The sequence below is a fragment of the Coptis chinensis genome, chromosome 3 (genome assembly GCF_015680905.1).
Source record: "Coptis chinensis isolate HL-2020 chromosome 3, ASM1568090v1, whole genome shotgun sequence".
In the NCBI taxonomy this organism is placed as follows: domain Eukaryota; kingdom Viridiplantae; phylum Streptophyta; class Magnoliopsida; order Ranunculales; family Ranunculaceae; genus Coptis; species Coptis chinensis.
In genome coordinates, this window is record NC_141458.1 from 66263211 (window position 1) to 66335299 (window position 72089).

Here is a 72089-nt window from a genome sequence, read left to right on the forward strand (position 1 = left end):
TGATTTTTCAGAAATAGATCAAATGGAATTAGCGGATCATCTTGAGAATTATATCATTAATGTGCGTTCTGATACTAAGTTTGATAAAGTAAATGGAATTAGCAGTCTAGCCAAAAAATGGTTGAGACGATAAAAAACATTGTGTACCCACTTGTGTATTTGTTGATTAAGTTGGCGCTAATTTTACCTATTGCTACTGCTACCGTGGAGAGGGCATTTTTTGCTATGAATATCATAAAATATTGTCTATACAATCGGGATGGCGGATGAATGGTTGAATGATTATTTAATAACATACATTGAAAAAGAAGTTTTTGATAGCATTGATACCGAATTGATCTTACAACGCTTCCAAAAAATAAAGAAGGATGACAAAAAAGAAAGCCGCCGAGAACAACTATGAAGAAGTACTTGTTTAGATTGAATTATTTTATTTTATTTTTTTATATTACATTTATTACAATCATTTTATATGATTTTTTTTTTATGTTCAAAATATATTTGTTTTGTGATCGGGTTTGAATTTTTAGTTAAAAAAAAATTAGTGTATTTTTATTTTTTTTATTTTTTTTTTTATGTTTGGTTTCTGAGTGGCTCACCCTCACTTAAATTCCTGGCTCCGCCACTAATTAGTTATGTCGATGCACCTTATTCGACAAATTTTCCAGGGTAACAATTTCATGATGTCGAACATTGGTGGACGAAATTAGAATCATCTAATAATGTGCACTCTTAAGAGTTAGAATGCAATCTACATCACTTGGATAGGGAATTTGCAGTTGTTGCGTTATTTACATTTGGAAGTTTTTCATACTCGATTGCTTATTTCGAACTATCACCCATATAAGAATGTCAAAGAGCTCGGACTTGAATAATGTTTGTATTGCCACGTACTTTAGTACCCTTTTACTTGTCAAACCATTCCAACTCTAGTAAGCAATTGCTACAACATATTCCTTGTAATCAAGCACTTGAGTGACGGCTTTTTGGATCACAGGCGAACGTGGATCTGATAATATATCATTTGAAGAATTCACTGCTTGTTGCATGTCCATTGCAATATCTCTAATGTAGGTCTATCCAAAAATTACACTATTTGCTAATTAGAAAGGAATGTAATGATGATTAGAAAATTATGTATGTAGAACATATATGATACACGTTAATTATATAGCTTTGCAAAGATTCTTTACTTGACTTGGGACTACTCACTTTTTCCCAAAGCATTATGAGGAGACAAGGTATGTATATTATTTGTTGATGAGTAATTTATAAGACCGTAATGCTTTTATTGATGAAGGAGAGATTATTGTGTGGCCCAACTATTCCATCACACGATCACTAAATATCAAATTCTAAAGAGTTTATGACTATTTAGTACCACGTACTTTCACCTTTTTTTCTAAATGGTACCTATACTTTATTTCTCGTCCATTCGTACTACGAATTATCAATTTGTTTCAATTTAGTACCTCAGTCTCTTTTCCGTCCAATTTCACTAACGGTTTCGCTAACTGCGTTAGCGAGCTCATGTGAACAGTGTTTTTTTTTTTTTTAAATAATCTTTAATCAATCTTAAAAATTAATTCTTAAAAAAACAAAAAGAAACACACACACACACACACTATTCACGTGAACAGTGTGTGTGTGTTTTTTTTTAATAATCTTTAATCAATCTTAAAAACACACACACACACACTATTCACGTGAACAATTTTTCTTTTTTTTTTGTTGTTGTAATAATCTCTAATCAATCTTTTTTTTTAAATACTATTCACGTGAACAATGTTTTTTTAACGATTTTTAATCAATCTTTTAAAAACACTATTCACGTGAACACTTTTTTAAAACAACCTTTAAAAACACTATTCACGTGAACAATGTTTTTTGTAATAATCTTTAATCAATCTTTTTTTTTTTAAAATACTATTAATGTGAACAGTGTTTTTATATATATAGTAATTCTTTAAAAAACACACCCTATTCACGTGAACAGTGTGTGTTTTTTGTGAAGAATTATTTTTTAAGATTGATTAAAGATTATTAAAAAAAAAACACACACACTGTTCACATAAATAGTGTTTTTAAAACACCATTCACGTGAACAGTATGTGTGATTTTTTAAGATTGATTAAAGACTGTTACAAAAAAAAAAAACGTTAAGCACACATGGTATGTGTGCTTAACGTGAATTTTCTCACTGATCCGAATGAGGGAAGATCTACACTTCGGCCTGTGGATGTATTGATTTATAGTTGGTCTGAGGAGAGACATGCATGTGTTGATGTAACTGGAGCCTCTCTGTTGGTAGGGCTTGGGAATGGAGTCTTTGAGGTGGGTGAAGCAGCGAAGAGAGAGCAAATGGCGGGGAAGATGGAGAAGCATGAGGAAGTTTGCGGCTAACCAAAGATTGTTTCATTCCGTTTAGTTTCGACACTTTCGGTTTCTTGGAACAACAAATCGTTGAGCTTCTCAAGAGACTTCGAAAAGTGATGACAAGAAACGTTATGACAAATTTGGTTCTAACGAGTTTGTTTTTAGAAGAATAGGATTTGCTATTCAGAAAGGACTTGCGGCACAGCTTGTTGCACGCTTGTCCTAATTATTTGTAAAATTCCTTATCAGTTTCAATAAAATTTCCACTTAAAAAAAAAACACACACACACACACACACAACAACAACAACATTGTTCACGTGAATAGTGTGTGTGTGTATGTGTGTGTGTGTGTGTGTGTTTTTTTTTAAGAATTAATTTTTAAGATTAGGTTAGGGTTTAAGGTTCAGGTGAATTAACAATAACAACTGTTCACGTGAATTAATATTTCTTTTTGTAATAATCTTTAATCAATCTTAAAAAAAATTCAACAAAAACAACAACAACAACAAACAACAACTGTTCACATGAGCTCGCTAACGCCGTTAGTGAAATTGGACCGAATTGGACAGAAAAGAGATTGAGGTACTAAATTAAAACAAATTGAAAGTTTGCAGTACGAATAGACGAGAAATAAAGTGCAGGTACCATTTAGGAAAAAAAGTGAAAGTACGTGGTACTAAATAGTCATAAACTCAATTCTAAATGGTACGCACTTCTAAAGCACACATATAATCCGTCCATTTGTTGGAAAATTTAGGGGTTGCAATCAACAGGTGGAAGGCCAAAAAATAAATATGAAAATCATAAAAGTTGGCTTAATAAATCGGCCAGAATGCTTCGTGTCATTTTATATGTGTTAGGCCAAATTCATAGTAGGTTTGCCACTCATGTCCTTTTGAGATCACATAATAGTTGGTACATTGGATTCAACATCTATGTTACATCTAATTGCATCAACAATCCATCAGTTTTTGCATCAAACGAGTGTGTACTATTGAATTTATTATATTTAACACTCTATAGAATTTATATGTGTGCAACTCTTTAATGAGTTGATCGAACAATACATTTGCCAAAGCATCAAACTAAACATGGGATTGATTTATACTAATTTGTGTGTGTCCATGCACCCTTGCTGACAAACAAGATAAGAAAGAAATGAGGAGTGTAAACATGGCAAATAGACAAAGGTACATCGCCGCACTATGTAGATCTTTATTTAATTCACCTCTTACCATGCATCAATATATTTTTGTCTCGAACTAACTATCAACTTAGTGATCCAATTTGTCGACTTTTTCAAATTATACATCAATCGAAACAACAATTGTTCTTAATTTTATAATCATTCCATCGATTGAAATAAATCCCTACTTACTTGTTTATCACACTCTAGCACTTCGTCCAACAACCTTGCAGTTCCCTTCGCTCATAGATCCAATGTCTTCGTGCTACTTTAATATATGTGTTTGTTCTCCTTCTTCAAGGTTATGTTTTAAATATTTAGGGTTCAATCATTTTTTTTTCAGTTATGGTTGTTAGTGATGCTCAAAACACTTTTAAAAAATTTCAGTCGAGCTAGTGATTTCTAAAGAGTGCCACGCATTGCAATCTTCTGTCATCAATATTTCGTTTGATATCTCGAAGCATAAACATGTGTGGCAGCAATCTAATGCATCCCAGTAGTTTGGTTTCTTCATGCACGTGGTTTGTTCATATTTTCCTTGTCATTGCCACATATGAGAAAATTTAACATTCTTCTGCATCCTTTTTCATTCTTTTTTCTTGTGTGTGCTATCCACGCATGGTAATTGCAACCGACTGTCACGTGTCGTCACATTAGTGCCTCTTCATTTCTTGTGCTTCCACGGATCACCTTCTCTATGGCCCAAAAGGTGGCTCCTCGATTTCAATCCCAGTGACTTTCGCTTTCTACCCCTCTTTAGGTTTAAATCCCTCTCGATTTTCCTCTCTCTCTCCCTCTATTTCTTTTGCTTGGCTTCTCTCTTTGCTCTCACCTTCAGACTCTTTCTCTTTGCCTTCTATTGCATCCATTCCAAATGTTTACCACCACTCGTCTTTTCTTGGTGATCTTGCTTCTTGTCTTGATCCTAGTCTCTACCGCCAGTGTTTCGTGCTTCCTCCTTCCTCGCTCGACGTACTTGATTCCTTTTGGTTCTAGCGTTCAGGTTGGTTCCTCTCTCCTAACCTTTCTGTCATTTCATTTCCTTTCGCCATTTAATCTTAACTAGTGATGGTCTGTGTCTCCTTCTTTCAACTTTACACCCTTTCTTAATTATTGGAAGGATGCCTAGTTCGAGTTCAGACGGATCGTCTTCCTCTAGATCTAATAGATCTGCGTCTCCCCTGCTTGATAATCCATCAGCGACCCCCTCCACTTCTGGGTGGCCTGTTGTGATGATGTTGCTGCCATCTCCACATCATAGACTTAATCTAGATGTGGCTAAGTTTGCTTATGGAATCCCTGATACAGTCATCTTGGAGCACGTTCCTGAGGTGACTCATTATCCCCATCTTGTTCCTGACAAGCCAGGGTATTTGGTTGCCATTGTCGGTCAGATTGCCTCTGGTCTGCAATTTCCTTTTCCCTTCTAGATGTTGAAGTGTGCATGTAACCATTTCAATATCCCATCATGTCAAGGCATCGACAACTTTTGGCGCATTATGTATACAGTGAACTTTTACAACAAGTCTAAAAATCCCAAGATCACATACCGCGACATAATCTCTCACTATTATATAAAGAAGAGCATTAAGGATGTTAGTGTCGATTACCACTCATTCTACATCCGTCCCAAGAAGAAATCCTTCATTCTCCACATTACTACCTCTGACAAGACCTGGCACTTCTATCCATTGTACATTTCTAGAGACTTTTTGGCCGCGGACCTTCCCCTAGATGTGACTCTTAACAATCTGAATTTCATGTCTAGTGATGCGTCTTACTCCATTTCCACTATTTCATTCTAACGTTCCCTGATCTAACTTTATTCTTGTATATCTTCATTGCGCAGGTTGGAGAATGGACTCCAACTTGCGTATATATGCCAATCTCTCCTCAGTACCCCTCTTTTGCTCAATCCAACTCTCAAAAAGATTGGTAAGTTCAACGCCCCACTCCACTCTACTGTCCCCTGCCTTCTAAAGAAAGAAAACCCATAGCCACTCCCAAACCCAAAAAGAAGTTTGGTGCCAAGCGTTCATCCCAACCCCGCTCACACGGATTTATCCGGAAAGCCACCAAGTCGAGAGGTCTTGTTAAGTCATCAACTGCGGACTCTCGGAAAAGTGAAGAATCTCCAAACCCTTCCCCTTACCTGACTGTCCCTCCTTCTTTTAAGTCGATCTCTGACTGGGAAGATTAGTATTCTTTTCCAGTCCCGCCCTCTGCGAAGATGGACGTCTCCAAGATGAAGTTATTCGAGAGCTGATGATGAAGAAAATGATGACTCCTCCACCTTAGAACCTCCAAACAAGAGGAGTAAGACTTCTGAGTCCGCGATCCCTTCTACAGCAATTGTCACTAACGCAATCGCCACGGACTCCACTCAGCCATAACATGCTAGCAAGCAAGTTGCCGCCTCTTTCGGAAAGGACGTCATTATCTCTGCGCCAGAAACTTTCTCCTTCATTCAAAGTGTGTGGCCGTGAAGTTAACGTTCATGACTCAACTCTAGAGAATTCGGCCGTGGCTGCTGCCATATTCTATGACTCCCATCTTCCTCGTGACAAGGCTTATGGTGATGGAGGCACCTTTGGCTCTCATTGATCTTCGCTCTACACTAACTAGGAGAATGTTATGGCATTTCCCCTTCATATTCTTCCTTTTATTCTAGATTTTTAACACACTCCGTCTTTTCTTAGGTGAGCCTCGATATGGCTTATATGGTCCATGGCCTTTCAAATTCTCTGCTCACGTTGGAGGGTATAGATGCGGAAATTAGCGGCCTGACGGATTACGCGCCACTTGTGCTCGGCTTCAATTCAGAAAGAGATTGACGCCGTAGAGTTGGCTAAGGTCCAGGCCCGAGACAAACTTCAAAATGTCGAGTCCGCTCACCAACTGTATATGGATAGTGTGAATAAGCGGTTAGGCAAGAAGTGGGAAACTCTTCTTCATAGCAACACAAAGAGAATGTAGAAAAAATCCAACAGCGCTTCCAAGCTCAGGCTGAAAAGTAGGTAATCAAGAAGGTCAGAGAGGAGTTAGCCCGCTTGACTAAGGAAGGCCGACTCCTCCCCGAAAAGCCTACCCCATATGGATCCTCTTCAATTGTCCTTTCACCAACTGTCCCCAAAGATCCTGTTTCTCTACAAAATCTTGTGGTGCATGTTGCGGACGAAACTCAAAAGGTCGTGGAACCGGTTAGCATCATCGACAAAGGAGCATCTCAAGATTAAGCTTTGACTATTTATCTCCCTGGTTGTACTTGTTGTCTTTTGAAACTTGTAAACTGTTTATGGCATTGTTTGTTTGTTACTTAAATTATTTGCGCACAATGTTTCATTTATGGCTCTGGATTTCCAGGTAGTCCTAGAAGAGACATTGTACGGTGAAGTTTTTATTTACCCTTTTGGCTCATTCTCTCCTTTCTAACTTTGTGGTTAGCAAAAATTGCAATTGGCATACCAACTCATCTATTTTTACATGTTTTTAGCGCAATCTCTATTCAAAATGTGATATTTGGGTTTTGTGGTAAACCCCTCCCATTTGCCTGGCATTTGGAGCCATTGTAAGTTAGCATTATGCTTTGGGGGGGGGGGTGTGTTCAGTTTTGCCCCATGTTTGGTGGGAGACTCATCCCTGCTTTCCTTAGTCCGCTCTTTGCGGTGTCGGGGTAACTCACTTTGCCCCCAAGTTTAATTTGAACTCAATGGTTTGCAGAAGGCTCGTTCCCTCACTTGCTTAGGACAGCACTTTGCCAGTCCAAAGTAACTCAATTTGCCACAAATTAGATTTGGACGTGATGGTTTGAGGATGACTCATTCCCCTTCTCTCTTGAGATGGCACTCTGCTAGTCTAGGGCAACTCACTTGCTTAGGACAACACACATATATGAACTCGTATTCAGCTGCGGTATCCAAAAGAACGTTTCTGGCAATAAGGTTTCACAAGTTCCATAGCCACTCATAGGCATAACATGTCTCATAATTGTCTCCCCAAAATAATATTACATTCGGTTACTAAATATGACTCATGTACAGAATGTTTTCAACATTCTCACATTCCGCGTTCTCTCAATGGCTTTGCCCTCCATTGTTTGTAGTATGTAGGTCTCGGCTCCCCTTTTTTTCATCACGGTGTAGGCCCCTCCCAGTTGGGACCAAACTTTCCCTCATTTTCTCTTCTCGTAATCTAGTTGTAGGGGTAACTTTGTGGAGTACTAGGTCTCCCACTTGGAATGAGCGAGGCTTCACTCTCTTGTTATATTGTCTTTGGAGCCGCATGTGATGCTCCTCTCGCCTGATTTGAGCAGTGTCCCTTCTGTCTTCTGCAATTTTCATTTCCCTCAATAGTATTCCCCAGTTAGAGCCATCTTCCATGGCCCGAGTTCTAGTTATTGGCACCACCATTTCTGAAGTGATCACCACCTCCAACCCATAGTTGTTCCCTGGTAGATGTTCCCAGAGTTGTTCTATAAGCCCATAACACCTGGTACAACTCACCTGCCCATGCTCCCTTCCGATCTTCCAACTTCTTTTTTAGGTTGTCCATAATGATTTTGTTAGATGACTCAGCCTGGCCATCACCTTCGAGATTGTATGGGGCGGAGAACCCTTGTTTTGCTTTGTAAGCCAACAAGATTGCTTTTTCTTTTGACCGGTGAACTGGGTCCCATTGTCTACTATTATGGTATACGTCAGTCCAAACCTGCATATGATGTTCTCCTAAAAGAACTTGATCACTTGCTACAAGGCCATGACCTCTACCCACTTGGTAAAGTAGTCCATCACGGCCAGCATGAATCTCTTCTTTCCCTTGCCATGGGCAGTGGCCCCACTATATCCATAGCCCACATAGCAAAAGGTCATGTACTGGACAAGTTGTGCAACGGCTCTGGTAGAGCAAATATCAATTACGATAATCTCTGACACTTCACGCATTTCTTCGAATAATCTACTACGTCTCTTTTCATGTGAGGCAAAAAATACCCCTATATTAGCAAATGATGAATTATAGTCCGCCCCGTTGAATGACTATCATAGTTCCCTTCATGCAACTCCATCAGCACTTCTTATGCCTAACGTTGACCAAGGCACCTCAACAGCGGTCCGTTGAAGTTCTTTCGGTAAAGCTCGCCATCAAGTAAGGTGTATGTACCTCTGACAAGTCGACTCGAGTCTCATTTTCTCTTTTTTGTCTTCTACTTCCTTTCCAGCTAGAAAGCCTCGGATAGGTTCCATCCAACTGGACTCGACTCCACTTATCTGCAATATTTCTTCCCTTTCCATGGTACTCGATTTTTCCAATTTTCTTACTTCAATGACTCTGCCCTTAGTCCTCAGAATTACCATAGAGCTACATAAGCTAGGGCATCTGCATGCCTATTCTCCCCATGCCCCAAATGGCCCATCTTGAATTTCTCAACCCTTCTTCGCAAGACCTCCAAGTACTTAGCCATTCGAGAGTAGCGAGCTACAAACCCTCCATTTGCTTGGCACACGACCAGGTTAGAATTTGAATACAGCGTTAACTCCTCTACCCCCAAATCCTTTGCCAATCCCAATCCCGCTATCACGACCTCATATTCTAACTCATTGTTAGATGCAGTGAACCCCAATTTCATAGTCAATTCCATTTTCATATTGTCATGCGTGACTAGAATTACTCCTATTCCACTGCCAATCCCAATCCCACTATCATGACCTCATATTCTGACTCATTATTAGATATAGCGAACCACAATTTCATAGTCAATTCCATTCTCGTATTGTAAGGCGTGACCAAAACCACTCCTACATCTGTTGTTGACCCATCGGCGAACACCCTCCATCAATTTCTCTTGTCCCACGGGTTGAATGGGTAGCGATCTACTCCAGTCTCTGGCTCCATTACCATATCTTCTCCCCAAGTGGGATCCTCCGCTTAGAACTCTACCATAGCATGTGCCTTTTCCGCTATTCTAACTTGATACTTAATTTTGTAAGAGTTGAGCATCACATACAACCCATTTCAGCATCCTTCCCGACTTGGCTTTCAGCACATGTTTGCGAGGTAAATTCGTAAGCACCACTACTTAATGAGATTTGAAATATGGTTTCAATTTTAGTGTGGAGAAAATTAGTGCCAAGGCATATTTCTCAATTCTTTTGTACCGGGTCTCTGCATCTAGTAAGGTTTTGCTATGGAAGTACACTGGTTTTTCAGCCTTGACCACCACTTTGACTAATATAGAGCTTATGGTGTTTTCTGTCACTCTCAGATATAGATACAACTTTTCTCTCCCTGCTCTAGCCGCGACAATAGTAGGGCCTTACCCAAGTAACCTTTTAGTTCCTAAAATGTATATTCACACTCTGCGGTCCACTAGAAATCTGTTGTTTTTCTCAATAACCGGTACAATGGCTAACATTTGTTCGACAACTTTGAAATGAACATATTCAGGGCCGCGACCCTACCAGCTAATCGTTGAACTTCCTTCACATTTTGTGGTGACGACATTTCTATCAGGGACCTGATTTGGTCCGGATTCGTTTATACTCCACGGTGGGTGACAATGTATCCCAGAAATTTCCCTATCATTACCCCAAACGTGCACTTCTCCGGATTTAGGTTCAACTTATGTTTTCGCAGTATACCAAATGTTTCCTTTAACCCAGTGAGGTACTCCTCCTCTGTCATGCTCTTTTCTACGATATCATCGATGTAAATCTCTATGCCTCTCCTGATCTTTCCTTCGAACAATTTTTCTCTTAACCTTTGGAGGGTGGCCCGGGCATTTTTCAGTCTGAAGGGCATCCTGGTATAGCAATAAGTTCCTCCCTCTACCGTGAAGGCTATTTTTCTTGGTCCGGGGCCATATATCACAACCTGATTGTACCCCATGGACACATCCATGAAGGAGAACACTTCGACGCTAGCTGTCATGTCCACCAATTCATCTACCCATGGCATTGGGTAGCTGTCCTTTGGGCATTCCTTGGTCACATCCGTGAAGTCCACAAACATTCTGACCTTCCCATTCTTCTTTGGTACCGCGACCACATTTAATAACCATTATGTGAATTCCACTTCCCTGATTATACATGCTCCCTTCAACTTCCTCCTTGATTCCTTCCGCATACTTCGACCTAACGTTTCTCATCTTACTGGCTTCGTGTTCACATTCACATGCAACCGGTGGCACGAGAACTCTGAGTCCAAACCTGGTATGTCCTCTACCATCCATGCAAATACATCATGGTTCTCTACCAAGAACTCTACCAGCTTTGCCTTCCATTCCTCGGACAATTTCAATCCCACATAAGTGAACTTTTCTTCATCACCAGACCCTACTTTTACTATCTCAATCTCATCCAGGGTCTTGGGTCCCGGCACATGCAGTCTCACCATCTATGTCCGTGGACTCATTCTGTAATTGCTATGTTGTCACTTCTTTGACATCCACGCATTCCCCTTTAGATCCGCGGATCATATCCTTTATTGTTAGTTTATGATTGTTATGTGTCATTACTTGATCCCCTCGGATCTCATACATTCGGTTTGCGGTTGGGAACCTGACCACTTGATAGTAAGTGGATGGCACCACTTTCATCTCATGTATCCATCATTTTCCCATAATTGCATTGTATTGCAAGTTCAAATCCGACCATGAACCGAGTGAACACTATCACAGGTCATGCCGTTACGAGGAATACAAGTTCCCCTATGGGCTCCGTCATACTCCCATTAAAGCCTAACAAATTGGTCCGCAGAGGTTTCAGCTATTCTGTGGTGATGTTCATTTCCTCCATTGCACCTTTGAACAACAGATCTACTAAACTCTGATCCCGAAATCGATGAGCACCCTCTTCACCATGTAAGTTCCCATCGCAACCGTAATTACCAATGCGTCTTTGTGGGGGGGGCAACCACGACCTTCAAGTGTACTGGTGTAAATACTATCTAGTCCCCTCCATTCGCAAACACTGGCACTAGCCCAGCAATATCACTATCTCATCAACCTGTTGAACGCTCATGATCCTCCTGACCTTGTCCCGGTGTGCATTGCGCCTTATCACCTCTCCACTGAAAATGACATCGATCGTTCCTAGAATTCGTGCTAGGCCGGCTCGTGGTTAATCTCTCAAACCTCGAACACGGACTATCTTAACATCCCCTTTTCTATCAATATATGGACTAACTAACCCCTTCAATATGTAATGCGTGACAATTGTTGGTCTCATGGTTTCTGATCTGATGGTAAGCGCAATAAGGCTTACTTGGCATTTCTACAGCCGTACTCCATGGCCCCTCATAGTAATGCAGATTTTTTATGAGTGGCAAGATTTCCTCCAAAGGCCTATTCAACGGAGTTTGCTCAAGTTCGCCGTATGGTTTTCTCCCCTGATTCTCTCTCCTTGACACATCTCTTCCTCTTTCTTGTTCGCAATGCATCTCCTTTGTATCGCCCTTTTCCCCTTTCTGATGTTTCACTCCTCCTATGCTACCTCCCCTTTTTCCATTGTCAGCACTGCTTTCCCCAACTTCTTGTGATTTTTCTACATCATATCTTCATACATTATGTATTCGTGCAAAGTTGTGATTTCATTATTGGCTACAGATTCATAGACTCGTGTTCCCAGGTGTAATCTTCTTTCAAAAGCTATTACCGCGGTCCTCTCGACTAGGTTCTTTACCTTTAGTGTTTCTGCCTTGAACCTACATAAATAGTCTCTAATTGACTCCAAAAATCTTTGGTGCACATTAAACTTAATGCCACGATGTCTACTATGTGCCTCTTTTGATGTATGAAGTGGTCCATGAATACCTACTCCAACTCTTGAAAATTACTAATACTTTTCGACGGCAGTCTATAATACCAGTCTGAGGCCCCTCCTTTCAATCTGGTAGAGAATATCATGCACTGCAGTTCGTCGTACCTGGACTCCTGCCATAGGGGCATCTGTTGTCGGAAATGATGGATGTGGTGAGAGAAGCGCTTTAGAACTTCCGAAGCCCAAACGGTTCCTGCTAGCAGGTTGCGATTCAGCCCCACCACCACCTGGCTAGCCGCTCCTGCGTTCCTCTTAATTGATAGCTGGCGATTAGCCTCTCTGTGGTTGGCTATCATTTCTTGAACTTGTTCCTTCGTGATGCCCACTAGGTTCTCTACTGGATCCGGCCTCTCTACACCGCCGACGTCCTCCTCATCAGTTTCTTCTCTTTCCTCCTCCTCTATCTCTCGTTCCCTTCTTAATGATATGAGAGATTTCTCAAAATAGGAGTAATACTCTGTAAGCTAGTGCATCTCTCTAGATTAAGTGTCTCGAGTCTGACGAGATTAGAGATGGATGTTGGTAAGTATCTCAAAAGACGATTGAAGGAGAGGTTTAAAATTTTGAGCTTGATCATACCTAGGAAAAATTGTTCAGGGATTTCATATAATTTGGTTCCCGTGAGATGTAGGATCTGAAGTTTTTCCAGTCGTTGAACCGAAGAAGGTAAAACGCTTAGGTTTTCACAATATTCAAGCAAGAGCTCCTCGAGGTTGGCAGGCAGGATGTTGAAGACGGCAAGGCGAACATGTGAGGTCATACCGAAAGATCAAGGATACGAAGGCTTCACAGACCTTCAAAGGAATTATCGGGTGGTTCTTCTAAAGACATCGTCTCTGAAAAATCTAACATCTCAAGTTTCCCAAGAGCTCTCAGGTAAGAATTTGGGAGACGCTTAAACTTTACACACGTTCGGACACTGAGCAACTTCAGGCTGTTGCCCAAACAAGCAACTGAAGAAGGAAGACAAGAGATTGATGATCCGGAGAGGTTAATAACTCTAACATTCTTCATGTTTTTGAAAAGGAAATCAGGAATTGCATCCAGTTGGGCGTAAGGATAAAAAAAGGTTGAGAGCTTGGTGCAATGCGGACTATATAGGGGAAATGCTTTTGCAGTATGGTGGAAGAAAATCCAATTTATGTCTTCCCACTTCAATGAATTCCAATCTACTATCTATATACTAAAGTAGAGACCTCTAAGAGTGATTTTTCTCTCTCCTAGGTGGCACTCTAATATTAAAGCTTTTGAGTCTACTATGCCACGTGAAATTAGAGTTTTTGAGCCTAATTAAAACTCTTCGGATGTATATATCCACCTCTCTCTATATCTCTGAATTCTAATATTATACAACTTGAACTGTGCACTTATTAAATTGTTTGAAATTTCCTAATGCTCTACTATCTATTATCTCTATTATCTATATACTAAAGCAGAGACCTCTAATATAAAATTTTCTCTCTCCTATGTGGCACTCTAATATAAGAGTTAGTTTTTTCTCTTTCTTATGTGACACTCTAATATGAAATATAGTCTTTTCAAATAGCCTACAATCCCACGTATATGAGTTTGAGTGTATTTCTAATTCTTATATTTGCAGAGTTTGAGTTTATTTCCAATTCTTATATATTTGATCAAATAAAAAAATTGCTAAAAAATAGGTGATTTATAAAAGGTAATTTCATATTACAAATCAAATATTTTTAGTGTTCCAATTCTTATATATTTGATCAAATAAAAAAAAATTACTAAAAAATAGGTGATTTGTAGAAACTAATTCCCTATTACATATCATACAATTTTAGTGTCTATGATAAAGCACCGACTTATTTCGAATATATCCTTAACACGGCCTCAAAACATAATTAAAAACAATTATACAAAAAATAACATCACAAAATTTATAATAGAAAATGAAAAAAAATAATAATAATAACGGCAAAGCAATAATGACAAATATTTTAAAAAATATATAATACTGAATGAAACTAACGTAAAAAAAAAAACAATTAATGGGGAACCGGAAAGTAAATGCAAATGCATCAAACTAACCTAAAATAATATTTAACGGGAAATCAGAAACTGGATGCAAATGCAAGCATTAAACTAATCTTAAAAAGTAATTAATAAAAATCAAAAACTGGATACAAATGCATTAAACTAACCTCAAAGAATCATTAACGGAAAATCAAAACTTGGATGTAAATACATCAAACTAACATAAAAAAATAATTATTGGAAAATTAAAAACTGGATGCAAATGCAATAAGCTAACCCTCAAAGATTAAATTAACGGAAAATCGGAAACTGGATGCAACTGCATTGAACTAACCTCAAAGAAAAATTAATTATAAATTGGAAACATGATGCAAATGTGTGAAACTAATCTTAAAAAATAATTAATAGGAAATTGGAAACCGGATGCAACTGCACTGAACTAATCTCAAAAAATAAACTAGATGCAAATGTATTGAACTAACCTCAAGAAATAATTAACGTGAAATCGGAAACTGGATGCAAATTCATTGAACTAACTTCAAACAATAATTAATGGAAAATCGGAAACTAGATGCAAATGCAATTTTATCAAATAATAAACGAGAAATTGGAAACTGGATGCAAATGCATTAAACTAATCTCACGGAATAATTAACAGGAAATCAGAAACTGGATGCAAATGCATTGAACTGACCTCAAATAATAATTAACAGGAAATTGGAAATTGGATGCAAATGTATTTAACTAATCGAAAAAAAATAGTTAATGAGAAATCAGAAACTGGATGCAACTGCATTGAACTGATCTCAAAAAATAAATAACGGGAATTGGAAATTGGATGCAACTGCATTGAACTAACCTCAAAATATAAATAACGGAAAATCAGAAACGGGATACAAATGCATTGAACTAACCTCAAAACATAGTTGGGTTATATGTTGTTGGAATGTCTCGATAAGTATAGTTTTGCATTTAAATGGTGTTTATCTTATCTCTTTCTGTATGATTGGTAACTCTTTGCTATTTAAGTAGCTTCAATATATATGAACTTCACCTTATTAGGCAATCTCACAAAACTTCAATCAAACTTCTATTATTAAAATGAAGTTGAAGGGTTTTATCAAAGATGAGTTCTCTTTTTTTAATGGAGAGTGAGGTTTTCACGTTATAAGAAATTTGGTTAAGTGATCAATATAATATTAATATATAATAGTTCTTCATATTAGCAAATATTTTTTAGAATAATTAATATAACAATACCCGTTCGTAGATAATCTTTGAAGATTCCACATAGTGAGTCATGCATAATTTAAAGAATAATTAATAGGAAATCAGGAACTAGATAATCTTCGATGATCCCACATAGTAAATCAAGCATAATTTACTTTTTATGTTATGTTTGCAAGGATACTACAAATGGATCAGTAGAAGTTGGTATTACACACCACATTGGATAATTAAAAGGAAATCGGAAACTGGATTCAAATACATAACTGAGCTCAAAGAGTAATTAATGGGAAATCGGAAACTTTATGCAAATACAATAAACTAAACTCAAAAAGTAATTAACTAGAAGTCAGAAACTGGGTGCAATTGCATTAAAATAACGTTAGATAATAACTAACATGAAATTAGAAATTGGATGCAAATCCTTGAAAAATATTTAATAGGAAATCGGAAACGGTATGCAAATACATCAAACAAATCTTAGATAATAATTAATGGGAAACCGGAAACTGGATGCAAATGCATTGAACTAAACTCAAAAAATAATTAACATAAAATCAAAAACCGAATGCAATTGCATTGAACTAACCTCATAGAATAATTTGTGGGAAATCGGAAACTAAATGCAAATGCATTGAAATAATCTCAAAGAATAATTAACGGGAAATCAAAAACTGGATATAATTGCATCAAACTAACCTTAAAACATAAATAATCAGAAACTAGATGCAGATGTATTGAACTAACCTTAAAGAGTTATTAACGAGAAATCGGAAACTGGATCCAAATGCAATTAACTAATCTCAAAGACTAATTAACGAAACATTGAAAAATGGATGAAACTGCACTGAACTAACCTAAATGAATAATTAACGGGAAATTATAAATTTGATGTAATTGCATTGAACTAACCTTAAAAAATAATTAACAGGAAATCGGAAACTTGATGCAAATGCATTGAACTAAACTCAAAGAACAATTAACATAAAATCGGAAATTGGATGCAAATGCATTGAACTAGCCTCAACGAATAATTAACGGAAAACCAAAAACTGGATGCAACTGTATTAAACTAAAATCAAAGATTAACTAACGATAAATCAGAAATTGGATGCAAATGCATTGAAATAACCTCAAAAAATAGTTAACTGGAAATCGGAAGTCGGATGTAACTGCATCACATTGACCTCAAAGCATAAATGTCCGCTTTTTTTGCCTTCTCACATGAGTAATTACGAGTAATTAGGAACCCAAAACAAAAGTGAGTTTATAAAAACATACTCTTACATGTATGCAAACTGTATATAAATTATAAACTATCGAACTAACCTAGAAAAACAATTAACGGGAAATCAGAAACTTGATGCAGATATATTGAACTAACTTCAAAGAGTAATTAATGAGATATTGGAACCTGGATGTAAATGCAATGAACTAATCTCAAATACTAATTAACGAAATATCAAAAACTGGATGCAACTGTACTGAGTTAACCTTAATGAATAACTAACGAAAAATCATAAAGTGGATATAATTGCACTGAATTAACCTCAGATAATAATTAATGGGAAATCGAAAACTTGATGCAACTGTATTGAACTAACCTCAAACATTAATTTATGAGAATTTGGAAACTGGATGCAACATACTATATTAAACTAACCTCAAAAAATAATTAATGGAAAAATCATAAACTTGATGCAAATGCATTGAACTAATAACCCTAAAACATATTTGTATTATATGTAGGGAGAATAAATGTCTCGACAAATATAGTTTTGCATTTTAAGTAGTGTTTATCATAATTCTTTTCTTGTGATTGAGAATGTTTTGCTATTTAAGTAGCTTCAATATTATCTTTGCCACATTAGGCATTTTCACAAAATTTCAATCAAACTTCTATTGTTAAACCTAACAATAAAAAGAAGTTGATGAGTTTTATCAAAGTTTGATGCTTCCTTTTTATAAAGAGTGGTGCAAGAAATTTAAATGAGTAATTAATATAATTTTCATATCTTATAACTATGCATAGTTGCTAATATTTTTTAGAATAATTTAATATAACGGCTCCCGTTCGTAGAACACGTTCATGTGATAAATATTTTCAAGTGGGGGTAATGTATTCTTTGAGGATATAGAAACAATCAATCTGTTTTAGTGATTTGTACACATCTATCTAATAAGATAGGGTGTTTTTCTCACTAAAAGACAAAACTATAATAAAGTACGGCTAAATAGTTATTAAACTGACGGTCCAGAGTGTTTTTTCAGGCTTTTCGCACACAAGTCGCGGGTTCGAGCAAAGAGAACACTGACGAGTTTAGGTTTTTTTTTACTCTAATCTTCTTAAAACACAGTCGACTCCACTACTTACCTCCACTCCGCCAGAGCCAGAAACACCCTCCGCTCACCCAGAGGTCATTGTCAGCCCACAAGAAGCCTCTCTCCAGATTCAGAGGCACCAAAAAGCACCACTTGAAAGTCCAAAGTTCTAAAAGCGATTAAAAATCTAGGGTTTCATGAGAAATATATTGACTGGCTACATTTGTGGGATGCTAGGAGAGTGGCAGGAGGCAGACAATGCACTGCTATAAAGGAGGATAGACGTGATTAAAGCTGCGAAGGTGAATTTTATTGAACCCTCTAGCTTATTTGTTTTTTCTTTTCGAATTAAGAAATTGATATCAAAGAAATGTGTACTATTTTTTAGCTTTGTGCTGGCGTCGTTGCTGGAGGTGGAGACAACTTCCGAGAGATCGAAGCCGCTGTCGTTGCTATTCTGCAGTCACAAAGTATTTTGCTGTTCTGATTCCGAGAAATTTAAAGCCGTTTAAGGTGAAATTTATTGAACCCCCTAGCTTATTTGTTTTTTCTTTTTGAATTAAGAAATGGGTATTTGTTAACTTTGTGCTGGTGTCGTTACTTTGTACTGGTGTGCTATTTTTTTTTAACTTTGTACTGGTGTCGTTACTAGAGCGTTTAATGGGGTTACTTTCGAATTCCTTTTTTTACCATCGATAGTGGAGAATGATAGAAGTTAAAATGTAGACTTAATTAGAATTAGAATTTTCTTTGTTAATTCCTAGATATATATCGATAGTGGAGAATAGATGGTTAAAATGTAGACTTAATTAGAATTAGAATTTTCTTTGTTAATTTCTAGATATATCTCGACAACTCAAACTCTTGCCAATTTGTTATAATTTCAATATCTAATAGGAAGTGGAGAATCCTTTTATTTAATAGGAAGTGATTTTATTTAAATTGACTGTTCATAAGTAAGTGAAGACAATTTCTTACTTCGTTCCACTGGTTGGTTTCCTTTTTTTATATTTACATCGATAGTGGAGAATCCACTTCCTATTATTAATGCAATTTGCATGTTTTGATGAAATAGTGGAGAATGTAAATAAACTAACGAACTCTTCTTACTTCTTACTTCTTACAAAAGAACAAAAGCTGAAAAAAAGACTTAATTGAATTAGAATTTTCTATGTTAATTCCTAAATATATCTGAAAGTTAATGTATTTCAGTGCTTTTCAATTAGGTGTTCTACTATTTACTACTTTGAGTCTTCGCTGTGCTCTTTGATTAGAGCTCCGTTTTGATTCTTTAACTTTGCGTGTTTCCAAATTTTTGCGAATTGACGCTTCCTAGGCAATCATGGTTAAAGAGCGCATTGAAGAGAGAGGAAGGGAATCGTTAGTTCACCAAGATAATTCCATAGCAGAACCTCCCAATCTGGTATATGTGCCTCCACATCGAAGAAATGTTGTGTCTCCTAATCTGGTATATGTGCCTCCTAATCGAAGATCAACTGTGACTCCTAATATTTTATTTGTTGTGCCTCCTAATCGAAGATCTAATGCGGCTCCGAATAGGTTATCTGTTGTTGTGCCTCCTAATCGAAGATCTAATGCGGCTCCGAATAGGTTATCTGTTGTGCCTTCTAATCGAAAATCTCCCGCGGCTCTTAATAGGTTATCTGTCGTGCCTCCTAATCGAAGCTCTCCTGTGGCTCTTAATAGGTTATCTGTTGTGCCTCATAATCGACGATCTCCCGCGGCTCCTAATGTGTTATCTGTTATTTCTCATAATCGAAGATCTACTGCGCCTCCCAATCTCTTATCTATTGTGCCTCCCAGTCAAAGCTCTATTGCACCTCCTAATCGGAGATCTATTGCACAACGTCTTCGAAGACAAAAAGATATCGATCAAAGGACTAGCACAACAAAATCGGAGACGGAGAGAAAAAGATGTTATGTCTGATTACATATCAGATTCCTTTAAGAAGACGAGGTCAACGTACGAAGTTGGGTCCTCTTCATCTACCACGGAAGATGTCACAATGCAAAGTTGTGAGGATAACACTATGTAAGTCAAGTGCTTAAATTCTCACTTTTATGTTAGGTTTCAACATACCGTAAAACGTGATATATCATAGGTGTATTTTTGCAGTGATCATGATATGACTGGATTTGATGAAAGTGAAGAAGAAATTCTTAATCCTCATAGAGGTCATGTGCTTCCTGTTCCAAATCGCCGCCACTTTCTAGGAAAGATGGATGTTCTCTGTCCATTTTGTTCGGCCTTTCATTGGAAAGATGAACAGTTATCAAAATCAAGGCGCAACCGACCTTTATTTGGAACTTGTTGTTTACAAGGAAAAGTTAAGCTACCGCTTCTTTCTCCACTGCCTCCGGCACTTAAATCTTTATTCGAAGGATCTAATAAATATGCAAGATTATTCCGTGAACAGATTCGGCAATACAATGTGTGTAATGCCTTTACCAGTCTTGGTTGCAAATTTAACGATCGTGTGTTACATGGACGTGGTCCGACCTCATTCACTGTTCATGGGGAGTTGCGGCACCAAATCGGTTCATTGTTGCCTGATCCGGGGATGGAACCTAAGTTTTTACAACTTTATATTTATGATCCCCTAGCTGCTTTGGATCACCGCCACAATCGCAACCCGAATTTGTCAAGGGAAGTGTTGAAAACTGTACAAGAAACTCTTCTGCAGACCCACAAGTTTTGTGATATCTATAAGCAAGTATTTGAGGTTTTAACTGAAAATACTTCTGAGATTAACAATGTTCCGGTCCATCTACACTATGATCCGCGTTCGGATAGACGAAGGTACAATCTTCCGACAACTGATGAGATCGCAGTGATATTGCCTGGAGATGGGAGTAAGGTTGATGCCATGCGTGATATTGTACTTCGCTTGAGAGGAGGGCATGAGTTGGAACGGATAAGCGAATGTCATCCCGCTTATTTGCCTTTGCATTATGTTCTTCTATTTCCTTATGGGGATTTGGGTTGGTCACCTGATTTGAAGTTGTGGGACGTCAAGAGAAATGCTCCAAGCAATGCAAGACTCACCCAATTATTGTATTACGCCTACCGTTTGTTTGAACGACCCACGGAGTACTCATCTATCTTGCTAGGGTGTAAATTGTTGCATGAATTTTTGGTTGATGCTTGGGCTGCATATGAACAGAACCGGCTGCGATACATTAGACTAAATCAAGACACCATCCGTTCGGATGTGTACAAGTGCTTGACAGATGTTGCACTTGAAGGATTAAGTCCTGATCAAATTGGCCAACGGTTCATTTTGCCTTCCTCGCATGTTGGAAGTCCAAGGCACATGTACGAGATTTTTCAGGATTCAATGGCTATCACCCGGCACTATAAGCACCCAGATATTTTTCTTACGGTGACTGCAAACCCTAATTGGCAGGAAATTAAAGATGCGCTCAAGGAACACCAAACTTCAACACTTCGGCCTGAAATAGTTGCGCGGGTATTCGAAATAAAAACGAAAAGCAATTATGAAAGAAATTTTGAAAAATGATATCTTCGGTCGGGTGGTTGCATATGTCTATACCATTGAATTTCAAAAGCGTGGTCTTCCACACATGTATTGCCTTTTATTTCTTGCGCATGATGACAAGATCCGAAACAGTGAGCAAGTTGATAAATTTGTATGTGCTGAATTCCCAGACCCCGACACCCACCCTGCATTGTTTGAAACAGTGAAGAAGTGCATGGTTCATGGCCCCTGTGGTGATCAAGATCCGAGTGCTTCATGTATGGAAAATGGTCGATGCACTAAAAGCTATCCAAAAGAGTTTGTGGAGGAAACAATTATGGATAAAAAAGGGTACTCCATTTACCGAAGGCGCGACACTGGCAAGAAATATTTTGTGAAGAGGAAGAATAAAATGGTTAAAGTTGATAATGGAGATGTTGTTCCCTACAATGCATATCTGTCTGAAATGTTTGATTGTCATATCAATGTTGAAGTTTGTGCATCATGTCAAGCTGTTAAATATATTAACAAGTACATCTACAAAGGCTATGACAAAGCAAATGCTGGTGGTGGCAGAACAAATGATGAGATTCAAAAATATATCGATGCAAGGTACATTGGACCAACGTAAGCCGATGGCATCTATTTCAGAATCCAATGCATAAAGAGTTTCCAAGTGTCCAACGATTGGCGCTTCATTTGGAAGGTATGCATAGGGTTGTTTTCAATAGCAAAGAGCCCATGGATGCAATTCTTTCCCGAGCCAGAGACCAAACTTTAACACTGACAGCTTTCTTTAAGCATTGTGCTGAAGATCTAGATGCACGTGCATATACTTATCAAGAGTTTCCACGACACTATGTTTTCCACAAAGACTCTCAAGAGTGGACTCCTAGGACTCAGGGACCTTCCATTGGTAGGATGTATTTTGCAAGCCCCAATGCCGGGGAGCGGTTTTATCTACGCTTGTTACTTACTGTTGTAAAAGGGCCTACCTCTTTTGCATATCTTTATAAAGTCGGTGATACCATGTACAACACATACAAAGAAGCATGTATTACCCGTGGGCTGTTGGAAGCTGATGATGAGTGGATACAATGCCTAGAAGAGGCGGCGATAATGAAAACTAGATATCAACTGCGGAGGTTGTTTTGTGTAATTCTTTTAGAGTGTCATCCGTTACAACCAGATCTACTTTGGAGCAAATTTACATCGAATATATGTGATGATCTTGGACACTGGCTTCAAACAAAGCACGGCATCCCAGATCCAACTGATGAGCAAATAACAGATTACGGCTTATATCTGGTGGAACAAGTCCTTTTAGAATCTGGGAGGACATTGGAAAATTTCCCGCCCATGCCAAAGCCAAAAGAGGATTGGAGCAAAATTGTTGGCAATAGGCTCATTTGGGAGCAATGCCAACTTCAGCATGAAGGCATAGGAGAAGAGGCTGCAGTTGATGTGAGTCGTCTTAATGACGAACAACTTCATGCTTACACTGCTGTGACTGATTCAGTATTTGGTGACAAGGGCAAACTTTTCTTTTTGAATGGAGCAGCTAGTACAGGGAAAACTTTTTTGTATAATACAATTGCAAAGGCCTGCTGCAACATGGGTCTTATTGTCATCATGGTGACATCATCAGGAATTGCATCTCTGTTATTGTCTGGTGGACGCACTGCTCATTCTACATTTAAAATTCCAATTGATGTGGTGGATACCACTTTTTGCGCTTTTACTAAACATTCGACCTTGTCGACCTATTTAAAGAAAAACAAAACTAATTGTTTGGGGACGAGGTGCCCATGCAACATAGATAATCTTGTGTTGAGGCCGGGATAGAACACTTCAAAATATTTATGGAAACAAGAAGATATTTGGTGGTATCACTATAGTTCTTGGTGGTGATTTTCGACAAACACCTTTTGTTATACCGTTAGGCCGAGAGAGAGCAATTTGTTGGTGCATCACTACGGCTCTTTCCTTTGGAGTTATTTAGAAGTTTTGCACTTGGTACGTAACATGCGGCTTGAAATGGCAGAGTCCGAGAATGTCGAATTCGCCCGATTTTTGTTGGAGGTGTGCTACTAATGCCTTCTAATTAGAATGTTTTTTTTTCTCCATTAGTTCCATATATATACGAACTATTTTAGAAACTAATGAATTCATTTTTTGCTTTGATTCATTTAGATTGGTTCGAATCCCAAAGAATGCGTACAATTGCCAAATGGAATACGCAAGTGTACCAATATCCAAGAACTCATTTTCTCTGTCTATCCCCAATTGGATGTTATGGACACACCGTCTCCAAATTTCTTAACTGATCGCACTATTCTTGCTGCCCGTAATGATGATGTGAGTGCAATTAATGAGGTTGCACTGAATTTGTTTCCTGGTGAAGCGCTTGAGTATTTGGCTGGAGATAAAATCATCGAAGATGATATTGATAATCCAAGTGGGGCTCACTATCCCACCGAGTTTCTGAACTCCCTCGACCCTTCTAGCTTACCACCTTTCAATCTCAAGTTAAAACCGGATGCCCTATAATGTTGCTTTCAGAACATAGCACCTAAAGATGGCCTTTGCAATGGGACCCGACTTATGGTGCTTCAATGTGCGAAAGTAAAGTCCTTCAAGCCAAAATTTTGACCGAGAGAAAGCCGGAATCCGGTACTCATCCCAAGAATATCTCGGCTCCCTCAAATGCAGAGTTGCCTTTCAAACTATCAAGACGACAATTCCTGCTCGACTAGCTTATGCCATGACAATTAATAAGTCGCAAGGCCAGTCAGTGAAATATGTTGGCATTGATTTGAGGACACCGGTTTTCAGTCATAGGCAACTCTATGTAGCCATGTCCAGATGTACTTCTTCAAAAAGAATATCCATTTTTCTTCCACCTAATGCAAGAAATTGTACTACAAATGTCGTATACCCAGAAGTTCTTCTCTAAGGACATCGATACCAATGAGAAAAGGCAAGTGAGAAATTAAAGAATGTTACTTTTATTGGTTTAGAAAATAAATAATATATTGTATCCATATATATGCTATGTAAGTTTTTATGATAGTTTTTTTTTTGTTGATGATAGCGTGGATACTTAAAAATAAGAATAGAGATTATTTTATTTTGATAACTATCTCTTTTGTAAACAATATGCTAAATGTATCAAGTCTAAAAAAATCATGTGTATGTGGTTTGTTTTGGCGAGGTGTACCAAGTTAAATTGCCATAATTTTTCAAAATGACATGATTGTAGTCTTTGCTCCATGGCGCATTTATCCATATGGTAGCAGAATGGTGTGAACAGTATGCATAGATGGGAGAATGAGAGAAATGAGGAACTCGATAAGTGGGCGTGGAGTATTTATTTTATTTTATTTTTCCCTTTCGTTACTAGAATTATCCCGAGGTGAAAAATTATGCAAAGTCTTCTTTAATGTTTAATGAGTTGTCTTTTAGTTTTAGAAGTAATTTGTGTTATATATAAATATGAAGTTATATATTTTGGTATGGTTGATCTATGAGAATTGTATTGTTTGATTTTCAGATTATGACAGGATTTAGGTTTTTGAAATGTTGAAAATACAAAGGAGACTCTGCTGGATTTTTTTATTTTTTTTAAAAAAAAATGATGATGCTCTTAATTGAAGACTCTCTCCTTTTATTTTCATCATTCTCATTCTGATATGTATTGAATTAATGAATGTATAAGGGTATGTGTAATGAGTTGGTTTGTGAGAAATGAAATGCATAGAATTGCAATAATTAAACTCACTTGAGTATGCGTATGAAATGATTATGAAGTATAAAACTGTTGGAAATGGTTATATTATCGATCCAATGCTACCATAGAGATGGTCTCTCTTGGGGTGTTGTTTAAAAGCAATGTGTCTAGAGTGCCGACTGGCACGGGCATTCACTAGTTAGTACATAAGCTGAGCGGTGATGATTTACTGCTAAATCACCATAAATCTAATAAAACTATTATACAAACTAGATCGAGTTTAAGATAATTCCATTTGAAAATTACAGATTAATATCCTAAACCAAAAAGTGAAGAGGCTATCTCAATTTGATCCCTTAGTTTCCAAGTACTTATCCACCATAATCGCTGCTCATTAACGTATTTCAATTTATTTTCAATAAAAATATATTCTGGTTCAAAAATTTCCTGCTAAATCACTATAAATCTAAGAAAACTATTATACAAGCTAAATCGAGTTTAAGATAATTATATTTGAAATTTATGGATTAATATCCTAAACCACAAAGTGAAGATGCTATCTCAATTTGATCCATTAGTTTCCAAGTACTTATGCATTATAATCGCTGCTCATTAACGTATTTCGGTTTATTTTTAATAAAAATATATTCTGATTCGAAAATTTGTGTGATATATTTTGTAAAGCCTTTTCAGCACACAAAATATTTAATAGATCCCGGGCTTATGCCTGGGGCCAAAATCTAGTCTATACTATTATCAACAAATTGGAACATACGAAAATATATATACATTGCCACTTTTGAATATTTCTAGTTCATCCATGTGACGGACTCGCGAACTACCATTTCACCTTGAAGTTGTACTAATCTACGATCTCGAAGCTCATCTAATAGGGCCTTCCCAAATTAAAAAATTGCATTCAAATCCTGGGTGGATCCTCCAATAAACCCTTCCGCTAAAAAAAACCATAAAAGTACCTCGATGTGGATTCCACCAAAGAGAAGACGTATAAGACATTAAGACGCAGTCAGCGACAGTATCTGAAGTAATATATGTTTTAAGATTGGAAGAATGCATTCTTCATAAAAGAGATCACAAACCGCCGGATAGGGCAAGTACTCTATGTAAACAACTTGATGATGTCGTCGAACATTGGTGGCTGAAACCAAAATCTTCGTTAATTTGCACTCCTAATACTTGGAATGCCCATTCTTCCCAAGTCACCGAGGTCCCACTCACGAGGAATCTGTAATTTCTCAAATGTTAATGGATTGTACTCGATAGAACTTCATTCACAGTTTTTTTGCCATCTTCATCTTCACGAATATCATCATCATCTCTTGGATAAGAGATTTGCAATTTGTCAGCTATTTGCTTTTGGAAGTTCTTCATTGTTCGAAGTTCTACTTCGCGTCACCCATATGATATGAGAACCTCAAAGAGCTTGGATTCCATTAATGTTTCTTTTTCAACGTACTACTGTAGCACCCTTTCTATTGCCAATCCATTGCATCCAAAGTAAGCAATTGCAACAACAGATTCCATGTAGTCAAGCACTTGACGAACAGCTTTTTCGATAACAGGCGGGGACGTGGATCATATAACCCTATAAAGAATTTACAGTCATTTGCTTGTTGCACGTCCATCGAGATATGAAGTTATGAAGGATACATAATGTAGAGAAAAAAGAGTTTTTTGTTTTTCACGCTCAGAGCGCGCCTGCGCTCAGAGTGGGCGCGACCCGCGCTCATGCTCCAGTGTTTTGGCGCAACCCGCGCTCAAAGGGGGCGCGCCTGCGCTCAGTTCTTTTTTTTGTGGGCTTCGCTACAATAACCGCGATTTTGGGTTTTTGGTATAAAAACAAAATCAGTTTTTTGGAAAACCTAACTTTTTCCAAAACCAATAAAGAGAGAGATTATAAGAGAGCAATTCTGTGTAAGTTGAGTGTTCATTCTTTGTGAGTGAATTGAGAGACTTGTAATCATTTACTCGGGACATCCAAGAAAGCTTGAAACTCGCGATGTGGAAGTAGGCAAATTTCTTAACCACGATATATCTCGTCTTGTGGTTTGTTCTTTCTTTACATTAATTGTTTTACTTTATATGCTTATTATTTGATATTGAAGTGTTGGGATATTACTTGGAGGTGTTGAAGTCTTGTCTAGTGTGAAGGATCGATCTTTGTGTAGGATTGATCCGCTTTGTTTATGTGGTAACGTTGTTTCCGCGACTTATATATTCACAACAATTGGTATCGAGCGTAGGTATACAACCTAGGATTTTGAGTTTAGTGCTCAAAAATTTGTGTAGACAAGGTGTTCGATTAAATTCGAGGTGAAACTGTTTCTTTTAGGTTATTGTGTGTAACTTGAAAGATGGCTCCCAAGATATCAAACGCAAGGTTTGAAGTAGAGAAGTTTAATGAGAAAAATAACTTTGGGATTTGAAAAGTCCAAGTAAAGGACATCCTCATCCAACAAGGTTTGCCTGAAGGCTTTAAAGGGGATTAAATCTAAAGGCGAAAGTATGAGTAATAATGATTGGGAAGAGTTCGATCTTCGGGCTTGTTCATCAATCCGGTTATGTCTTGCTAATGAGGTTATGTATAGTGTAATGGGAGAAAATACATTTGCGCCGGGTATTTGGCTCAAACTAGAGTCTATGTATATGACCAAGAGCATGATCAACAATATGTACCTTAAGTGTCTTTATCGGTACATGATGGTCGATGGTTCAACGATGCAAGAGCACGCTTAGTGAGTTCCGTCGACGCCTAGCGGATTATTTGAATGTTGGTATGAAGATGGATGATGAGGATCAAAGCGGCATGTTTAATATTCTCCTTGCCGAAAAGCTATGAGCATCTAATGACTACATTCATGAACGAGAAGTCGCCGATCTTGACGAAGTTCAAAGTGCACTTCTTTCTTATGAGTTGATGAAGAAGACACGTGTAGAGAATAACATTGATGCGGTCGTCGGGCTAGTGGCAAGAGGAAATTCAGATGAAACGGAATTATTCAAGTAATGAGAATTCTAGGTCCAAGTCAAAAAAGCCTTTAAAATATGTACGATGCTACAATTGCAATGAAACGGGACATTATGCAAGTAATTGTCCTCACCAAAGAAAGAGAACAAGAGAGATGGTCAAGAAAAGGTAAGGCAAAAATTGAGGCAAATTATGCTTGGGCTCAAGAGGATGAGTTCACCTGTGTGTGTCCACACAAGACTATATGACCGAAAGGTGGACTCTTGATTCGGATGTTCCTATCATATGTGCCCGAATAGAAAGTGGTTTACTTCTTATGAGAGCATTGATGGTGGTTCCGCTTTAATGGGTAATGACGTTGCTTGTAAGGCGGTAGGAATTGGAACTATCACGGGTCAAGATGTATGATGGTGTAGTGAGGACTTTAACCGATGTGAGACATGTTCCCGAAAGCAAAAGAAAAGTCTTATTTCTCTTGGTACCTTGGATTCCAAAGGCTACAAGTTTGTGGAAGGTGGAGTCCTAAATATTGTTAATGGCTCTTTAGTTGTTATGAAGGGTCAAAAATGGAACCTTGTATACTCGATAGGTAGTACGGTGATAGAAACGATGTAGCAGTGGGTGCATGTAGTAATGATTCCGAAAGTGCACTAAGATATGGCATATGCATTTAGGGCATATGAGTGAAAAGGGTTTGTCCGAAGTTGTCTGTGAGGTTCTTGAAGAACTTGAAGAAACCAAGTATGGGGTTACGTGAGCATTGCATCTATGGGAAGCGATCAAAGTCAAGTTCAAGTCAAGCAAGCACATGACAACAGCATCCTTGATTATGTGCATATCAGATGTTTGGGGACCCTCCGGGGTGGCTTCCAAGGGGAGGTAACCGCTATTATGTCTCATTCAATCGATGATCATACTCGCTATGTGTGGGTGTATATGATGAAATCGAAAAGATGAAGTGTTTGAGACATTTAAGAAGTGGAAGGCAAGGGTTGAGAATCGCACGATAGGAAGGTAAAGACATTACGGTCCGACAATGGTAATCGAGTATACCTATGGACCTTTCAAATGCTTAAATGGCGCAATTGGGAATTGTCGGACAAATCGATACGGTCGGCACGCCATACGCCAGAATGGAATGGCGAGAGGATGAATAGAACTTTGCTTGAAAGAGCAAGATGTTTATTGTCTAATACCGATCCTAGGCAAAGAGTATTGGGCGATCACGTGTCCATGGCGTGTTACCCGCATAATAGGTCACCGATTACCCGGCTAGATTGCGGGACACCTTATGAGGTGTGGTCGGGTAACCCACCGATTACTGCGAGTGTTTTGGATCGACAAACTTACTACCATGTGAGGGACATCAAGATAGATCTTAGAGCTAAGAAGGCCATATTCTTAGAGCTTTCGCAAAGGGGTAAAAAGGATATAGATTGTGGTGTCTAGAAGACCACAAGTTCCTAGTCGCCAGAGATGTTACCTTTGATGAGACTTCCGTGTTATCTTCGAGTTTTAAGGAAGTAAGCGTAAATGGTGAGTCCATAGAAGTTCAAGCTAATGAGCTTGAGTTATGTCGATGCGCCCGATGACTGGTTAGATCATGATGAGGTACCAAATCATGGAACCACACAAAGAACAGAAGAAGAGCAAGAGCATCCGCGAACTTGTAGTGGTCGACCCCAGGCCACGAGAGACAAGTTAAAGAAGTGCACAAGTATGGGCACGAAGTCGATGAAACACTATGGTCGTGGATTTAGTGGCATATGCCCGATATCGAAGATGATGAGCCGATAGCTTCAAGGAAGCCGCTAGAGATGCTCATTACGAGATTGGTTGGTAGCTATGCAATCGAGATGGAATCTCTTGATAAAAATCACACATGGGACCTAGTTTTATTGCCAAAGGGCAAAAGGACTATCGGCGATAAATGGGTGTTCGAAAAGAAAGAGGTCCTTCCCGAGTCGGCAAAGATCGGGTACAAGGCAAGAGTGGTAGCAAAGGGTTTTCCACGCGAAGGAAGGAGTTGACTACAATGAGGTATTTTCCCCGGTGGTCAAACATACGTCTATTCGTGTGTTATTGAGTCTAGTTGCTCACTTCAACTTGGAGTTAGAGCAACTTGATGTGAAAACTGCTTTCTTGCATGGGGACTTGGAAGAAGAGATCTATATGAGACAACCTGAAGGGTTTGTCGTTGCTGAGAAAGAAGATTATGTATGCAAATTGAATCGGTCCATTATCGGGTTAAAGCAATCGCCCGCAATGGTACAAAGCGCTTTGACACATTCATGATGCAACATGAGTACAAGTAAGTATGGATAGCTGTGTCTCTACTTTAGAAGGCTTCGTGGTAATGACTTCATCTATCTCCTGCTTTATGTGGATGACATGCTTATTGCTTCCAAAAGCATGGTGGAAATAAATAAGTTGAAATCTCAACTTAGCTCTGAGTTTGAGATGAAAGACTTAGGTGGAGCCAAGAAGATACTGGGCATGGAGATTGACAGAGATAGGAAGAAGCGACGGATAGTTGTATCTCAAAAGAAATACATTTAGAAAGTAATTTCTCGATTTGGTATGGAGAATGCAAAGTCGGTTTCTACACCTTTAACTGGGCATTTTAGGCTTTCAGCTAAGTTCTCTCCTAGTTCGTTGGAGGAACAAAAGCATATGGCAAATGTTCCTTATGCAAGTGTCGTGGGCAGTTTGATGTATGCTATGGTGTGCAACTGCGCCTTTGTGCACATTTCACAGGCGATTAGTGTTGTCAAATATATGGCAAAAATCCACTCAGTCTTCTTCCCCAACAAAGGGAAGCGAAAACTTGAAATGGGTACTAAGGTACTTGAAGGGTACCTTGGATGTGAGATTAGCTTATGATGGAGGCACTTGTTATGTCAGTGGGTTTGTGGATTCTGATTATGCAGGTGAACATATTTGCATAAGATACATATATATAGATTTGTGGAGGTTCTTTACTTGAGTCGGGAGAAGAAAATAACTTACTATTTCTCCACTGAAGCGCTAAAGCTCTTTCGTAATGGATAGCTTCTTGATGACTCAGAGATTCTAGCTTGTAGTCTAAACTTTATTGCTATGATAACGAAGTATCAAATAATCGACTCTACCTTAATTTCCCATAATTACTCAAGGTCGTTTGGCGCACAATAAGTGTCCTACTGTGTTGGCTTATAAACCCCTATGTTAAGATTATAGACTAATAGTGTCAACGTCTCCGATGTACACGAGTTCTAGACCTTCAAACTTGGGGTTAAATACTGTCTATCTATAATTGTTGTATCGTCATTCAGAAGAAGACTTAAACCTGTTTTCTATATTAGTAATAACTGTAACTGGTGGCAATGCCATACCATACTAGCCCTACATTTTCTAGTATCCCTCTAAATAGTCACTCCCGACCTCTTCATAAAGTATCCCTATCTAATTTTATCACATAATTCAAATACAAAAGGAATTCAAAAAACATCTCTTTTTTCTCCAGAGTTTGGACCCTCTACATCAAAACTCTTGGTCATCTGCTGATTGTTCAACAAAATAGAAGACGCTCCACAACGAAGAAAAGGTAGTTTCAAAACTCATCTACTATTCATATCCCTCAAGCAAGCCCACAATCAACCGTCACAAAATGCAAAAACATTAAGCCAAAACAGGTAAAAAGACCATCTATAAGTCAATAAGAACTGCTGGTCAAACTTTGCTATTCAAAAAGCTCATCATCGTCGTCAGGAAGGGGCTGATGTGAAGCATTTGCCAGTTCAGCTTCATGCCTGAAGAACAACCAAAACGAGAAAAATAGTAAACATTATTGAAATGCAACAAAAGCAACAATAATTAGCATTTTTTGTATAACTTTCATTTACACTAATTTAGACTATGATATTTAAGGGTGGAATTCGAGCTAAACAAGCCAAGCTTTACCATACTCCAGCTCGGCTCGCTAATTACACGAGTTTTAAATTGAGCTCGAGCTCGACTCATATAGTTAAACGAGCGAGCTCGAGCCGAGCTTAAACAAGCCAAACCCAAGCCAAGCCCGAGCCGCTCGGTCATTTTACACTATAAATATGCTATTTGAGCTAAACGAGCTGAGCTTCATCAAGCTCATTTGTTAGACGAGTTTTAATTTGAGCTCGAGCTCGGCTCATATAGTAAACAAGCGAGCTCGAGCCGAGCTCCGAGCGCCCTCGGCTCAAATTCCACCCTTGATGATATTCAAATATGTTTAGAGTATGACATTCAATGCCAGTCCCAAATTTGTCCAAAGGATAAAAACATAGATGAAGACAATCTAATGGCAATAATACTTGAATGTCTGAAAATAAATGATGTCATTCCAAATAACATACACGCAACACTCAACCAAAATCTCAATCTCTTGCACAAATATGTAATATATAATATAACAAACTCTCACTCAAAACACAAATTTTTTTTATAAATCATTGCAACAAGGTTTCAAACATTGATTTCAACTTAAACCAAAGGGAAAATGGCATCCAAGTTCCAGCAATCAGCAGCTAAAGTAGGACTAGGGTTTTTGGAACCCAACAACTGCGAAAATGTAGGTTTCTTCTACACTCCCAAAAAATTTATTAGTGAATTTCAACTGGTACATAGCAGACAATATGAGCACAAAACACTCAACAAGATTAACTGAAGGTGCATTGTATTATATATATATATATATAGAAATACTATTTCACTTTTAACTATTTGTACTACAAAAAGGTATCCGTTTCCACAGCAGTTTACTTTTCCTTGCTTCATATCCATATAAATAAGACCTTTCACTTTATAACTACAAGGTTTCTGAACAAAGAGTTGAATTCATAGCGGAAAAAATAAAATAAAAATGAAGGAAACAAACTGAAGGGTAAACAGTCATACAGTTGCTGAGCAGCCAAATCGATATGCACTTCTGGAGGTGCAAGAGCCGGGGACTCAACGAAATGGAGATTAGCATCCCTACACCATAGTAGCAATTTCTTTAAGTAAATATTTCCATTGACGAATAGATCATAATAGTAAACTTTAGTCTCATCTTACCCAGCAAGCTTTCTTGCAAGATATAAGAAAGGCTTTTCGAAATTGTAGTTGCTCTTTGCAGAAATCTCATAGTATTGAAGATTCTTCTTTCTGTGAAAAGTGACCTGCTTGGCTTTCACCTGCCTGTTCTTTACATCCACCTTGTTCCCACAGAGAACAATAGGAATATTCTCACAGACCCTACAATTGCCACAGTGAAGCTTTGTTTAAGAGACTATATAGAAGGAAAAAAAAAACAATTGAAAAGAGATTACACACCTGCAAAGATCCCGGTGCCAAGTAGGAACATTCTTATAAGTCAACCGTGCAGTGACATCAAACATAATGATTGCACATTGTCCATGAATACTGCATAAGAAAATTCAAGCACCAAAACCAATGCATCTGAGTAACGTAAAAGAACATGTGTCATAATAAGAACAACTCGTGGGCGAAAGCTTACTAATATCCATCCCTAAGACCACCGAATTTTTCTTGACCAGCAGTATCCCAACAATAAAATCTAATCTTTCCACAATTTGTGAAAAAATCCAATGGATGCACTTCCACACCAATCGTAGCTGCAAAATAAAAATCAAACTCCGAAAAAAATAATTAGACTGAAATTATGAATAAATTTCGGCTTACGTTCGTATTTCTTTTCGAATTCTCCAGTCAGATGTCTTTTAACAAAAGTTGTCTTTCCTGTACCACCGTCCCCGACTATAACTAGTTTGAAACTTGGGTAATCAACTGTTTGTTGGTTTGGTAGAGCCTGTTTTTTTAATAAATAATAATAAACAAAAAGGATTAGAACAAAAACTTGTGAATTACAAGTAAAACGAGAAAAGAATATTATACCATTCTGTTGTATTGTTTGCAGAGAGAGAGACTACTGAAAGTTTTTGTGTTTTTCAAAGTGGACACAAGAAATAGAGGGGTGTAGTTATTAATTTATAGAAGAGGTGGTCGAGTGGTGGCTTTGGTTTTACGCGATTTTATTGACCGTAGATTTCTTTCTTTAATTCTGTTCACCAGATTTGTTTTGGCCGTTGATTATTTTTGGGAAACCGACCCTCAAATAACGGGCTTGGGCTTGTTTATTGGATCTATCTACCTGTTAGTGGGCCGGAATCAGTTCAGCTAACCAACCCCAACTGGTGTACCCGCTGATCTATGCATCATTATCTGTGACCACCTGAAATACGATAAACCATTGAAGTGTGGGGGTCACTTAGTCACTGTTAAACGAGAAGAAACGAATTTTGTATTAACGAATGTGGTTCATGTAAGGGACATCCCATCCCTCAAGCACGCGACACCACATAGTACACCTACAACAGACTACTGCACACGTGCAATATGTGAAGACGTGTTGCTCATCTCGGTGGCATACCTGTCAATATCACCACCAACTGTTTGTTCTCAACATCTATAAAACCAACTCATAATTACGTTGGTTTGATTTCAGTCTCACCTTAAAGTGTTGAATACTTAGGCATTTTACCCTTTATGAATAGCAACTATTTCCAACCCCAAAACACTCTGCCTCTTTCACTTAAATTTGAACTAAGTCTCAAACATTTAGTGTAATGTCATGTTAATCCACTAGGATAAAAATAAACATTTGCAGTTCAGATTGTTCTGAATTTTAGGTTTTAGTAGTATTGATTGTGTTTTATATAGGAGCTTGCGCTCGGTCCAGTGTTGCTGGATGTCTGAATAGGACTCGAAAATGGGCCACAAGGTGCAGTCAAAAGATTAGGTCGGTATTAGGTCCACTAGAGTCTTGAGTCTTGACTACAAGAAACACAATCTCACCCGATGTGAAAGCCACAATTCTTTGTGTAAGGCCCAGTTGACACTAACCATTACAATCGCGACAAACCACAGCTAATGAACAATGCTCATCAGCCTTGTGAATAGACTGCATCAAAATTAACTTTTAGCAATCCAGGTGGAGAAGGGAATAATTGAGTCTCTACTCCCTAATGGTATTATATGGTAGGACGTGGTTGTTTTTGTGAGATTCATTCTAGCTTTTTTTCCCTAAAAAAATGAATAAGAAGGCGATGATCTAGCTCTGATGTAGTCATTCCAAGAACAAAGAGATACCAATACAAATGAGGCAAATTACATATAAATTTCCTTGATTATTTAACCAAAGTTACATAATCCCTTAAATATCAAACATAACAAGTATTACCTACCTATTATCTTAGTATGTATATAGTACTAAGACATGGAAATTACATCTCTTGCTGCATAACAACAAAAATAGTATACCCCGAAGAAGTGAAATACAAAACATAATCATGCATGCGTACGTGGTATAATTTAAAGATTCAGTATCTCTCAAACCAATCGGGGATTACGTACACTCAACACTTTGATGTCGTCAATAACAGGTCCACATAGGGAAGCATCAACTTTCATAGTGTAGAATGTGCTAAGGAACATGATGCGTGTGCGCGTGGAAGCAGCTGTAAACTTGAGTATTGCACGTTTGAAGCCACCTTTACCTATAGACTCATAAGGGACCTTGATGGTGTCTCTGCCAGCAAATGCTTCAACAATCATAGACCCTTCACAGGCATTGCTAGCATCTCCTACTGCAAATGTGAGGGCATAGACCCTCCCTGGTGTGGTCCGAACCACCTGTGCAATGGCACTTTCTTTGCCTGCTACAAGTTCCACTGCACGCCTGCCTTGTGGCACTGTGAAATGGGCTGCATCAATGTACTTAACTGCTTTAAGGGATTCAACCATCCAACCAGGCAGTGGAGAGTGATCATCCTCAATGTTTGGTGGTATTAGGACACCCCATGATGCATTAGGAAACACATATGGGCCTTCTTCAAAATCCCCATTTTTCAATAGGTTCTCTGCATAATTAGTTACAACAAATTCAATAAACTAAATATCATATCTGAGATAAGTTCAGCATAATAGACAAGTCCAATTAGGCAGATAGAACTCTAGAAGCTCTGAGGGCGGAGAAAGGAAAAAATTGTTCGGGCCATCAGCGAATGACCAACACTTGTAAAATGAGTTTGTAAGAATCACTTGAGTCGACTAGATTTTGACTTAATTGATGCAGCGCCTAGGTAATTTCTAGCTGACACCATCAAAGCAAATAGGAGTGGTGAAAACATACAGCAATGCCCAACTGAACAATATCTAAGTAGTAGACACTATTACATTTACATACATACAAATGGTTTCGCAGGATGATTGCGTTAAAACTTACTGTTCGTAGCCCTGGGAGGATAGAGGGCCTTCATAGCAATAGCATCTATTAATGGCCCACAAGCTGCATCTTCCTCAACTCCTGGGTTATGGATAACAATTTCAGCCACGTCTGACATTGCTTTGTAGGCCCATGCATAAGAGTCCCATCCATTACTACTATACATAGTCTGTATAGGAAGCACACCAGAATCTGGTGCTACAGAAACATTCAACCGCTCCTCTTGAGCACAAGTTCGAGCTGCACTAAATGTTAAAGTGTAGTACATTCCTTTTACCACCTTAGCTCTCTGCTTGATTGAAGCCTCATTTCCTAACCTAACTGCAAATGCTCCCTCAGGTACAACTAATAGCATGTCGCCCTGCTTCTGTCCAGACTTGATGTACTCAACGAAACCTGATATTTCCCATTCTGGGACTGCATTGCGACCGATCACCACCGTTCCTTTCATCTCTGACGCCTTTGGCCCAAGCTCAAAGTCACCATTGGGTAATAGACCTGCTTAAAGTAAATATCACAAGCCAGCTAATCCACTAGCATAAGGTGCAACCAGGCATCTTAATGGGCCGAAATGAAACTTCATTCTTTACTAATAAATTAATGATTATTTGGTAATAGTTCTGTTTTAAGTTTTAACCAAATTGGAGATGAGTGCTAACGACTAACAAGTAACAAAAAATCGATTGTAATAACCAACGTGAGCTTGTTGTTGACATTTCACCCTATATCTAAGTGTGCCTCACCTGTGCTCCATCTTCGGCCTTCTCTTGATATACAAATGTACCTATCTACATGTTTGGATTTTTAGAGTATTAAACAATTTGACACGTGTCCGGGTCAAGCAAATGGTAAGAAGCCAAGAACTGTCAATTACATGTTTTTGGGACTTCCGCATAAAGGCACTTTTGTTAAATTTAGTAAATACCTGACTATAGTTCCATGCCTCATTCGTAGAAAACTAAATCAGTGGTGAATGAGATAGATCATAGATCTCATAAATTGACTCACATGGACATTCAATGACAAACAACAATAATTCACTCGTATCATACTGCTGACAAAATTAATGGAACAGTATATATAATGCTTCAATTATTTATATAACTTCAACGAAACACAAGCCAGAATTTTAAGCTTAAACTTCTGCAGTTTTAACATCTCTTCACATGCTCCACATCAACACAAACGTATGACAACTGGGATACCTAAGTAGGCAAAGATTACACTCACGATCAACACGATCCACCACATAATCTAAGAAAATTGAAAAAGATGGTCACATGGCATGGTACACTGTCAACATCATTCTCTTTCTGTAAGAAATCTGAAAATAACGCTTAATGCTGATTTGCATTTATTTTGGGATATTTATTGTAATGAAAAAATACACAATCGCCTCCACAAATACTTATCTTCAAATATATAGATTCAAATGTCCAGTTCAAAAGGTAATTTCAAAAACATTTAGGTTCAACTTTCATTTTTAATTAATCTTAATATATGGGCTACAGCATAAAACATTCCAATACTACAACTATTAATTAGTACAATTAAAACAGTATTCATCTTGACGTAAAACTAGCGTTTTTTTTTTCTAGTTTGATGTACAGCCGTACAGGCAAATGTGCACATCGGATAAAATACGAAGTGCAAACAGGGGGAACCGGACAATTATTGAGTATTCTCCATCTGAAAGTGTTACTTTTGAATTCTGCCAAATTGGATAAAAACGGGGTAGGGTGTCACACGCACATGTGACCAGAATTCGTACGATTTTTTTCACATGAGATTCAAAAGCAGTTTATTATTCCGGGTGGGTAAAACTTAAAAGCTGTGAACACCTTCACACCTACCACGGCTGTACACGCACATGCAACTAAATGGGTAATAACTGATGTGATGTCATATACTAGGAAGCTAGAGAATCAAACAAAGTTACTGCCAAGCCTCATTGGGAAGGACAACAAGAACTTTGCAGAATATCAGTAGTCCTACAGTCCATTAAGTTACTAAAACACCCTTCTATTTTGAAATATTCAAGTGACCACAGGCCACAAGCTTTGTTACACACGAATGAAAATTTCCAACAGACTAGTCAAGATGGTCACAAGGCAAGTGAAATTTTGTAGCTAGCTGAATTTTTTTTTTTAAAAAAAATCTACTGTGCGCAGAAGAGAGGTGTGCGCGAAAATCTAGGCACTTATCAGGCAGGGGTCTGCGTGTGTATTACCCAAAAAATACTGCAATCAAGGTCCATTGTACCTGCGTACATGTGCACAACCTGCGTACTCTAGAACTCAGTGTGAGAGGACTAGTTAAAACTTAGAAGAAGCTCGAGTTAAGCTCTCGGCATGTCGAGAAACTAAAAATAAGGAAAGAAGCAAAGTTTCGAGAGCACGCTCAAAACAGACATAAGACGAGTGCAAACATACCAGCTGTGAAGGCTAAGGTAACGTGGCAGGTGGTGCACAATAGCACCGACAGAAGAATGAGCTGCTTCAGCATTGTTGCTGTTGTTGTGTTTATGATCATTAGAACAAAAATGAGGGGAAGAACGAGGAGTTCTGTTTTTGCACTGAAAAAATGAGGAGTGGGGTTCGGGTTTTATGCATGTCTGTAACTGAAACTGCACTCAGATTTGATATAAATAACATCAATGCCATTTATTGTGCTTTTAAAGTTTAAACGCATAATGCCGCGTCCTGAAATTATTGTGAATTTGTGATACGTATTTCTTAAGATAGGAATTTCTTGGTACAGGAGATCGGACGATACATAAAAAGAAGTCTTAATAATTGTTTAACTAAGATATCACATGGGCAACGTTAATGGCAAATTTACCCTACATTTGTTTGGTACCTAAAACTAGACAACTTCTGCTGTCGATTAAAGACAAAAAGCAAACTCACTCACATGGTTTCCCTCCAAGCTGTTTCAAAAGCATCTCTATCGTGGATAATTCTGTTTTGGAGGGTATTTAGTCGTTACGTCGCCATTATCAAAATTAGCTTGAATAACTACCATTTTTTCTCGCGAAAATCTGAAGTTCGACTTCTTTTGCATTATATATATATTCAGAATTTTTGTGATGAAACTATGAATCATAATGCACAATCACTCTAATGTATCACGTCACTGTGATATTTAATATTTCACATTGCATCCAACTACTTACAAGTCTCAGCGGGGCATGTAAAACCATTGGGGAAAGCAAGTACGTTAGAGCATCATCAACGCATTCCTAAATTTGATTTCTAATGTGACAGTTGACAATTTATTTGACAATTTCCGTCCCCAACGCGCTGTTATAACAACGTTTTCATAATAACAATTGTCAAATCCATAACCAAATTACCCATAAATATAGAAATGACTCGCACGTGACAACTTGTCCCGTCCAAGAGTGAGACAACTAGACAAGACTACTTTTGCCATCCAGAATTTTTTTCGTTTTTTTTTTTTAAAAAAATTCCAACTTGATCGATTTTGTACCGTTGGGCTTTTGGACTGTTGGGCTTTTGTAATTTAGCATGGGACAACTATTCCCGTTCAAAATTAAAAATCAAATTTTGCCCAAACTGCGCTGATTCTTCCCTTCGTTTTAGAAATTTTGAAGTACCAAAACTGCTAAGGTGTCACAACGAAAAATGAAAATGCATTGATCGTATTTCTAAATTTGAATTGCCTATGTGTTATTTTTTCACTTACAACTTACAAGCAAAAAAAATATGGAAACAGTACAAATAAAATACAACAACTACTATCTTGTCTATCCATCCATAATTTCTTGAAACAAACTCCACCATAACCAAACACCCAACAGCAACACCAAATCCACGTTCTTCTGAACCAGTTATATCCTTGCTCAACTAAAATATTTGCCTATGTGACATGTAGCAAAATATTTGGCAATTTGTATCTCAAACGCATTATCAAAATCATTTCCAAATCCTATCAATTGTCAAAATTCAAACAAAATTTGCATAAAATTTAGCAATAATTGGAGGGACAAGTTCAACATTCCCATTTTTCGAGAAAGAGACAAAAAATAAATTATTATATAATATTGTAAAAATCATTTTTAACATATTTAATTTTTGGATGGCACAAGTTTTCCCGTCCCACTTATAAAATGAAAAGTGCGTTAAAGATTAAGATTAAAATTGTATTTTTTTTATGGTTGCAAATGCTAATGTGCCCAAATTTTTAGCCAAATGAGTTAATGATGCTATTATAGCAAGTCTAATGCAATGGGGACTTATGGGGTGTCATATGGGGATGCTAAAGGCCATATAGCACCAAAATGTCATTCCAATAGGGTTGTTAGAAGGTTTTAAATTTGGTTGGTGTGATAAACCCAGCGAAATTTGTGGCATTATCTAGTAGCTGTCATAATTATGTTATGGGATACGGACGGCAGAATTTCTGTTATCTGTATATTAAATTTCGATGGATGACACACTTTCTACTGTCTGTACTCTAACTTCCAACTTAAAATTTAGAAAATATTGAACGGACGACATATTTTCTGCCGTCCGTATCAATTTGGCATTTCAACTTTAAAACCTCGATTGAAACTATTTTTCAGTTTTCACATGGTAAATTTGACTTGGTTGACTAAAATTGCCAAAAAAAACTTAGGTGGCACTTTTTAGCAGCTCTATTTCGTAGCTCCCCATTGGACTTGCTTTTATGGGGTGTTATATGGGGTTGCTAAAGGTCATATAGCACCCCAAACACCATAATATCATTCCAATGGGGTTGTTAGAAGGGTCTTAAATTTGGCTAATGTGATAAGTTGCCAAAATAAGTTGTGGCCTTGTCTAGCAGCTGCCAAAATAAGTTGTCGGGTTACGAACGACACAGTTTCTGCCGTTTGTTGGCAATTTATTTACAAACGACACAGTTTGTGTTGTCTGTCCCCCATTTTAATTAAATGGACGAACGACAGAAAATATGTCATTTGTACCTCCAGACACTCAACACAATTTTTACTTAGCCAAATTCAACCAATTCTTCACTCACATGCATTTACTTGTCATCAAAGTTTCAACCCTCAAATCCTCAACCCTCACAGCCTCAACCAACTTGATTTATATCATTTCAATCACATCCATCCATTAGTGACTCCATTTTTTGCTTCAATCACGTAAATCCATTCATTCTACCAACTTCATTTCTTGTGTCAACTTTATAAACCACAAATTTCTAAGTTTCTCTTTCACTCACATCTTATTTTTCATTGTATCATCAAAACCTCATGCATTATTTTCAACTTTGCAATCTTTCTTCTCACACTCAAAATGGCCTCTTCTTCTCACTATATATGTCAAATCAAACTTCTCATCCGAAGAAGAGAGCACAGTCAATGACGATGAGAACATGTTCTTGCATATCTTCCCTTTGTTGCAAGACATGCACAACTAACGCTAGTCGTGATCATTGAAGCTCAATCACTGGTAGGAATTACATTTATCGTAATTGATTCGAGACTTACAATAGAATTATAAGGGATTACTTCGTGCAAAACCCAAAGTATCCCCTTGATGTCTTCCATAGGAGGTTTAGGATGCAACACCATCTCTTCCTCCGAATCTTGAAAGAAGTTTTCGACCACAATAAGTACTTCACATACAAAGTTGATGGCATTGGAAAACCATGCTTGATGGGTATGCAAAAGGTGGTTGTTTGCATTTGTTTGCTTGTATATATATGGTTGTGGTGCGAATACGTGTGATGAATACGTTCAAATAGCAAAGTGCACTCTTTTTGAAAGCTTGAGGCATTTTTGTGATGTTGTGATGGCGGTCTTCGAAGAAGAATATTTGAGAGCTCCAAACGAACAAAGCATTCAATGTCTACTTCAACAAGGTGATCAAAATTATGGTTTTCGTGTATGCTTGGAAGCTTGGATTATATATATTGGCAATGGAAAATGTGTCATACGATATGACAAGGTACACATATAGGGCATAAGAAGAAACTTATGATAATTTTGGAACCCGTCGTCGATAAGGACTTGTAGATTTGGCACACATTTTTTGGTATGGCGGGTTCAAACAACAACGTCAACGTGCTTGAACATTCTCACATCTTCAACAATTTTATGTGTGGTGATGTGTGGTGATGCTTCTTGTTGCAATTACACCGTGAATGATCGGCAATACAAAATGGGCTACTATTTAGCCGATGAGATTTATCTTTAATAGGCTACACTTGTGCAAACAATCTCTTACCCAACAACTCAAAGAGAGGGATTATTTGCTAAGATACGTAGTTTATGTTCTAGTTTAATGTATGACCATCTCTATTGTATTTTAGTTTGAGTATTATCTGTTATGTTTGTTCTATAGTTTGACTTTATGATGCTTCAAGATAATTCAAATTGAAATTAATTAAAATATAAAATTGAAATTACAATATTGGAAATGAACTAACAACAACAATAATAAAATAACTAACAACATTGAAATTAACCTAAGTAGTAGAAGCACCACCCCCACTAGAAGCATCACTTGGAGTTCCAAACGTCCCACTATCTCTCATTTGGTGAATTATCTCCAATTTCATCATTTTGAAGTATTCGGCAACTTCCAGCTCAAGAGTCGAAGTACCTTGTACTAATATTTTGTTGTCTTCTTTCCACTTCTTGAGCTTCATCAACGTTACCCTATCAGTGGCGACATTCATCATTTGTGTCAAATACTTCTCCATAATTCTATAATTCTCTCATCCTTTCTTTAACATCTCTTTCTCACCTTTTGTTCCCGGTGGTCTTTTTTTTTCTCGGTTCGACTTCCACTTCCACCACTATTTCCATCCCCAACTTATGTAGGAAATGGATCGATCAATTAGAATGCCACCAAGACTTGTCGACGGCGTTGTGAGTGTAGAAAGCACGACTTCATCATCTACATTGATAATGACGTTGGCTCTTCTCCTTATTGCTAGTGGTGGACCAGCTCTCCAATTCCTCATTCCAATTTGGGTTTTCCTTGATAAGGACCCAACAATGGTCAAATTGAAAGTGGGTGTTATGAGCTAGATTATATGTTGATTTTGTATCGGCCAACCGATCTTGGAACATTATGTCACTTCTTGTGGTCCTCTCCGAAGAAGAGATAATCCCCGCCTACCGGTTGCAAGCTCATTAGATGTGTCCAAATCAAGTGGACACCGAATCTTTAGTTTTCTTGTTATTTTCACCAAATAATCCTCATATATTCTTTCCCAATACTGTATGACTCATTGCCCCGCACCAACAATTTGATCTTCATTAACATGTATCCATGACATGCAAACAACCTCGTCTTCTTTAATTGAGAAATTTGTAGACCTTGCTGTAGTAGTTTTATTTCCTTTTCCTTTTGATGTGGCTATTTGTTCATTTGGATCCATTGTTGTAGTTGGAGTAGATAGAATTTTTGTTAGAATTATGAGCAAATGATTAGAGATTGAGTTGTGTGAAGTAGTTTGTGTATAAATATGCAATATCATAAAAACTAGTTATTTACTCTCCGAAGAACAGATAATCCCCGCCCACCGGTTGCAAGCTCATTAGATGTGTCCAAATCGACTGGACACCGAATTTTTAGTTTTCTTGTTGTTTTCGCCAATTCTCTGTCACACCCCAAATTTTCAGACAGTAAAAAAAATAATGATATTCAATCATCTGGAAACCCAGGATGAAATGAAAACCTAATACCCTGTTATCAAACACGATACTAAAAAAACTGAAATCAAATTAAAACAAAAGGAACAACGCATCATTCACAAATAAAATATATTACAATCATTTCAACTTGGAAGACAAGTTAGTTCCGTTTTCTCAAAACGGCATGTAGTTTCTTCCCAAGTAAGATTTCAATCCCAATATACATTTCCAAGAAATTCATATAACAGTCCTCATCATTCTCATTTTCCAAATTAACTCAAAATATAAATACCATTTATATTCCACTTATTAAATATACATATGATAACTTAATTAAATATGAGTTTGATACACCTTACCTTTAAGCCAACACGTCGTTTTAGGGTAGGATATTTACGTCCCTCGCATATAAGATTAACATATCCTACCCTCCTGCAAAACAGAGTTATACATCACAATAACAGGATTTATCTTTGCCAGCTAAATTTTAGTTCATAATCACACCTCATTTAAGACATTGAAGTCTAATTGATAAAACATAGTTTGCCCTTCATATTCGGGGAATATCACTTATCATACCACTAACAAGTCATTCATCACACATTCAATGAATACCTTGCATCATTCCCACCACATTCAAGGAATACCCATTGTAAGTTAGTAACACCAACAGGTCATTCATGGCACATTCAATGAATACCTTGGGTCATTCCCGCCACATTCAAGGAATATGACAAGGCCAATTAAGTTAAAAAGAAGACTCATAAAACTTACCTTTTCATGTTTTACTAAAACTCTAACTCTCCCCCTAGTGTTATGCAATTTGTGATCAAACCTTATGCAGAAAACTGTTTTCTGACGAATAGAATTTCTGACACATAGAATTGTCGAGGTCATATCTTTTTTGTCACTAATCCAAATTAAGCGAGGCTCACTGCGTCGGATAAAATACTCTCTAAGATTTCATTAGGTTTTGGTTTCGTACAAATCTACAAAGTATAGTGTCCTATACACTTCCTACAATGCAACATGTCCAGAATATATGCACAAACAATCATCATATATTGAAGTCAGTTTTCATAATCTTAAACACGAGTATGAACTCGGGTCAAAGTTTGAGGTTATACCTCTGTAAGTCTAAATTCTAATGGTTTTGGAATCAACACAAAAGAGTAAAGTTTTGATTTTATAAGATTTTATTACTGCAGACTGCTCAGTTTCAATCCTAGTTTCTGCGTCAGACTTCAACTTCAATTTCAATATGCAAAACGACTAGATATGAAATTTTACAAAACACGAAAGTTTTAGATATGCGTGTCTACAGTAAACTGGCATTGGATTCATATAAAAAAAATATCAAAAACGAATTTTCTATGCTTAAATTGCCAAAAACAGTTATGAAATTCTGAAAAATCAAAACCATATAACATGAATCCAATGACTTCACATCATTCAAAATAGTTGCAGACCTATATAATGCTACCAATTAATAAACACATGGTTTATTCACTATCGTATACAAATACTCCTGAACACGACAACACCTATATATCAAAGCTAAACTTTTGGTGCCAGTAACTCAGTATACCGTAAGTCTCTGATTAAACAAATAATTTCGATCTCAAAGTTTCATTATAGAGAATTAAATACACAACTAATCTAAACCATAGTAATAAATCAATTATATAAAAATAAGGTTTAGACTACTCACCCGAAATTAATCGAAAAACGAAAACGTTAGTGAAAGCAAAATAGCCTGCAAAATAGCCGACGAACTCGAAAACCAACGATAAGGTATTGTCTTCCTCCACCCCTTTCTCTTTCAAGTACTCTCAAACAATAACTATCTCTCTCTTTGTTTTTCTCTTGTACCCTCTGTTTTTCTTTTCTTTTTGCACGCCATTTTTTTTATATTTATATTTATATTTATTATTTTTTTTTTAAAAAAAACACGCCCCACAAGAATCAGAAAGAGGGAGCAAAAGAGGGTTCAGTTGTAACCCCTTCTCTCTCCCTACCCACGTTTTTCTCTTTCACTATTTATCCCCCCCCCCCTACACATTTTTTTTTTCTAATTAAAGCCCACTTTGGAGATAATAAACCCATATCCAAATAATACTAATAAACAAAATAAAATACATGCTATAAATATTTATTTATTTAATTTAAAAAAATAGGGTTGTTATATTCTCTCTAGATAATATAATTCTCATATATTCTCTCCAATAGTGTATGAGCCATTGCTCGACACTAACAATTTGATCTTCATTAACATGTATTCACGACTTGCAAATAGTCTCGTCTTCTTGAATTGAAAATTTTGTGGACCTTGTTGTAGTAGTTTTATTTCTTTTTCCTTTTGATGCGGTTGTTTTTTCATTTAGATCCATTGTTGCATGTAGTTGGAGTAGATAGAAATTTTGTGAGAATTGTGCATAAATGGTGAGAGAGTTATGTGAAATAGTTGTGTATAAATATGCAATTTCATAAAAAAAACTATCCGTTTATTCTCTGAAGAAGAGATAATCCCCACCCACCGGTGACAAGCTCGTTAGATGTGTCCAAATTGAGTGGACACCAAATCTTTAGTTTTCTTGTTGTTTTCGCCAATTCTCTCTTGATAATTCTCATATATTCTCTCCCAATAATGTATGACCCGTTACCCGGCACCAACAATTTGATTTTCAATAACATGTATCCACGACCTTCAAACAACCTCGTCTTCTTGGATTGAGAAATTTGTGAACCTTGTTGTAGTAGTTTTATTTCCTTTTCCTTTTGATGTAGTTGCTTGTTCATTTGGATCCATTGTTGTAGTTGGAGTAGATAGAAAGTTTTTGTGAGAATTATGATTAAATGGTGAGAGAGTTGTGTGAACTGTGTATAAATATGTAATTTCATAAAAACTAGCAATTTATAGCCGTTGGAAGTGTTTAGACTATATAGATGACAAACTTAATAGACAGACAGTAGAGTTTCTGCCATCCGTCTCCCCAACTTAACAATTGCTAAAAAGTGCGCATTGGAATTGTTATAAAAAAAAAAAAAAACCACCACTCTTGCTGGCACTGTCACCACCGTGCAACACCATCCCCACCTTGTATTCCAACAACATCGAGCAGCACTACTTGTGCAACACCACCGAAATTCAGCAGCATCTCCTCCACCACGCACCACCACTACACCACATCTTCAATCTTTTCCCCAATCCCACCACCGCCATCTTCTCCGGCCACTAATAACCAAGTGCCTCAGTCACCGCACCACCAATCCCCATGACTCAACTTCTTCGCCGTCTGCCTAACCCCTATACCCCGTCTTCCTTCACCCAACCATCGCACCACCACTAATCACCATTAATAATCTATAAACCATTCCTCACTCACCACTGCACCACCATTAGCCACCAGTAACAACCACTAATCACCGCCCCCTAAAACAGCCCCTTAATTCACCGGTACAAAAAAAAATGACTTTATGGTTCATGTACATCTACACAACCATGAATCACCTTCTTCAACCAGTACAAACCACCTTACAATCCCACCCATTCCATCACTAGTCTATTACCTTCTAAAACACCTAACCACCACCAGTGACATTTTCGATCGGTTGTGGGATTTGCTAAACTGTCGACGAGATTCGGTTTTGGATGATTTCGAATTTGTTTGACGGGTTTTGAGATTTGTTTATATTGGGTTTTGTGTTTTGTTCGATGAGTTTTGGGTTTGGTATCTGTTTGTTTTAGAGCTTGTATTTCTATGTTTAGGGATTTGTTTGTTTTGGGGTTTGTCGAGTTATCGTTGGGATTTGCTATGAGAGGGAAGAAAGGTCTCGCCCTCTCAGTTACTTCTTTGGGATTTCTTGCCCCACCTCTTAAGAAATGTGTTCATTGTCCTTTCTGGGATCGTCATGGATGCACCAATGGGGTGAACGGTAATGGCTTTACTGTTCCTTACATTTTCATCCATTTCGATAAACAACACTTGGATTGCCAGTTGAGTATCGAAAGGGTATGTGATAACCGTAAAATGAATAGTTTTACCTACGAATAAATAATAGAATTCGAACACAAGTAAAACTAAAACTGGACTAAGTCTAGTCGATTATTTATCAAAGATTTCTACTATCGATTCTATCGAAATAGAGTTGGAGTAAAAGATTCATTCCACTCCTAGTTCTTTAGAATTTGAGTTTCCGGTGATTATCAATCTATCCAAAGTCAATGAGATATTTACGATTTTATACTACGATGCAAATTATATTCAAATACGTAATGATGATAATTCAACTATGGCAATACGAAATTGATACTAGATAAAGAATTAGGGAGGATTAATTTCACCTTAACTCGACTTAATTAACTAACGAATAATCGTCGTAATCCGAATTGAACTGCTTTCGCATAACAATTGGTTCTTCCTAATCTCTAGTTGTTCATGGTAATCTCTATCAACTAACATCTAACATGTAGCCATTCTCATAGTAAACTAATCGTTTCTAGAATAGAGTGGAAATTACGACTACTCTATGCAAACACAAATCAAGCTTCATCAAGACTTCTTCAACCCCCTCTAATGGAGGTTTAGCCTAGAATCATTATGCTAGCATTTCTCAATGAAATTAAATAAGACATGGTATAAAGATTGTAAATTTACTATATTGAATAATGACAGAATTCAAATCTAACTTAACAACTAAGAAATGATTAACAACTAAGTAATTTAATTTAGAGCTAAGTACCTTAATAAATCAAAACCGAAATTATGAAGAACTAACTATTTTATTAATCTAATAAAGAATTATCAATGATTCAATAACGAATTTAAAAACAAGATAATCAAAAACTAATTACTTGAATCTAAAAACTAGATCTAAAAAAAACTATTCTCTAATGGCTACTTTCTACCCTAAACTCAGTATTACTTAAGAGCTAAGTCTTGTGTGTTGAAATGGAGGAGACCAGATCCACATTTTCATGCATGGACTGAGGAGCCATGTTTCGGACTGTAAAATTGAGCCCAAAACCCAATTTTTTCAGTCCACATAGGCATTTTCAGCTGGATTTGATTTCCACAGACTTTTTGTCCACTTCTACTCCTCTGATTTGATCAAGGCTTAGACCATTGGAAAGCTGATTCCAAGACGGTCGTTTTGGCATAAGGTAAGCCCAATTCCAAGGTCTGAGTCAAAAGATACGATCTTTGGAAGTTCTGCTGACTTTTGTGTGTTGTTTCTGCCCGCGTTGACTTTGACTTTCCAACTTTGATCGGGCTTTACAAAGGCTTTTTCTCCTTGAATCTTGACTTTTAATCATAGAACTTCTTAGCAACCAACCCTTGCTTATTTATCTCGCCAAAGTGACACATTTCTGCACATAATTGACTTCAATGCCTGAAATACATAGAAGCACGTAATCAGCATTAACTCTTATTTATTACTCGCATAATTGGTCTAAAAATATTATTGTTAAGGGGTTAAAACTACAGTTTTGGGCTCTTATCACACCACCCCCAAATAGCATTTTGCTTGTCCTCAAGCAAATATGAGAAATTAGAATAAGTGACCAAAAATGGAGTTCTAACTACTCTCAAGTTTGCCGAAGGAATTGATTTGACCATATCTGACAAGGCCTTAAACCACTAAGAATTCCCTAGTGGATGAGTTATAACCTCGTGAGAGTTTTCCAGTGAAGGTACTCACAAACTTCATCTATACTACAACGACTAAGAAATAAAACTATTGTTTCCTTATTTATGCTCCCAATTGTCTATATATCTCAATAGCAATGAATAAAGAATAATCAAGTCGAAACCTAAGCTAATATATGCATAATAATCAATCATCTACGAATAAACATATATACAATGAGTAATACTATGAAATGCACTAGCAGTGCATTCTTGAAAACTTCGAATAACGTCCTTAAGTAGGTCCTCACATAAATGTCAAGACAAAACCACTCGATTTTTCCACTCGTTTTATTTACTCCAGATTGTGTCTGATGGGCACACTTTACCTTACAATCTCAATGACACACAAGGAAGCCGAAGTCAATCAAACACATCTGCCACTTACTATCACACTAACCTATTCATAATTGAGTTAGAAGTCTTTATTAGGTGTTGCGGGGATTAGGAGATGGTTTAAGAAGGAAGAAAATGGATATTCAAAAAGGACAAGTCTGAGATAATAGAGTCTTCATGTTATGTAACTAGAGAAAACCTTGTTCTTTACTTTTGCTTCTACACTTTGTTTCCATCCTTAGCCTTTTTTTTTTCTTTGGCTTTTTACTCCTTTGATTCTATTTTTGGAGTTCTAACTCTTTATTTTCTTTTATTTATTTATTTATTTATTATTTTTTTTATTTGGATGGAAACTTTATTTTCTTATCTGAAGCGACTAACAAGTTCTTGATTTCGAAGGTCTCTCTCTTTTCTATTCTTCATCTCTATTCTCAGACTCATTCAAAGAATGGGTAGGCTGATTTTTATTTTAATTTTGTTTTGTAACAGGTTAAAGGATTTACAATTTATGAAAGGCTAAAGAAAGGCTCAGAGGGGCGACTAATGGAAAATAATTTCATAGGTTTGAATTTTTGGCTATATAGATCCAAAGAGGGCCTAAATTCTCGCTTAGGATATGGTATAGTGATTAAGTAAGTGGACGTGTGGTTTATGTATCCGGATTTTACTTCTTCCTTGTGTCATTTCTCAAATGTTTCACTCATATAAGGCTTTAGGTTATATTCTCACAGGATTTGTAGAATAAGTACTTTAGCCTAGATTTCAGAAACTTACTGCCAACAATTATAGATACTCATGTAACATATTTATAGATGGATGCAAGAATTATTACCTACATATTAACCTAAGTTTCTAAAAACTATTCTAATGCAAAAGCTACGTGAGACTTCTAGATTATTGAGAGCATAGAGAAAGAAAACAATACCAATATTCCTAAGTGTGTAGCATAAACTTTTTATTTATATTTTTATTTTTTTTTAAATTTTTAACTAGAAAACAAATTCATATTATACATATATATATATATATATATCCTAACAGATGCCTTAATTACACGTGTTTCTATGCCCCCCCCCCCCAAACAAGAAGCATGCTTTGTCCTGAAAGTATTTAAATAAAAATGGTAGGAAAATACCATGGAAACGCGTGAAATTCTGAACATCTGGAAAACAAGTTTAAAACATACTAATATAGAAAAATAAAAACAGACGCAACTCTATAGGAGTTCCACCCATTATGGGGTTAACAAGAATTAAATTGCTTGGGACATAAGCTGACACTAACTAAAACTAAAACTTACCTCCTCTCCCGTTAGTCGTCATCCTCATCTTCTATAAAGAAATGAGGTTCCTTCGCATCCTGCCACGCCATGATGATTTGCCATGCTTCACGCCATTTATCATCTACTATAGGTAACCTATCAAGCGCCACTTGGTCAGATGGGGTGTAAAGAGCAACCTGATGAGGTTGTATCCTCCACCCTGGCCAAGTCATTGTACGGAAAGATCGAATAATACAATTGGTGGGTCTCACAATGTCAACCCCAACCCAATCTGTGAAGCGGGCACAAAAAATAGGGAAGAAATATAACATAATACGACAAATTAAAACAGGCATAAGAAAATACTTATCTTATGCCTCTTGCTATGGGCTCGGGCTAAACTAGACATTAGGGTCTGGGGAATATCATAGAGTGTACGCTCCCCAGCTAAAACAAGAAAAATATCACAAGTTTCGTCATTCACAGAAGAATAACGACATTCCCCTCTAATGTTTAGCATGATCCAAAACATAATAGTGCCCACGTTCATAGACAGGCTACCAAGGGCAACGTTATAATCCCCTTGGTCCTCTATCCTAAAGATGCCTGCCCCGTAATGCTCATAAAAATCCTCATAGTTATACATGTACATATTATCTACCAAATAGGCCCATGAGTTTTGTATTTTAGCGGGCATAGCAAGTCCAAGAACAAAGGCTAGCAAGAACCTGGAAATTTCCATCGGTTCATCCCCAATGGTGATGGAGAACACTTGTTCTCCATCTGGTCTATAAAAAAACTGACAATTATCATAAAAATAAGATGTAAGTGTGGGAGAATAAAGTTCATCAGCTCTTACCATTAGCGGTTCCCAGCCTACGTGTATGATCACCTCGCGAAACCAAGCACCATAAGCGTCACTTTGGAACAAGTCTTCAAAAGACTGTTCCGGTATGATATGAGGGGATGTCATCACAAAACTACTTTCTAGCACAGCTACAACGGTCCTTGAGTAACCCATGAAAAATTGGAATTTTTCGTGTCTATGGAGGTCAGGGCGCGGGGTGCGCTCAACCTAAGCCTTGTATGGGAGCGGGTCGCGCTCAGGAGCAATCGGACTTACAGTGTTTTGGGCGCAGGTGGCGCTCCACTGAGGCGCAGGCGCGCTCTGAGCAGCTTAAGTGTTGAAGTGAGAAGGAAAAAAAAAAGGAAAACTTGGGAGTGGAAGGTGAGAGATGTGAGTTTTGTGTGGAGAATGAATGAAGTTTATATAAGTTTTGAGTTTCCAAAACGAATCGGGAAGTTGCCAAAAAGTTTTAAGGCAATTGCCGGAAACAAAAAAATTTCCAAAATCGGAAACGGAAACAACCCATATTCTTTATTCTAAATCAACCCTAATATCTTTTAGATTGAATTTGGAATAGTAACTTCTAAACTCTTTTAGATTTCATCCTACCACCATATCTACTCATAGTCTGCCAATATCGGTAATATTCCCAACAATCACTCCAAAACAACTTCTAAAATTGAGGTTCATATTAAAATTATGCCAGAATAAATAATACCACCCCCCAAACAATTCGGGAAGGTGAGATTAATAATAAAAAGAGCACACAATTTGAAAAGAACCACATGATATTAAAATTGAAATTCTAATACAATTAACTACCGAATTCAAATTTTAACTACGGAATTCAAAAATTAACATCCGAACTAATAAAAACAAATAAAAAACAACATCAACTCATAATATCCTTAAACAACGAGCTGTTGGTAGTGGATGACACATGAGAAGGAGATGACTCCTTATCAAACCAACCCCAAACAAATTTTAGACAACAGAGTTTAAAAAATTTGTTTTAAACGTGGGTCTTTTAAAGTCAGATTTCTGAGACTTCCTAAATTATTATTTTTATGATTTAGAATTTTTTAATTTTTATGCATGATGTTTACTATAAGAAATATGAAAAGCAACAAGAATATAATTCACACCATAGAGGAACATGACTCAAAAATCGAGAAAACATGTAAGAGTGGAAAACGTGAATTATGTTAAACGTGGACTTAGGATCCGATACTTACAGCCACACACTCCATAGGGAGGGCCCGATTACCTAAATGGTGCACTTACCAATATATGGAAGTGAAATTTAGCATACCAAAGAATAAAATAAGTCTTTTATAGTTGGATACTCAAGACTTTATCTAACACATATGTATATAATGAACATGTAGTTTACCATATATCAATAACCGAAATAGTTGTGGATCGTTCCATAAATAATGATCACAGGAAATACACCCAAACAAAATCAAGCACCATGATTGCCCAAAATGTGGGCTAGCAGGATGAGAGTGAATACTGATGAATCTATAACCTAACCTAGCATGCAAAGTCTTCTTTTTCCTCCAATGAAACAGTGGCCAAGTGAATGAGTGTGAAAAAGTGGATGGTTATGGATATGGATGAATTTTAAAAGTAAGGAATTGAAAAAATGAGAATGTGGGTTTAGCGTAAAACTCATTTATGGCATGGGTTGGTATTATCACACAACTGAAAATAAAAGTATTAGGTGGCTTTTTAGGTAGTATTTTCTTAACAGGAGAGTTTAGAAAATCATGAAGCATAGGAGAAACAAGAGGATCAAGTGCAAACTCTAGGTTCCTTTGAAAGGGTGGAAGGAGGGGAATCATGGCGGATGGTGCGCAAGGTAGTTCTTGATCAGGTGATTCATCACCTACTCTAAGAAACTCGTCAAATTCCTCATCTGGCTGGGTCACATCCACATTACTATGGTATTCATCTGTATCTTTAAGAAAGTCATCAATCTCATCCTCATCCATAAGATGGGTATCGACTAGTGTAGGGACGAAAACGTCGGAGTCTGAACTTCCAAAAGAAAGAAATTTGGGCATCTGATTATCGAGAAACGTGGTGCCGAAATAATCTCGAGCGAAGCTCTCGATCATGCTAACCTCTCCATCGACAGTCGTATCTGGGTACTGTTGAATCGTCTTAAAAATATTTACCTCAACATAAAGATGGCCAAAGGATAAGGACATCGAACCATCGCGGCAGTTTATGAGCGCGTTAGCAGTAGCTAAGAAGGGACGCCCTAAAATGATAGGAACAGAGTCGTTAGCAACTTCTGTGTCGAGGATAACAAAGTCGGCTGGGTAGTAAAAAATTTGAACTTTAACTAGCACGTTTTCAACCCCACCCTTAGGATACTTAATAGAACGATCTGCTAATTGCAACGTCATTTTCATTGGTTGCATCTCTTGTAGACCGATTTGTTTATATAAATAATAAAGGAGTAAGTTAACACTCTCCCCCAGGTCTAATAGAGCAGTTGTCATGTGATTATCCCCCAAGGTGCATTATATAGTAGGATTACCAGGGTCCTTGTACTTAACGATTCCATTATTTTTAGATAGAGTTGGGAACTGTTCAGTTAAAAAGGCGTCTTTAGGAATATTTGTCTTGTGCCTAGTAGTGCACAACTCTTTAAGAAACTTAGCATGGTGAGGTAACTTTTTTATTGCTTCAAGAAAAAGAAGGTTTATCGTTAGATTTTTGAAAACTTTCCTAATCTCATCGAAATTCGTATCGTTGGTTAACATTGCTAATCTCTGGGGAAACGGTGGTTCTCTCTATATTTAGCATAAGGGTCAACAGGATGTTTAACCTTGGCTTTTTGTTTCTTAGGTTGTGGTTTAACTGGTACCTCTACAGGGGTAGGATCTTCAGTTTCTACGTCGGTATCTAGTACAATATCTGGTATAGGGACCACTGGTGGAGTAACTATAGGCATAGTTACGGCGTTATCAACCACTCTGCCAGAACGGAGAGTGGTGATAACATTTAACTCACCTACGTTTCTATTTTCATTACTAGTATTACCGATTACCTCAAAGGCTGTGTTTGGTGTTTTAGGATTAGGTAACGCTTGACCTGGAATCACACCTTTTGGTTGGGCTTTCTCTTGGGCTAATTGTTGGGTTAAATGATTAATGGATTGTAAAACCTGTTGATTAGATTCAGCCATGGATTGGAAAAGTTGTTGGCTAACTTGTATGAAGGCGTCAAGACGATCTGATTGTGTAAGTGTAGTGGTCACAGGTGGTGTGACTGGAACTATCTCTCGTTGATTAATAACAGGTGGGTTGTGATAGTTATTATTAACTGGAACGATACCTCTATTAGCATTATAATGATTATTGTTATAATTATTATAATTACCTTGTCCTTGTCCTTGTCTCTGGGGAGTTTGGTTGTAATTGGGTGTTGGCCTAACATTTTGATGATTATACCCTGGAGGTGCAACTTGTTGATTATTTCGCCAACCGAAATTAGGGTTTTGTGGCCAAGGTGCATTAGGTTCGCTATTAATGGAATAAACATTGTCCGGATGTGCGGATGGATGTTTATAGACTAGAGGACAATAGGAGTCGGGATGCCCAGGACTCAAACAGAAATTACAAGGAATAGAGTTGACATTCATGACAGGGGTAGGCTTTTGATGAACAGAAATAGCTTCTACCTTTTTAGTGAGGGATTCAATTAGAGCTTTAAGCTCAAGATCAGATTTAACCTCAAATATATTGGTAGCCTTAACTGTTGTAGAAGAACTAGCAGAACGGGAGATATCGTCACTACCCCCTAGTTATTATTACACTTTGTTTGATCTTCTAAAAATTTATAAGCCTCTGAGGCTCCTTTACTTAGGAAACTATCTCCATTCATTATGTCAAAGACTTCTTTATGGTGATGTAAAAGTCCTTTGAAAAAGGCACAAACTAACATGTATTTCGCGAGGTTATGGTGTGGACACTCTATAAGAAGATCGGTGAAACGATTCCAAGCCTTTGAAAATGATTCATGAGGATTCTGTCGAAAGAATGAATCTTGAAAAGCATTTCATTGGTCTTCAGGGGTGGGTAAAAATGTTCCATAAATATTTGAACAAGTTTGGCCCACGAGTCCACAAAATTAGGCGCTTGGGCAGTTAACCAAGACGTCGCCTTATCGGTTAAAGTGAAGGGGAATACCCTCAGTTTAATTTGTTCAACACCAACCGTACGATGGTGGAATGTAGTAAGAACTTGGTCAACCCTACGCATGTGCTGATAAGGTTTTTCATGGTCTAACCCATGAAAAACGGGTAACAATTTAAATATATTTAGAGGGATTCGAAAATCCCCCACTAGGTCTGATAGAACGATGCAAGATTTTGGGCTATCGTTCAAGGCTTTGTAAAAGTCAGAGAGAGGTGACTCTCTTTCTTCAGCCATTATTTTAGGTGTTGTGTGTGGTATATTAGCTAGAGGTGTAGTGAGTGGTATACTAGAAAGGCGTATTTGTTGACGTTGTCGGTTGATTACGTTAGGCATTTTTCTTCGGCTTGACCTTAATCTCATGCAAGGCTAAGGCCAATCTTAACGATATGCTAGTATGAACCTCTAACAGGAGATGCGAGGTGTAGAAGAAAGAAGTACTTGAAAGCCTCCTTGCTTCACTTATGAATAACATCTTGTTTACGCGAGCTCAGTGTATATAATGAGTTAGAAACACTGAATAACTTGAAGAAATGGAAGTTTGAACTAACTCGAAATCGAATTTTTCACCGTGGTGCTGGTCATCCATTGAAAGCGCAAGCGCCCATCTTACTACACTGATGTCTAGTGATTTGGGCGCGGGTGGCGCTCTCCTGAGGCGCAGACGTGCTCCGGAGAAATTTAACTTACAGTGATTTGGGCGCGGGTGGCGCTCCACTGAGGCGCAGGCGTCCTCCGTGTAATCCTGCGAGGAAAATTTCAATTCTCAAATGGACAACCACAGTTAGAATCAAACAAGGGTGGGTGGGTTTAATGGGACTTGGGAAAGACTAATTATACTAACGAAAACAAATCTAAAGGGAACTAAGATGGCAGCGACACCATTTGATAACCGTAAAATGAATAGTTTTACCTACGAATAAATGATAGAATTCGAACGCAAGTAAAACTAAAACTGAACTAAGTCTAGTCGATTATTTATCAAAGATTTCTACTCTCGATTCTATCGAAATAGAGTTGGAGTAAAAGATTCGTTCCACTCTTAGTTTTTTAGAATTCACGTTTCCAGTGATTATCAATCTATCAAAAGTCAATGAAAGATTTATGCTTTTATACTACGATGCAAATTATACTCAAATATATAACGATGATAATTCAACTACGATAATACTAAATTGATACTAGATAAAGAATTAGGGGGGGATTGATTCCACCTTAACTCGACTTAATTAACTAACGAAGAATTGTCGTAATCCGAATTAAACTGCTTTCGCATAACAATTAGTTCTTCCTAATCCCTAGTTGTTCATGGTAATCTCTACCAACTAACATCTAGCATGTGAAACAATCAAACTCATTCTCATAGTGAACTAATCGTTTCTAGAATGGAATAGAAATTAAAACTACTCTATGCTAACACAAATCAAGCTTCATCAAGGCTTCTTTAACCCCCTCTAATGGAGGTTTAGCCTAGAATCATTATGCTATCATTTCCCAATGAAATTAAACAAGACATGGTATAAAGATTGTAAATTTACTATATTGAATAATGACAAAATTAAAGTCTAACTTAACAACTAAAAAATGATTAACAACTAAGTAATTTAATTTAGAGCTAAGTACCTTAATAAATCAAAACCAAAATTATAAAGAACTAACTATTTTATTAATCTAATAAAGAATTATCAATGATTAAATAACGAATTTAAAAACAAGATAATCGAAAACTAATTACTTGAATCTAAAAACTAGATCTAAAAAAACTATTCTTTAATGGCTACTTTCTATCCTAAGCTCAGTATTACTTAAGAGCTAAGCCTTGTGTGTTGAAATGGAGGAGACCAGATCCACATTTTCGTGCATGGGCTGAGGAGCCATGTTTCGGGCCGGAAAATCGAGCCCAAAACCCAATTTCTTTAGTCCACATAGGCCTTTTCAGCTATATTTGACTTCCATAGACTTTTTATCCACTTCTTCTCCTCTGATTGGGTCAAGACTTGGACCATTGGAAAGCTGATTCTAAGACGGTGGTTTTGGCATAAGGTAGGCCCAATTCTGAGGTTTGAGTCAAAAGATACGGTCTTTGGAAGTTCTGCTAACTTTTGTGTGTTGTTTCTGCCCGCGTTGACTTTGACTTTTCAGCTTTGACCAGGCTTTACAAAGGCTTTTTCTCCTATAATCTTGGCCTTTAATCACAGAACTTTTTAGCAACCAACCCTTGCTCCTTTATCTCGCCAAAGTGACACATTTATGCACATAATTGACTTCAATGCCTGAAATACATAAAATCACGTAATCAGCATTAACTCTTATTTATTACTCGCATAATTGGTCTAAAAGTATTATTGTTAAGGGGTTAAAACTACAATTTTGGGCTCTTATCAGTATGAGATGACATTAAGGATGATCGTAAACTGTATTTGTCACTAGAAAACTCCTTAAGGTCATTAGACAAATGGATATGTGGCCTTTGTCTTTGCATCCACGCACTTGGTATACCATGTCGTCATCTAGATGATACCATAGAAACACCTGCTTTGATAGAGAGTGGAGAACTCACATGTGTTATTATGGGCATACCTTAGCCACCGCCTAAGCCCAACACTACGAATCTTACACTCATGACACATAAGGGTAACGGTGATACCCCTAATCCACTTGGTGTTTCTTCGCATCTTGATAAGACGTTATTTGATAGTGCATTTCGTATACCTTTTCGTACTGTGAAACGTATACCACGTGCTTGTCGCTTGCCTTTTTCTGGTACATTAAAATCTGCTCTCTTGGATATTACGACTGACCCTGGTTTAGTTATTCCTTGGGTTCGTCTCCTTCTTCTGCCATGCTGCACTATTCAAGTTTTTCAACCATAGAATCGTCAGGAACGTCGTTCTGGTACTAGAAAAATCTTCCAGCATAAACAGATTCTTTATGCTTTGATGACATGGAATGAGCCTGGTGGGGTGTTTCGTCTATTAGAATCTGTAATAGAACCTCCTTCAATCCAGTCAACCAGGAAATCCATTCCCACTCAGAATGTGTGTCGATGCTTACAGAAAGTTACTGGCGGACATTTTGCTACAGTGGTAAAAGTGTTGTCATCATCAGGGGTTGTCTCCAATACTGCAGAGACTGTACATACATTAAAGGAGAAACACCCAATGCAACAACCACCTGTGAGACCAACTATTCCTCTTGCTGAGCCCCCTTTATTGGTAGAGAGACACCTTATTGTCATGCATTAAGTTATTTTCGAAAGGCACTTCATGTGGTCGGGATGGTCTCCGTGCTCAACACTTGTTAGATGCCATGAGTGGTGATGTAGTAGCTATATCATCTGACATGTTAGATGCCTTGACTCATGTGGTGAATCTTTGGTTACATGGATAATGTCCACAGTCGTTAGCGAAATTTGTAGCGAGTGCTCTGCTTACCCCACTCTTTAAGCCATATAATAGCATTTGTTCGATAGCCGTGGGTATGGTTTGGGGATGTCTTGCTTCCAAGATTGCGATGAAAGGTGTTTCCAAAGATGTGGTGGGGTACTTATAGAATTTTCTATATCGGTGTCCCTGGTGGAGCAGAGGCGATTTTGCATGTTGTCAATCTCATGGTATATGCTAACGGCGACAGTATATCTCTTTCTATGTTGCTAGTAGATTTTTAGAATGCCTTTAACATGGTTAATCAGACTACTATGTTGAGAGAGGTTCGCATTCGTTACCCTGCTATTGCTCCTTAGGTCGAGTATTTGTATTGTCAGCCTGCGAGATTATACTTGGGGGATGATTACATTTGGTCTACTTCTGGGGTTCAGCAAGGTGATCCTTTGGGTCCCCTTCTCTTTGTACTTGTGTTGCACCCTCTGATCCTACAGATCCAGTCCAGTTGTTAGTTATTGCTCCAGGCTTGGTACTTAGATGATGGGACTCTAATTAGGAATACATAACAGGTGGCAGAAGCTCTGCATATGATTTAGAAAGAAGGGCATTCGTATGGGTTGGTTCTTAATGTGGCTAAGATTGAGATATTTTGGCCATCACTAGATCCACATCGCTTCAGTCCCGGTCTCTTTCCTTTAAATTTATCCCGGCCTCATATGGGGGTCAGGTTGCTTGCAAGGGCAGTTATCACTGATTCTTCTTTTGTCATGAGCCTTGCTCACAAACGTGTTGAAAAGGCTATGACTTTGATGGACCATTTAGCTGTATTGGAGGATCCATAGTGTGAGTTAGCACTCTTATGAGCTTGTGTTAGGCTCTCCAAGTTGGTCTTTACGATTTGTATTTGTCCACCATCATTTTTTAGGGATATAGCTAAAACTTTTGATCAGCACTTTCGCATGGTTCTACAGGGTATTATAGTTTCTGATGGCCTTGGCTTCGAGGATTTGCAATGGCATTTAGCAACACTTTCATTACGCCTTGGTGGGTTAGGTATCTATTGTGCATTTGATGTCTCTGCTTTTGCTTTTGTGGCCTCCCGCTTTTAGACTTTAGAGCTTCAGAACCACATTCTTAGGAGTTGTGGTCCAGTGCCTATGGGTGAGATCCTTGATGATGCTACCAGTGCATTACGTCTCTGTCTTCCCAATTTTGACCTTGATTCTCTGGTTGTGAATGCTACCATCGCCTCAAAACCACAAAAAGTTTTGGCAGAAGCTTTCTACGATAAGATTGTTGTTAGTCTTGAGAGGGAGTTTGAGTTATCTGCTCATCAGAAAGCAGTCATTGGATGTTTGCAGTCAGAACATGCAAAAGATTTTCTACTTGCTATTCCGATGGAGGGACTTGGACAGCGTATGTCACAGGTGGAGTATCATGCCATTCTCTGATACCGTCTTATGATTCATCTGTACTCTGATGGTGGTCTTTGCCCTGTATGCAAAAAGAGTATATTAGATGCTTATGGAAACCATGCAACACATTGTAAACATTTTCCGAGTTTTAAATACCGACATGATCATGTTAGAGATATTTTGTGTGATGCATTTTGGAGGGCTGGAGTACAAGTGAAGAAAGAAGCTCCTGTTAACTTTATCACTGATCCGAATGAGGGCAGATCGACACTTCGGTCTGTGGATGTTTTGATTTACAGTTGGTCTGAGGGAAAACATACAAGTGTTGATGTAACTGGAGTCTCTATGTTGGTAGGGTTGGGGAATGGTGGCTTTGAGGTGGGAGAAACAGCTAAGAGAGCAGCGATAGGGAAGATGGAGAAGCATGAGGAAGCTTGTAGGGCTAACCAACATTGTTTCATTCCGTTTAGTTTTGACACTTTCGGTTTCTTGGAACAATAGTCTGTTGAGCTCCTCAAGATACTTTAGAAAGTTATGGACAGTAATGTTATGACAGCTAGTTCTAACGAGTTTGTTTTTAGAATGATATGATTTGCTATTTAAAAAGGACTTGCGGCGCAGCTTGTTGCACGCTTGTCTTAATTATTTGTAAAATTTGTTATCATTATGAATAAAATTTCTATTTAAAAAAAAGGACTTGCTCTTAGGTACTTTGGTTATAAATCTTAATCTTAGCCATGGTGGTCCTCTTTTAGAGACAAAAACTACATAATAAATGTGTGGACTGGCAACTATTTGCTGTCCACAAGACATCAACTGCTAATTGGTGGAATAGCTGCCCAAAAAAACTATTTAACTGCACCTAAAAACTATTTAGCTGCCCAAAAGTTAAACTGACCAATAAAAATGTGATGTTTGTGGACAAGTCTATCCACAAATTCATTCTCCAAAAACTACCCTATAACATGTTTGAAACTAACAAAATCGGAAATGATTTGTTTCATAAAGTAATCATGCGGTCAATATAAAATATCAGTTTAGATAAACCTGAAAAGGTATAATTAAAATTAGGGAATTGAGTCTTAACTAACACACCATATGTGCAAGACTAAGAATTTCGATTGAGTATGATCGAGGAATTAATTGTAAATTTACAACCTACTTTAGGTGTACTCTGATCGATAGTCTGATTGCTCTTGTTAGTTTAGTAGATATGTGCCAATGTCTCCTGCATGAAATATGTAAATTGTAAATTATTTGTGTTCAATCCAATATCGAATAAATATTAATAGTTTTACCATAAACTTTGGTGTTGATTGTAACAGGTAGTCATACAAACCCTATTACCCGTAATCATTAGTGAAATGAACATTACCTATTGTAAAGGTGTAATTTAGTTTTACTCTACAAATGTGGTTAGGAGAAGAATGGGTTAGGATATTAGAAAGACCGAGTTCGTTGTTGAGCGAACTGCCTACGTATCAAGCTTTCACTTATGGGGGAGAGTTGAATCAGGTCTGACGTAGTTCATGTAGGGGGTATTTATAGCTGATGAACGTGGAGATCCATTCAACACATATACTAACAAGCACAAATGTATGGTTGAGATTGAGAAAGAGTGTATGTATGGTGTTGGTAGGAATTTTGTAATGATGGGGAGTGGTTACAGTGGTTCGTGTTTTGTGGTATTGGAATGTGCAAGTATGGCTTTGGTAATGATTGCATCTAGAAGAAGGATGATGTCATTATAAGGAACATTCTGTGTGAGCTCGTCCATGCGACCTGCGCTCTTCTGGAGCGAGCTGGTAGGGCGAACATCTTAGTTCGGGTGATGATGTCGTTGCTTGTAGTACGAGTTGAAGTAGACCACCTACATGAGGCGAGTTGCTTATGAAGCGATCTCGGAGAACGAGGACATGAGGTCAGTGGAATATTTCTGCTTATGTTGGACACGCGCCAGATGTTTCTAAAAGAGGGCATCACTCCCTCACACAACCCCCTCTCAGTAGGTCGTGTTGTACATTGAAGCGATCTGCTGAGAGAAAACGGTGGCGCTTGTTGAGCATGAGTGAAGAAGCAAACTGGCCTGACTGGAAATACCCACCGTGCTATTGAGGTCAGTTCGTGTGGTATGATGAACTGATGTGAGATAGTAGTTGGCACGTGGCTGGCACGTGGGAAAATCTGAGCAGTTGAGGAGAAAATACGCCGCCTCTTTTTTTTGGGATTTTGAAAAGATAACTCTTTGGTAGACATGTGGGCTAGGGTTTAGGGTGCAATCATGAGGCGTTGGGAACTTGAGAGTCGATTGTATAAAACAACTGTTGGAGATCTGAAAATCCATCCTTTATTTTATTTCCAAAAACACAGAGACTATAACTCTTCCGGTTAGTGTTTCCGCCATTATTGCTCTTCAATTTTCTTCTGCTCTTGCTTGTTTCGTTCAGTTGTTAGGTCGGGTTTAGTTTGTCTTGTTTAGGATTTGCAATCACTAAGAAAAAGGGAGATGTTTGATTCTGATGATATGCGTTCTGATGAGATTCGAGAAGTGTCACTGAGTTGTGGTGAAATGGAGGAGGAGAGGGAGGAATTAGTAGGATTTGAGAGTGAGGATGTGGAGGAGGAAGTACGGTCTGAATCTATTGCTGCTACAGCTAGTACTTCAGGTCGTGATAAGGGGTCGTCCTCTAGTGGGTTGCCCCCTAGGGCTGTATGTAAACATGCGATGAAAGCTTTCGCCGATCTAAGGGAAGTTTACGATATCCACGGGCGACCTGGAGATACACAAACTGGGAAAGAGCGTAAAGGTGTTTACTGAGAGGTATACACCACTGAACTACGGGATAGTAGTCTACGAGGGGCAACTGAGGGCTAGTATGAGGATACCATTCTCGAAGCTGACTTGTAAATTTTTGAACTTTTGTTGGAAGGCGCCCTGTCAGTTTGTGGGTAATACCTGGCGACTGCTTAAGGTGTTAAGCGACCTGTCGGAGGTGCTGGAGCCTCGGGGGCTAGTGGGTCGGGTAGGTGACCTGGAGGGGGGGGGGGGTCTAGTAGCTTTCCCCTTGAATTGGAGGAGATCGCCTTCATGCCTCGTGAGCGAAGCAGCTCGTTGAAGAGAAAAGCTTATATGGCTGAGCCTAGGGCTGCTAAGGTTGCAAGGGCTACTAAGCTCCTTGTTGGGGGCGGCTCTGGTGCTGGTGGTGCTACTGGTGGTGAGCGAGTTGGGGGTAAAACCACTCATAGCACCAGGTCGAAGCCTGCGCCCGACCTGGGTCTCTTGGATCTGGAGACCTTTGGGGTCGGTCAGAGTCCACCACCAGTGCCTCGAGAGCCTAGCTCGTCGGTGAGGTTGAAGGTCTAGAGTAAGGTGAGTGGGAAATCTGTTATGGCTAATGATGATTTGGATCGCCAAGTGGTGTATGTGGACGACCAGGGGGTGCATCGAACTGTGAAGCGAACTGATGTGAGCTTCAAGTCGAGTAAGATTGCGTCTTGCATGATTGATTACATGTCTCTGGATGGTAATCGTAAGGAACTAGATTCCAAGGGCCTTGCTGAGAATCTAAAGTGAATGGATCTGGCTCACTGTCTGGTAAGTGACGTTCTCTAGATCTTGCTCTTTAATTCTTTATTGGAACATCAGGGATTGATTGTTGTTGTTTGTGTGTGCTCATATAGCTTGTGAGCGGATATCAGAAGTTGAAGGAGATCGCTCAAATATCTGAGTCGGATAGGGAGTCTGTGTCGAAGCTGAAAGAGGAGTTAAAGAATGTCCAGGAGGCGTATGCCCTTGATCGCCAGGAGCTCGAGGAACTGAAGAAAGAGCATCAAGATGTTTGTTTGGCAAAGATCCTGATGAGCACTGAGTTAGATGGAACGAAGCTGAATCTTCATGTCGCGAGGGTGGAACTGGATGTTGCGAAGGCATAGATTTTCAGGGTGACTGGCTACACCCAGCACTATAAAGACGTCACTTAGCAGGCTACTAAAGCGTATGAAACCCTATGAAACCGTGGACATGGATTTCCTCGAGCTGGAGGCAGAGTATAAAGCTTTCAAAGAGGAGCATGAACGCGGGGCTCCCAGTACACCAGTGTTAAACGTACTGGGAGATACATGTGATGCTCCTATCTTGCCTGGAACTACTTTGGAGGTTGTTGAGTCTCAAACTGAAGAGGTCGCTTCCGACGTGCTTGTGGATGTGGATGCTGCTGGTCTCTCTATTGTTGCAGGTGATGGGAACGCTGCAGAGGTTGAACTGGATCCCCTGTCTACTGAAAATTTGTCTGTTCTTTCTTGAATTTGTGAGTTGTGAGTGGTTTGTCCTGTCCTAATAGTGTATGCTGTGATACATTAAAGTTGGTTTCCTGGGGTAACATGGGCAATTTGCTGTACTTAGTAGGTTTCTTTTGTTGTACTTTGAACGACCTGGCTTCCCGGACTATTCTGGGGAGGTCATAGGATGATGAATGGTGGCTAACCGAGTTGGATTTCCTGAGTAGACTCTGCAGCTCGGTTAGTAGACGAGCTTGGGCTTGAGTTCATTCTTTTGCTTTTATCAAATGCATGCTTCTAGTTTTTGCTTAGCTCCTTGATGCTTTGAATGTGATATTCTTGATATTGTTGTAATTGTCTGGCTGTGTACACGACCCTTGGTAAGAGTGGGTGAGGCTAAGTAGCCTGTGAGGCTGAGTAATCGTTCTGCTCTTTAATTAGTTATAGCGTTGTAGGACCAAATAGTGAGAGGTATTAAGGCCCTGTAACTTGGGGGAGGGGGGGTCGAGGGAACGTCGTGTGCATATGATGCGTTCTCCATTTCGAGCCGCTACGGTGAGAGATCCGTGAGAAACGTCGGGTACGTGTAGGAATATGAATAGTTAGAGATACAAAAATGATAGTTGCCAAGTGGCCTGTCGTTTGGCTTCTCGATGTATTTATGATGTGCCTTGGAAAGGTACGTAACTTGAACATGAAAAGAACTGTTGCTAGAAGTTCAAGGGTATTTGCTCTACCTCTTATTCAAGTTGTTCTCCAAGGTACTTGTCTCTATTCTTTGCTCGTTGTAGGTCTTTCATTGTTTTCCCTTTCTTTTGAATAAGAGGGCTTTGCTTTCTTTCAATGATTGACTTGCGAGAGAAGTTGGCGGTAGTGACGGAGTACGCTAAGCATTGCCAGGGAGTTGCACGAAAGGCGCAGGGCATATACGACCGGGTATACGGAGAATATGCAGTGCTGGAAGAGAAGTACTTGCAGCTGAAAGAGGAGTGTGATCGTACCAAGAGATGCGTGTCATACCAAGAGATGCGAGGAATGCCCCTTCAACCAGTGCTGCTCTTGCTATGCCTACTGATGATAAACACATTGTTCCTAGTTCTTGACTATGGTTGCTGGATTTGTCTTCTTGGATGTAAGTTGTGAAATATTTTGAATGTTTTGTTTGTTCCCATCTTTGTAAGAGAGTAAAAACTATAGAACTAGTTTCTCATGCTTGCCTGGGCAGTTCGCTTTGCCTTATGGTTACACAGTTATAGAATGAACTAGTTTTCATGTAAGTGGCAATTCGTTATTTTCAAAAGTTGTAAGCAGACCGATCTGGATTTCTGGGTAGACCCAGCAGATCGGTGGATTTATGAACTGGTTTCCTGAGCTTGTTCAGGCAGTTCAAATTATGGATGTTATGGAATGCATGTAGTTTACTTATGTCTATCTACTTGTACATATGGTTTGTCATTTCCTTGTTGCAGCCTAGGGTTGTAGGTCTACAATAAATAAGGCATGCAGAGGCTAAGAAGCCTAAGAGTTAGCTTAAAGAAGCGCTCTGCTCGTAGAAAGCGTTCTCGCTGAGTTGATCCTAGAGTTGTAGGTTTTCAACTAGTGAGAATTTGAGAGACTATGGAGCCTATGAGTTCAAAAGAGCGTGTTAGCTTAAGAAAGTGTGCTGCTCGTAGAGAGCATTCTCGCTGAGTTGAGCCTAGAGTTGTAGGTCGTCAACTAGTAAGAACGGTAGAGGCTATGGAGCCTGGTAGCTCGAGTGAGCGTGGTAGCTTAAGAAAGTGTGCTGCTCGTAGAGAGCGTTCTCACTTAGTTGAGCCTAGAGTTGTAGGTTCTAAACTAGTGAGAATTGGAGAGACTATGGAGCCTATAAGTTCAAAAGAGCTTGTTAGCTTAAGAAAGTGTGTTGCTCGTAAAGAGCGTTCTCGCTGAGTTAAGCCTAAAGTTATAGGTCGTCAACTCGTAAGAACGGTAGAGGCTATGGAGCCTGGTAGCTTGAGTGAGCGTGATAGCTTAAGAAAGTGTGCTGCTCGTAGAGAGCGTTCTCGCTGAGTTGAGCCTAAAGTTTTAGGTCGTCAACTAGTAAGGACTGGAGAGGCTATGGAGCATGGTAGCTCGAGTGAGCGTGGTAGCTTAAGAAAGCATGCTGCTCATAGAGAGCGTTCTCGCTGAGTTGAGCCTAGAGTTGTAGGTCATCAACTAGAAAGAACTGGAGAGGTTATAGAGCCTGGTAGCTCGAGTAAGCGTGGTAGCTTAAGAAAGCGTGTTGCTGAATATTTGAACTCCTGAGAGTATTTGTGGTTCGTACATGCTGGTGGCTCTTTCAGAGCGAGTTCTGCGTCCATTAGTAAACTTGAACGGAGTAGATTGTAATAATAACCATAAGTAAAGTATACATAGAGTTGCAGTAAATAAAAATATAGGCTACAACACATTACATTTTTATTGATAAAATTTCTTTAACAAATAAGTGTTCCAAGGACGTGGTAATGCTTTCCCCTCTTGGGTCTTGATCTAGTACGCTCCGTTGCCGACGACGCATTCCACTATGTACGGACCCGCCCATGTTGGTGCTAGCTTAGAGTCATATTGAGTCTTTTTCAGAACTAGGTCGCCAGGTTGAAAAGATCGAGGATTGACTTGCTTATTGTATGACTTTTTTAGAGTTTGATGATAAGTTGTTACTCTGATGGCTGCTAGGTCGTGGTGTTCTTCTAGTAAGTCGACCTCTCGAGCTAGGACGGAGTCATTCTGCCCAGATTTAGCATAGTGAAAATGGCGACTCGCCTATGCTAGAACGAGTTGTTGTTCGGTGAGCCCATAAGATGTTCTCTAACTAATTCGGCCATTGGCTTTTGTTATTTTCAATCTTCTTCTTCAAATTTTCTAGAATTGCTTTGTTACTCGCCTCTGCTTGGCCATTGCTCTAGGCGTACTGGGGAGTGGAAAATGCATGAACGATCTTCCACTTGGACAGAAACTCCTTGACTATTTTTCCCTTGAACTGGGAACCGTTGTCAATCACCAGTGTGTGTGGCAAGCCAAATCTGGTGATGATGTGTGTCCAGATAAAGTTTCTGATGTGTGATTCTTTGACATGAGCTAAGGAGACTGCTTCGACCCACTTAGTGAAGTAATCAGTTGCGGCCAAGACGAACCGAAAGCCAGTGCTTTTCTGCGGGATGAATGGTCCCATGATATCTAAGCTCCACATGTGAAATGGCCAAGGGCTGGCAATGTTGATTAACTCGCGAGCTGGCTGGATGATATTGTGGCCAAAAGTCTGGCATTTGATGCATTTAAGTATGTACTTTTTGGCATCAACCTGCATTCGTGGCCAAAAGTACCCTTAGGAGATTTCTTTGTGAGCCAAGGAGCGACTTCCAGCATGGTTCCCGCATTCGCCCTCATGGATTTCTGCAAAAATCAATTGACCTTGTTCTGGGCTTATGCACCTTAAGTGAGGTCCGCCAGTAGACTTTCTGAATAGTTTGTTGTTGATTAGGCAGTAACGACATGCCTGATATTGAACTTGTCTGGCTTTGGTACGGTCTTCAGGGGTTGTCCCATGTTGGATGTACTCCATGATGGGCTGCATCCATGTTTGACTCGTCTGACTGGCAGAGAGTGGGTACAAGTCGCTGATTTCTAGGATGTGCTCAGCTTGGTAAGCAGGCCGGTCAATTATTTCAATGAGTAATTGTCTAGGGGCGCAGTTCGGTGTTTGAGTAGCCAGATAAGCTAAATTGTCCACGTGGCGGTTCTCGTCACGCAAGAAATGTTGTATGGTGGCTGTCTTAAAAGAAGGAAGTAACTGATAAACAACTTGAAGGTATTTAGAAAGGTTACTTTCATGGGTAGTGTACTCTTTAGCAATCTAGCGAACAACTAGTTGCTAGTCACTAAAGACTTAAAGTTCCTATACACCGAGCTGTAGCGCCATTCTGAGTCCCATGATTAGTGCCTCGTACTCTGCATCGTTGTTAGAGGTCGCGAAGTCGATGCGAACTGCTTTCTCAACCATAGTTCCATCTGGGGATAGTAAGACAACTTCGATTCTACTTCCTCTAGGGTTACTAGAACCATCAACAAAGAGTGACCAGATGGACTTGTCCTATTTTTTAACGGATGGGATGTCTGTTTCTGGTTCCCAATTCAGGTCGTCGACAGGAAAGTCTGCTAGAAAGTCTGCAACGACCTGTCCTTTCTGAGAAGTGTATGGGACGAACTCGATGTGTTGTTCCCCAAGCTCTTCTGCCTATACTACCATGCAAGTTGTCTTGTTTTCTTTAAGAAGGATCTTATTTAGTGGGAGGTCGGTGAATACTTTGATTGGGTGTGCTTGAAAATAAGGCCTGAGCTTCCTTGCAGAGTATAGCAATGCGAGTACTGCTCTTTCAATGTAAGAGTAGTTCTTTTCAGTTGGTGTTAATGTCTTACTTGTGAAGTAGATCGGCTTCTCTGAGCTATTATCCTCCTTGAAGAGAACCTAACTGATAGAAAAGTCAGACACCGCAAGGTAGAGCCCTAACGTTTCACCATCTGTTGGTTTTGCTAGGACGGGCGGTGTTGTCAAGTATTCTTTGAGAGTAGAGAAGGCTTGGTGGCATTGGTCACTCCATGAGAACTGTTCCCCTTTTTTGAGAAGCTGCAGGAAAGGTCGACATTTGTCTGACACCCTTGACATGAATCGGTTGAGCGCTACAACCATTCCTGATAGTTTCCGTATTTGCTTCTTTATCTTTGGATTGGGCATTTCCAAGAACGCTCGGATCTGGTCTGGATTGGCCTCGATCCCTCGCTGTGATACCTGATACCCAAGAAACTTCCTGGAGGACGCTCCAAAAAGGCATTTTTTAAGATTCAGCTTCATCTGAGTTCGGCGTAATCTGGAGAACACCTGCTCTAGGTGAGTGAGGTGGTTAACCGCTTTCTTGCTCTTGACCACCATGTCATCGATATAGACTTCCATGGTGTCCCACAACATGTCCTGGAACATGTCAGTGACGAGCCGTTAGTAGGTTACTCCTGCATTCTTGAGGCCGAATGGGACGACGTTGTAGCAGTAGATTCCCTATTCTGTGATGAATGAAGTTTTTTCTTGATCTTCTTGATTCCCACTGTATGCATCCATAAATGACAAGAGCTCATGGCCAAAGGTCTGGTCCACAAGTCGGTTAACTTTAGGTAAAGGAAAGCTATCTTTAGGTGTTTCTTGGTTGACATTGGTGAAGTCGACGCAGAAGTGAACTGTGCCATTCTTTTTTGGGACTGCTACTATGTTAGCAATCCAGTTTGGGTAATCGACCTTCCGGATGAAGTCGACTTACTTGAGTTTGTCAACCTCATCATTGATTGCTTTTTGAAATCTCAGGGATAGCTTCCTAGGTCGCTGCCGAACTGACCTAGCATTAGGGTTGACATTTAACTAATGACATGCAACACTAGGATCTATACCGGATACATCGATGTACGACCAAGCGAAAACGTCTTTATTCAATGATAAAAAGTTTACAAGTTGTGCTTTCAGTTAGCCCCTACATAGACAAACTTGGGATCATCTTCCGTTCCCAGGTTCACTCGCTCCTTTCCTTCGGTTTGAACTGCTTCTTTTGAAGCTAAGGCGACCTCTGTGGAGTTGGTCGCTGGTAGTGCTTTGTCGATCTAAGGAATGGAGATCTTGGCAACAGGAGTTGGGGCGACCTCTGTGGTTACGACAATAGGGGCTGATACGACCTCTGTTGTCATGACAACAGGGGCTGGTTCGACCTCTGGGATCTTGACTGATGGAATAACAGGTGCTGGGGCGACCTCTGGATTCCTTACTGGTGGAATAACAGGTGTTGGGGCGACCTTTGGGTTCCCGGACCGGGAATAACAGTCTTTGGGGGCGACCTCCGGGTCCCCGACCGTGGAATGACTTTTTTGCTAAAGCCCCCAACGTTCTCCTTTGGTGTTTTGGACTTGACCTCAGCAATTAAATCTTTCGCCATCGTGTAGCTGGTGGGCTCGCTCTTGGTTATAATAGAAGGCCCAATAGGTTTGTTCGCAGAGAGGATCTGATTGCAGTGGTAAGCCTCGAGCTGGTTGCTGCGAAGCTCCATCATACCTCTAGGGCCAGGAAAGCGGAGTATTTGGTGGATTGTTGAGGGTATTGCTTGCATTTGATGGATCCAGCGGCGTCCTAGGATGTTGTAGGATGAGTGGATGTCTAGAACGCTGAAATGTGTGTTGATGCTGACTTTGTCCTCTCTGGATCCAACGGAGACTAGGAGTACGATATCACCAATCTGGGCAGGTTTATTTCTTTGATGGTATGATAGAACAAGATGTCACATGAACTACCAGGGTCTATCAAGACACGTTTGACTGTCAGTCGCTGATTTTGACGTGGACAACTAGGGCATCATTATGAGAGAGGCAAACCTTGTCGAGGTCGGCCTCCGTGAAAGTTATGTCGCCTGTACTGCAACCTGAACTGCGTGGAGCAAGTGCTGCCTGAGAAGAGAACTAATAGACTTCCTGGAGAGCATCTATGTGTCTCTTCTTTTCTCTAGTGGACGTGACAGAATCAT

General features: G+C 38.6%; 4 protein-coding genes across 4 annotated transcripts; 2 read left to right on the top strand and 2 right to left on the bottom strand.

The window, feature by feature from the left end:
• The first annotated feature begins 20071 nt into the window (after positions 1-20071).
• Positions 20072-22055, top strand: LOC147510457 (uncharacterized). The gene is made up of 2 exons (XM_086598140.1): positions 20072-21415; positions 21567-22055. The coding sequence occupies exons 1-2, from the start codon at positions 20072-20074 to the stop codon at positions 22053-22055; spliced, it is 1833 nt and encodes a 610-aa protein (XP_086454266.1).
• Positions 22056-22165: 110 nt separating this feature from the next.
• On the top strand, positions 22166-23974 carry LOC147510458 (uncharacterized). Its single transcript, XM_086598141.1, has 2 exons — positions 22166-23140; positions 23618-23974. Exons 1-2 carry the CDS (start codon positions 22166-22168, stop codon positions 23972-23974), a joined length of 1332 nt encoding a protein of 443 aa, XP_086454267.1.
• A 7647-nt stretch (positions 23975-31621) lies between these two features.
• LOC147510459 (GTP-binding nuclear protein Ran-3) lies at positions 31622-34184 on the bottom strand. Its single transcript, XM_086602426.1, has 7 exons — positions 34054-34184; positions 33841-33967; positions 33656-33773; positions 33472-33561; positions 33214-33393; positions 33055-33132; positions 31622-31934 (listed from the first exon to the last, which is right to left on the bottom strand). The coding sequence occupies exons 1-7, from the start codon at positions 34054-34056 to the stop codon at positions 31865-31867; spliced, it is 666 nt and encodes a 221-aa protein (XP_086458552.1). The 5' UTR covers positions 34057-34184; the 3' UTR covers positions 31622-31864.
• Positions 34185-35325: 1141 nt separating this feature from the next.
• Positions 35326-39055, bottom strand: LOC147510460 (BIIDXI-like protein At5g11420). The gene is made up of 3 exons (XM_086602427.1): positions 38875-39055; positions 36443-36940; positions 35326-36077 (listed from the first exon to the last, which is right to left on the bottom strand). The coding sequence occupies exons 1-3, from the start codon at positions 38972-38974 to the stop codon at positions 35548-35550; spliced, it is 1128 nt and encodes a 375-aa protein (XP_086458553.1). The 5' UTR covers positions 38975-39055; the 3' UTR covers positions 35326-35547.
• Positions 39056-72089: the final 33034 nt, after the last annotated feature.

Excerpts from the sequence above, each read along its gene's own strand:
- LOC147510460 (XM_086602427.1), bottom strand. The coding sequence starts at position 38,974 with ATGATCATAAACACAACAACAGCAACAATGCTGAAGCAGCTCATTCTT. Across the intron at positions 36,941-38,874 it reads TACCTTAGCCTTCACAGCTG|GTCTATTACCCAATGGTGAC; the intron begins GTATGTTTGCAC and ends TACTTTAAGCAG. Across the intron at positions 36,078-36,442 it reads TCCTCCCAGGGCTACGAACA|AGAACCTATTGAAAAATGGG; the intron begins GTAAGTTTTAAC and ends CTAATTATGCAG.
- LOC147510459 (XM_086602426.1), bottom strand. Across the intron at positions 33,394-33,471 it reads TGGCACCGGGATCTTTGCAG|GGTCTGTGAGAATATTCCTA; the intron begins GTGTGTAATCTC and ends TGGCAATTGTAG. Across the intron at positions 33,133-33,213 it reads CTTGCAAGAAAGCTTGCTGG|GGATGCTAATCTCCATTTCG; the intron begins GTAAGATGAGAC and ends ACTATGGTGTAG.
- LOC147510458 (XM_086598141.1), top strand. The coding sequence starts at position 22,166 with ATGGATGCAATTCTTTCCCGAGCCAGAGACCAAACTTTAACACTGACA. Across the intron at positions 23,141-23,617 it reads TTAAAATTCCAATTGATGTG|ATTGGTTCGAATCCCAAAGA; the intron begins GTGGATACCACT and ends TGATTCATTTAG.
- LOC147510457 (XM_086598140.1), top strand. The coding sequence starts at position 20,072 with ATGACTGGATTTGATGAAAGTGAAGAAGAAATTCTTAATCCTCATAGA. Across the intron at positions 21,416-21,566 it reads GGCCTGAAATAGTTGCGCGG|ATCCGAAACAGTGAGCAAGT; the intron begins GTATTCGAAATA and ends CATGATGACAAG.